The sequence below is a fragment of the Lycium barbarum genome, chromosome 8 (assembly GCF_019175385.1).
Source record: "Lycium barbarum isolate Lr01 chromosome 8, ASM1917538v2, whole genome shotgun sequence".
In the NCBI taxonomy this organism is placed as follows: Eukaryota; Viridiplantae; Streptophyta; class Magnoliopsida; order Solanales; family Solanaceae; genus Lycium; species Lycium barbarum.
Window position 1 is genome coordinate 5,066,823 of NC_083344.1, and position 72,089 is coordinate 5,138,911.

General features: G+C 34.2%; 6 protein-coding genes and 1 non-coding gene across 12 annotated transcripts; 4 read left to right on the forward strand and 3 right to left on the reverse strand.

Moving 5' to 3' along the window:
* The first annotated feature begins 1,464 nt into the window (after positions 1–1,464).
* On the forward strand, positions 1,465–10,915 carry LOC132605782 (probable protein phosphatase 2C 1). Its single transcript, XM_060319017.1, is given in 11 exon segments — positions 1,465–1,599; positions 2,335–2,414; positions 5,343–5,424; positions 5,586–5,653; positions 7,415–7,494; positions 7,572–7,688; positions 8,240–8,407; positions 8,498–8,548; positions 8,551–8,579; positions 8,682–9,008; positions 10,187–10,915. Coding segments are annotated over 10 exon segments (897 nt in total). The 5' UTR covers positions 1,465–1,473; the 3' UTR covers positions 8,778–9,008; positions 10,187–10,915.
* Positions 10,916–16,700: 5,785 nt separating this feature from the next.
* LOC132604960 (LOB domain-containing protein 12-like) lies at positions 16,701–17,867 on the forward strand. Its single transcript, XM_060318307.1, has 2 exons — positions 16,701–17,021; positions 17,457–17,867. Exons 1-2 carry the CDS (start codon positions 16,863–16,865, stop codon positions 17,796–17,798), a joined length of 501 nt encoding a protein of 166 aa, XP_060174290.1. The 5' UTR covers positions 16,701–16,862; the 3' UTR covers positions 17,799–17,867.
* A 13,871-nt stretch (positions 17,868–31,738) lies between these two features.
* LOC132605783 (transcription initiation factor TFIID subunit 15b-like) lies at positions 31,739–37,567 on the forward strand. 6 transcript variants are annotated; one of them, XR_009569460.1, is made up of 8 exons: positions 31,740–32,045; positions 32,735–32,822; positions 33,548–34,208; positions 34,603–34,753; positions 34,832–34,913; positions 36,245–36,442; positions 36,557–36,590; positions 36,658–37,567. XR_009569460.1 is itself a non-coding variant. In XM_060319019.1 (6 exons), the coding sequence occupies exons 1-6, from the start codon at positions 31,823–31,825 to the stop codon at positions 36,345–36,347; spliced, it is 1,287 nt and encodes a 428-aa protein (XP_060175002.1). In that variant the 5' UTR covers positions 31,739–31,822; the 3' UTR covers positions 36,348–37,567. The 6 variants fall into 6 exon arrangements, 2 of the variants coding, with proteins under 2 accessions (XP_060175002.1, XP_060175001.1); XR_009569459.1 differs by having other exon boundaries at positions 36,245–36,590; XR_009569458.1 differs by having other exon boundaries at positions 36,557–37,567.
* A 2,329-nt stretch (positions 37,568–39,896) lies between these two features.
* On the reverse strand, positions 39,897–39,969 carry TRNAR-ACG (transfer RNA arginine (anticodon ACG)). Its single transcript has one exon. It is a non-coding gene; the product is annotated as a tRNA-Arg (tRNA).
* Positions 39,970–43,017: 3,048 nt separating this feature from the next.
* On the reverse strand, positions 43,018–46,432 carry LOC132605784 (small ribosomal subunit protein eS4-like). The gene is made up of 5 exons (XM_060319020.1): positions 46,281–46,432; positions 45,305–45,382; positions 45,029–45,209; positions 43,925–44,022; positions 43,018–43,636 (listed from the first exon to the last, which is right to left on the reverse strand). The coding sequence occupies exons 1-5, from the start codon at positions 46,281–46,283 to the stop codon at positions 43,202–43,204; spliced, it is 795 nt and encodes a 264-aa protein (XP_060175003.1). The 5' UTR covers positions 46,284–46,432; the 3' UTR covers positions 43,018–43,201.
* Positions 46,433–48,247: 1,815 nt separating this feature from the next.
* Positions 48,248–50,050, forward strand: LOC132606121 (uncharacterized). Its single transcript, XM_060319466.1, has 5 exons — positions 48,248–48,536; positions 48,673–48,818; positions 48,897–49,283; positions 49,610–49,741; positions 49,802–50,050. The coding sequence occupies exons 1-5, from the start codon at positions 48,248–48,250 to the stop codon at positions 50,048–50,050; spliced, it is 1,203 nt and encodes a 400-aa protein (XP_060175449.1).
* A 16,696-nt stretch (positions 50,051–66,746) lies between these two features.
* LOC132605785 (small ribosomal subunit protein eS4-like) lies at positions 66,747–71,176 on the reverse strand. The gene is made up of 5 exons (XM_060319021.1): positions 71,088–71,176; positions 69,029–69,106; positions 68,753–68,933; positions 67,647–67,744; positions 66,747–67,380 (listed from the first exon to the last, which is right to left on the reverse strand). The coding sequence occupies exons 1-5, from the start codon at positions 71,088–71,090 to the stop codon at positions 66,946–66,948; spliced, it is 795 nt and encodes a 264-aa protein (XP_060175004.1). The 5' UTR covers positions 71,091–71,176; the 3' UTR covers positions 66,747–66,945.
* Between the last annotated feature and the right edge of the window lie 913 nt (positions 71,177–72,089).

The window sequence follows — 72,089 nt, forward strand, 5'->3', positions numbered from 1 at the left end:
TCATCTCCCCCTTCTTCTTCATTGTTTTACCGCCATTTATCTCCTCTAGATTTGCCATCGTCAACGTCATTAGCCTTCAACCACAACCTTCAATTCGCCAAAAAAAATGGAGTTGTTATCACCACCATACTAAGGAAGAAACAAGAAAAAAAGGAAGAAAAAGCGAATTGGGACGGCGACGGCAATTGTTTGGGTTTTAGGTTTAAAATTGTTTTTTTACTTAGAATTAATTTTTAATAATTACTTTGGACCCCAATTCCACATGTCACCTTTTAATTAGTCATTTTGCCACATCATCGTCAGTGTATCACACACACTTTATAGTTTTTGTTGATTATAAAAAAAGTGTTTAATAGGTATAAATTTTACTGAGCGTAAGTGTTCAATCGGAACAAGTCTAAATTGAGGTGTCTAAGTGGAATCGATCAGTGGACAACTTTAAGGGGCTGCGTATGACTTAAGCTCATTTAGAAATACAGTATTCTGCTATAAGATGTAAATATAGCTACATTTTGTAATTATTGAAAAGTGCCGCTATAAAATGCAACTATGAAGCATAATGTATTACTCCCTTATTTCAATTTGTTTGTCAGGTTTTGACTTGACACGACGTTTAAGAAAGTAAAGAAGACTTTTGAATCTTGTGATCTTAAATTAAAATACTTAGAATGTATCAAAATATCCTTTAATATTGTGGTCTTAAACATATCATGTGTAAAATTGAAATTGAAGAGTTGTCAAAAAAGTAAGAAGACATTTTCTAAACAGATTAAAATGAAAGTAAGAAAAACAAATTGAAACAAAGGTGAGAAGAACTTTAGACTGTCAATTAAAATTTTCTGGTTAGATTTTCAGTTTGTCAATAAAAATCTCTGCAAAATTTATATATTACAAAAAAAAAAAATTGTTATTTACTAAATACTATGTGTCAAAAAAGGGGTAAGTGACTAAAATTTCTGAAAAATAGAGGTGCAAAAATCTAAAGCAGCCATTGCAAATAAGCACCCGGAAACGTGGCCATCAGATTCTGCTTCTATTCGGTAAAAATCACAATACTTCTAATTTTTTCTTACTTAACCAGTAATCATATCAATTATTAAAAAAATTATAAAGTTAATGATCAAAAACATATTTGAACTACTTCATCGTTTCATTTTATTTGGCTTACTTTCTTTTTTAGCCTATTCAAAATGCAATGCCTTTTGTTCCTTTTCTATAATTTCCAGTAATTTTTAAATTCGGACTTTTCATGTGACATGTTTAAAGCTATAATATTAAAAAATATTTTGGTACATTGCACACAATTCAGAAGTCTTCTTAGTTTTTAAACTCTTTCAAATCAAAATGATAAATATTTTAATACAAATATGGTAATAGTTCAGATAAAAAAAAAGAATAATAAATAATTAAGATATGAAACTCGTAAAAAAGTGATAGTTTGAATATTATTTTTTTATGTTATCTCAAAAGTATATGTTTATCTTTGTTTATATCCATTGTCCAGAAGAATTAATGGTTATGGTTTACCTGCATGTATCTATTCGCAGGCAAGAGGTGCCATTAAGTGTTGGAACACACCTAATTCCACATCCTAACAAGGTAAGTGGTAAATCATTTTGTTCATCTAAAATGGCTCTTTTAGTTCTGTAATTTTCTCTCAGTCTTGGCAATATTAGTAACACTGCTCCCTCTTGTTTATTTCATAAGATTAATGTTTGACTAGGCATGGACTTTTTCTTTAAAAAGACTTTTGGAATATACTAAAAGTAACTTCAAACGATTTAGTCTTAAACAAAAGGATTTGAATTGTATGGGTTCTGGAATCCAGGACAACGACCTCATGTGCTTGTAATTGGGTCTGAATTTAATATTTGTACATATTTTAGTTGACTTTTCAAACACACATACTCCCTCCTTCTCAATTTATATGAACTCATTTGACTGGACACAGAGTTTAAGAAAGTAGAAAAGACTTTTAAACTTGTGGTTTCTAAATATAGAAAGAGGTCATTCTTTTTTGCACGGACTAATAAGGAAATGAGTTCACATAAATTGAAACAGAGGGATTATAAGGTTTGGGCCAAAATTACTTGTTCATATATTCAAGCTTGCATCCGCCCCTGGTCTACATGCCATAACATTTAACATTTCCATGGTTATAAGGGCGTATCATTAAGTATAAAATGAGAAGTAGTATTTTCAAATATAGAAATGTGGTACTGTTGTTTTTGGAACTGACTAGAAAGGAAAGAGTGTCTTATGAAATGGAATAAAGGGAGTACTGTGTTAACTCTGCGTCCACCACTGGTGGTGTTGTATGTGTATGTTTTGAAGGTTGAGAAAGGTGGGGAAGATGCATTCTTTGTGAGCAGTAATCATGGGGAAGTGATAGCTGTAGCTGATGGAGTTTCCGGGTGATATGCTTTATTATGTTGTATAGTTTGCAAAAGCATGTCATTTTGTTTGTTGCTAACTCTTTGGCCTAATTTTATTAATCATATGCAAAACTATTCTTAACTATGAAGACTTGTGATTTCATATTAATTTTATGTAATTTCTAAATGTGTAGAACTTCAAGGAATTGGTTTCCAGTATTATACAAAAAAAAGTATATGCTTTAACTTTGTTAGTCCGAACACGTCTTTGTGTTTGGGACAAAGAAAGTTTGAACACTGTAGAGAATGCTAGTCTGGCCTTCTATCTTACTAGAAGAGTTCGATATGAGAAAGTTACATGTATTGTTCTGGTGCTCTTCACTTCTTTCTACCTGTGATTTGAGGTTTAGAACTCACTGAACTCCCATTTGAGATGTCTATAATCGCATGCTTCCACCAAAGTAATCAACATAGTCGCCAAGGAAACTCTCATCTTAGGTGAGGCAAGAAAATTGAACAATATATTTGCTGTCTCTTAACAGTCAAATCCACCTATTAATCAACTATGCCTCAATCCTGAACTAATTTATGAAACAAGCGTATATCTGCTTCAAGTTCACTGACACCCAAAATCTTGCCCACCTTCCTCCATAGTGATCATTAAGGGAAAATTTATATTTAGATGATATGATAAGGCAATTTCTCTTCTCAGATTTGGCCATGAACTTGACAGAAACATGAATTGGTATAAGCTATAGTTTAAAAATGTTTTATTTCTCCTATAACATGTCATGAAGAAGTGCAACCTTCTCTTTCTTTCTCCTCTTGTGCATTATCGGATGGTGCCCATTCTAATAGCTCCATATCGTCTGTGCTTTATATGATATAAGGATGAATCGCTTAAGTTGAATCTTCTAAATGATACCATCAGATTCTTGTTTATTTCGTATCGAGAAACTACTTATCAACTGGAGTAACCAAGCTATTAGTAGAAGCAGGGGAACCTGCTGCGTCAAAATTCTTTATTTTAACTTCTGAGTGGTATATTTATGGGGATTGAAATTTCACCGTTGAATTAAGAATTACACACATATATATACAGAACTAGTGCATAGATGAAGTTCTCCAGAGAGGATTATGCAATAAAAGGATATTAACAAATTCTCAGGACTAACTTTATCAGCTAATAGCCGGTATACATACATTATTCATGGTTATACATAGGGTTGTTCAAACGAGACCGAAAAACCGATCCGAACCGATAAACCAAGTCAAACCGATTTAATAAACCGAAAACCGGCTCGGTTTGATTTGGTTTGGTTTTAGATTTTTAAAAACCGGTAACATTTGGTTTGGTTTGATGTTACCCATAAAGAAAACCGAACTAAACCGAACCGAACCGATAAATATGTATATAATTAAAATATTATATATATTTATATATGTTAATTAAACTTTATCTATTTTTTAACTTCTTCATAATTTAGGACCATTCCAAGAGAAAAGTCTAGCTCATGTTCCCCAAGCCCATTTACGTTTAAAGTAAAATAAAAATCTCTTACTGAATAGTTAACATAAATAAACTCTCCATGATTACATTTGTCTGTTAAGAGATTTCTCTGCTCAATTTTCTTATTCTACTTTTTGGTAATCTTTTTTTTTTTTTTAATACAAACACATGCTAAATATTCTAAAAAGAAGTTATATTTTGTGAGTGCACAATGCACTATCTTTTGTTCCTTTTTTCTCTTTTTCATGATGTCCATTCTTGTCTGTTGTGGCTAGGTTTGTTAAGTGGTACTTTGTGTTGTTGCGTGCCAGCTTCACCACAGCTCCACATCAGAATCATCATCAAGGCAACAGAGCTTCGTCCTTTCAAGATGAACAGCAACCGCTCTTGCCGGTTGGCTTGCCATTCTGTTCTTGATTGAAGCAGCCATAGCCATGAAAGCCTGTTCTACATTAGTGGCAATTTTTGCACTTGTTTCCATGAAAGGTATGCCAATTTCATCAGCAAAAGCCTGAGCTGTCTCTGTGAAAACTACCTTCTGTGCTGTGAGATCACACTTATTTCCAACAAGAAGTTTGTTCACATTATCACTTGCATATCGGTCTATTTCACTCAATCATTGCTTGACATTGTTGAAGCTCTCTTGGTCGGTTACATCATAAACCACAATTATTCCGTGTGCACCGCGATAGTACAAGAAGCTTTAATCCCTGTAAGTCTGTAACTTTTTCTTCCCTTTTATTTTTTGGTTACTTTTTGTATGTTCCCTACTCTTTGTTTGTGTAATTATTTTTGTGTCTTTGAAGTTTTACTTGAATGAATTGCTTCTCTAGTCTTTCATCTTGTATGTGTTTTTTATTTTATTTCTCTGTTATTTTAGATTTTCTCCACTGATTTAATTAGATTTTTTCTGTTGATTTAGTTTTTATCTAATGATTTTGGTTTTCTCTATTTATTTAGATTTTTGGATACTTTTTTTCAGATGGAAACTACAACTACTCAAAAGTGCAAGTTTGTAAATAAGTTTGTCAATTTTTTTGCATTATAAAATATATTATTACAACCCGGAAAAATCGAACCAAACCGATAAAACCGACAAAACCGATAAAACCGAAACCGATAGAATTTATACTATAATGGTTTGGTTTGGTTTGAATATTAAAAAAAACCGCCTTGATTGGTTTGATTTGATTTTAGCCAAAAACCGAGTCAAACCGGACCATGAACACATACACATATCATATTTGAATTATACATATATTAAACATCTGCCCTTTTTTTAAAATTTACTTTAAGCGGTTGAGTGAGTAGTTATTTAGGTTAACTCTTCAACTAAAATAGCCACATATTTCCACTAGCATTATCTCCAAATGACTATATTTTGATCTTAAATTTTCTGCAGCTCGGAGCTGCATAACATCTAACCTATTTTTTGTTCCATCAAATGTTCTTGGCAGTTGGGCTGAAAAGAATGTGGATCCTGCATTTTTCTCCAGGGAATTGGTGTCTAATGTTTCTTCTTTGCTAGGGAATGAGGAGGTACTGGAAACAAACCATCCTAAATTTTAAAATTAGATTCATGCATCGCGTCATATTAACCAACCACTAGTGACCTGTATTTACTTTTAAGCGATCGACCTAGATTCAATAGATTGTTATGAATTCTTAGTTAAGACATTCTGGTTTACCAAACTTCGCAGGTCAATTGTGATCCTCGAATTCTCATTAAGGGGGCCCATGCTGCTACATCATCTATCAGTTCAGCTACGGGGACCAAAATCATCCATAATCTTTAGGTTTGGATCAAAATCATACATATTTTTTCACATGGAGCACTAATAGTACATTATGTTTGTATAAGTGGTGCACTTTTAGTCAAACTCCTAAATAAATTTAACGGAAAAGAACAAAAATGCCCCTGAACTTTTAGAAAAGGTATAAAAATACCCTTTATTCATCTATTTTGCTAAAACTACCCCTCAATTCAACTTTTTCGCTTATTTATTCCCCTTGACTAACGGACAACACTAATTTTTTTTAAAAAAATAAATAAATTGCACATGACATTTTATTACTGAAAAATTGATTTATTCTTTTAAAAAGAAATCTGAAACCTTGGAATTTTTTTAAATTTGATTTTTTTTTTAAATTTGGAAAACTTTTTTTTATCGAGTAAAACCTTGACTAACGGACAACACTAATTTTTTTTCTTTTCAAAATGTGAAAAATTGGATTTTTATAAAAATCTGAAAAAATTAAATTTTTTATGGAAAAACTGTGTTTAAAAAAAAAACCAGAAAACTATATTTTTTTTAAATCTAGAAGAAAATTATGGAGTATTAGTTTTGCACATTTTACTTAAAAAAACTATCAGTTTTTCAGATTTAAAAGTTGAATTTTCTAAAAAAAAAAAAGGGGTTTCCACCCGTTAAAATTTTTTTTCCAAACTTAAAAAAATTCCACATGTTTTAATAAAAATCCATTTTTATATATATATATATATATATATATATATATATATATATATATATATATATATATATATATATATATATATATATAAGGCTTACTACATTTGTTTTTTAAATAAATGGATGTTGAAAAATTATTTTTCCTTATTCTACAAATAACGATTTTTCAGATTTCTTTTTAAAAGAATAAATTAATTTTTCAGTAATAAAATGTCATGTGCAATTTATTTATTTATTTTTAAAAAAATAGTGTTGTCCGTTAGTCAAGGGGAATAAATGAGCCAAAAAATTGAATTGAGGGGTAGTTTTAGCAAAATAGATGAATAAAGGGTATTTTTATACCTTTTCTAAAAGTTCAGGGGCATTTTTGTTCTTTTCCGTTAAATTTATTTGGGAGTTTGACTAAAAGTGCACCACTTATGCAAACATAATGTACTATTAGTGCTCCATGTGAAAGAATATGTATGATTTTGATCCAAACCCAAAGATTATGGATGATTTTGGTCCTTTGCTACGGTGTAGGTTCCTTTATGAGTTAATCACCCAAATGGTTATTCAACTATCAGAAATTATTTAGTAGAGTCATGTTTCTTTTGTGTGTAACAGAAAAGTCACTTAACTATGCACATATCACTCAGAAGGTCACTCAACTGGCCAAATACCTATTTTACCCTCTAAATTAGCAACCTTTGCCTTTTTTTACCTTTTTACTTTATAAATAATATCTATGTATTCTATATTTAAATCCATAATATAGATTAAAAAAAGAAAAAAAATATCATAATATTAAAAAAGTAAAAGAAAAGGTTAGATAATTAGAGGCTAAAATAGGTATTTGGCCGGTTGAGTGACCTTCTGAGTGATATAAGTATAGTTATGTGATTTTTCTGCTACAAACAAAAGAAACATGACTTTACTGGGTAATTTCGGATGGTTGAGTGACCATTTGAGTAATGGACTTGTTCCTTTATTTCAGAGCTATTATTCTTGAGCATTGATAGTCATCCAGATTGAGGAACTTGATTGCTATCATTGAATGTGGCTTTCTATATGGCACATAGAATTGTTTCTATATTGGAGAATGGGATTTTGAGGATAGCCAGTGTTGGGGATTGTGGACTACGGATCATTCGTAAAGGTACAAACTCATATTTTTCTTTTATGTGACTTCTTGTTCAAATTCATCTGCTGTTATTATTACATATTTGAGTGCCCGTCAGATGATTTTCTCCACATTTCCACTGGAACACTATTTTGACTGCCCATACCAGTTGACCTCAGAGGCTGTTACTCAAACGTACCTTGATGCCATAGTTTGGAAAGTTATATACGGTGAATCATATCACACTAGCTATATCTTTTGAGTACAATGAACTTGGTTCTGTTTTGCTTCTATGTCATTATTGGTATTTGGTTAGGAAAAGAGAAAAACTTTATATTCTGTTTTGATTTGTTTGTCTTACTTTCCTTTTTGATGTTTAAAAAAGAAGGCCTCTATCCTAATTTGGGAACTCTTTAATTTCACCATCCCAAGTGGCATGTTTAAGAGCACAAGATTAAAGGACATTTTGGTACATTAAATATATCTTAGTTTAAAGACTACCAGATTCTAAAGTCATCTTTACTTTCTTAAACTCCGTGTCAAGTCAAACTAAGACAAACAAAGTGAAATGGAGGGAATAATATTTTTTCAGCTGTCAAATTTTACACAAAAAGCTTTCGAAGACCTTGGCTTTCTGGTACTAAGAGAATCCAGACTAATTCGTTACTGTTTTCCTGATCACGTCATAGTCCAAAAACATTTTTTTCTAATGCGCGCTTTGCTAACATTAGAAATCTTGTTAGTAGAGTAAATTTTGTGATGGTCTATTTGACTACTAGAGTAAGCACGCTCTTTGTCCCGTCTCTGTGTATGTTCTTTTCACAGGTTAGCACTGTGGATTTGCAAGTAGGAGATACAATCATAACGGGCTCAGATGGCCTCTTTGATAATGTTTTTGATAAAGAGATCGTTTCAGTTGTGACCACAAATGATGATGTCTCTAATGCTGGTACTTCTTTCCTGCCTAACCTAATTTCTGCTTGGAAACAGTGACTCATTTCTGTCGTATATATTCATAGTGGTTTGGTATCAATGTTAGCAAAGGCATTAGCTGATTTGGCGCGGAACCATTCTGTGGATACCAAATTCGACTCCCCTATTCACAGTAGGCTAGAGCAAGGGTAAATTTTCAATCAGATTCACTATATATAGATTTTCCTTCAAAGCATTGTCTGTCCCTGTATAAGATGAGTACTTATTTATAGCGTTACTTTGACTTGCAGGAGTTTGATGTTCCTTGGTGGAAGAAAGTTTTTGGAATGAAATTAACAGGCATGACAAGCAGGAATGTCTTTCCCTCCTTTCCGTTATGTTCGTGATGGCATGCTTGACAAGGTTTCTTTTTTTGTAACATTGAACAGGAGGAAAGCTCGATGATATAATAGTCATTGTTGGAAAGGTGAAAAGCTCGTGAGCAAGCTGGCCTGAAAACCACCGATAAATAGTCTCGCGAACAAGTCATATATCTTTGGTGCCAAGACTTTGGAGGGTCCCCTCTCCTGAATCCTTGGGCAATTGGATGATCTTTTTACTATGAGTCGAAGGATGAGGTAAGATGAGAACAGCTTCAAACAAGTTCCGATCATTGTTTTTGTGTTGTGTTATTGGCTGTTGTTCGACACTATTTGGCACTAAAAATCTGTATGACATTTAGGACGATATAAATTCTTCATCGATCAAAAGTACAACCATAAAAATCCTTGCTAACTTGTTTAACACCTACAGTCTCCATAGAAAAGGCACTTTATCACCATAGGATATACACCTCTTTATTTTTCCTGGATCGAATTTTGTATTTTCTGATGCCTTGTGTTTCAGATGATAAATAGACATAATTGAATTACTTTTCCTTTATAAGAATTGTTTTATGACTTTGCTGCTATGAATTGGAAGTAGGATGCCTATCCATGAAATTAACCGCGGTAAATTGGTGAATAACTTTTATTTTTCATAAGAATGCCATTGTTTATTTTGGCAAAGAATTCTATTCCTATGCAACACATGAAAGCAGAGGCAGAAGTAGAGTAAAAGGTACGGGTTCGGCATAACAAGTAACTTTTGGTCCAAACTCTGTATTTGTGCTTAAAAAATTAGTTAATACGTAAAAAATATAAATTTAAAACTCAGTAGCCCAAAAAAACTAGAATCTAGAACCTAAATTTCAAATTCGGAATCCTCTTCATGACCTTTGGGTTGGGTTGTAAATGGGAAATGTAGGAGGGATGTTCTCCCATGCATGTTGGAGAAAGGAGAAGAATTTATCGGGTATATAAATAGAAAAACGCTTCTACACTAGCTTAAATAGTTGAGAGAAGGCAAGCCCTTCTGCTGCCATCGTCCTCGCTCGGCTTTGGCTTCGGCTTTTCTGATTGATATTTCGAAATTTGTTTCTACTCTCTTCTCTACATAGTTTTCAAAATAAAACAGTGTCGTGTGATCTGTTCAATTCATTCTTCCCATCTAAAGTGTAGCGGAATTTAATTTGAAGTAACGCTATCCCAGTAAGATAGTTTCGTTCTATCCTAGGGGAAGTAATCAAATACTTCGGGTACTGTGAAGGGATTAAATTCATTAAAGGAAACACAATGATGAATTCTGTTGGCTTAGATATTTTCTGTTTAATCTGTAGGGATTAAATTCATTAAAGCAAACAAAATGATGAATTCTGTTGGCTTAGATATTTTCTGTTTAATCATTACTGTTTACGTTTTACTTTTTGTTTCTGCAGTTGATAACATAACATGCTATTGCACATGATGCTTACTACCTCCACTTAACACATGTACCAGGTAACTTTTTCCCAAAAATGGGACAGATGGGAATAAATCACAGCGTTTTCGCCTCCTATTCGAATTTAAAAATGAACCAAAAGACTTCTAGGACATGCCAAATATTTTTTGCAGTTGCTTCTACCAAAAGTGCAAAAAGGCTTATCAGCCTCTATATTTTATAGGTGTAGCAATTTTGGCAAGGCAGTAAAATCGAGTGGCTGCCATTCAGTAGGGGTATTAAAGAGAAAATTGAAAATATTTGTTGTTCAATATATCGGTCGTTCAAGAAGTTTGACTAGTTGCTCCTCCGACCCAAAGGTGAACATAAATGCATCTGCAATTACATCCTGAGAAATGGAATTTAGATTACTGTAGGATAAGACAAGTTCATACTACCCCTTATTTCTCAACCTTTGGTCTTGCACTATGAACCTAGCAATAGAATATATTTGTGAGAGAATCTGTAATTAATTCTAAGCAATAAAAGAAGAGTACATTTGCAGCAACAAACTAGCTTCTGCTCCTGTCCATGCAATCACGTGACTATGAGCCTCTTGCCAGTTTTCATTATTTAACAAATAATTTTGTTTCAGATTTGAATATCATTGTGTATTCGAAATTCATTGACACGATTAATCCGAATTCGTATCGGAGAGATTCATTGAAAATTTGAAAGACATAAAATTTACCTTGTTTCATATAATATACTTCTACATGTTCAATGCAATTTGATTGTTTCTAAGAAGTATCTCTTTTTCCAGGTTATTGACTCATACTTGACATATAACTAGACATGTCGTTTGGTTGATGGTTAAAATTATGTAGGGATTAGTTATGCAAGGTTTAGACGTTGTTTGTATATTTGTTATTCCATCGTTTATCCTATTTTAAATAATACATATATTGACTCATACCTTATACTTCCTTTAGTCCAAAATAATTGAGATTTTATAGCCAGCTTCAAAAGTTGGTCCAAAATATTGATGTTTTATAAAACCAAGATAGTATTTAGTTCTCTTTATCCAAATTTGCCCTTGACACATCTCATACCCCCATAATAATCATGCCAACCTAAAATGGAAATAAAATCATAATTAAGGGTATCTTAGTCAAAAGCTCTCTTTAACTTTTACAAGTTAGTGAATTCCTTAATTCATGTGCCCAAGCTTAAAGCCTCAATTATTTTGAACCGGAGGTAGTACATGTTATAGTTATGCGGTATCATAAACTGATAACAAACACTGTACCTGGTGTGTTAAATTTTGTACATAACAACTAAAATGCTACCAAACATGATATTACTAGTTATGCTAGTTTTACTACAATGGATAATTCACTATCTAACGAACAACCAGACGACCTTGTAACCAGTTATACCCTGCAATAAACTTTAATCACTGAACTGTTTTAAGTTTTATGTTGTCATAACTGATGCAACTTAAGTACTAAAAAGAATTGAGTTTCACACATTTACAATGTACAGTAAAAGATTTTCACACTATCAAATTAGGTAATTCAGGATAACCATCCACCATAATCATTGACATTAGTAATTTGAAAGCAAGTGTAAGTTTTCATACCAAGTTAATTATAGTATTGATTATTTATAAAGCGCATTTACAATGTCAATAAAAATAGGATAAATTCTAAACTAGTTGAATAGAACACGAAGCCTTGGGAACCCAAGAATGCTTTCTAAAAGCAATAAGACTTTTAGGTAAGTTACCTCTTCAAACTCCAAGAATAGAAGCTATATGTTGTCAAGGATTAGATTGTTTTGAATCTTCACTACACATTTTGGTATTTAAATACTCATATAAAATAAAAAATAAAAAGATTAAAGACAAAACATCCATTTTCCCAACAATCGAATCTTCCATATCACAAGGCTCATTTATTGTTTGCATTGGAGCTTGCATGTTTTTTATTTTCTCAATGACGGTGAAGATGTCTGTTTTTTACGCAAACTTTAATACTTTAATTTATTCATTACGTAGTTTAAGCAAAACACATTAATATTGTCATAAACAATATTTACAAGGTTCTGATCCTGTGGACCACCCTCTCTTCTTCCTAGGGACTGTAGGGCTTGAAAAAATTGTAACTAGCGATTACAAATTTACTATGTGCTACTCTTTTGTGACAATAAATATAAAATAGATTTATAACTTTATATACATAGATAGTATAATTAAGTTTCTCTTACGCTAGTGCCCGTTGTAGTAGATCATTGATTTTATTCAATTTTCTTGGCTATCAATTTAAATTCATTATGAAAGGGTTACCTTTTGTTGTAGGTCTCTTTAACATTATAGTATTTAAAAAACAATTGTCAGTATAGAAAAGTTAAATTTTATTTCCTAAGTTATCAAATTTATCATATATCATATATCATATATCATATATGAATGTATAGCGGAGGACTGGAGGCTTATCTTCTTATTTTAATTTTTTTAGTTCAACTATTTAGTATTCGTCCGATATTTCAAATTTGCGCGTATACCGTGCACCGATTAATTCAAAATTATGCGACGTAAAGCCTGTGCACTTTCTATCAATAATTTCTCCACTTTCATGACTCGAATCCAGTACTTCTGAGTTCTGATTTGGGAACCATCTACTTGAAAAATAACACATAAGAGATCTGAAAGATCATTTTCTTATTCAAATTGTAAGGGGCAAGATATCTCATTTCCTCCTAGTTTTGTCCAAAGGGAACTTTGACTTGATTTTTAGACTAGTGATCAAACACATTATTTAAATACCAGCATATAATATAATTAGAGTCTACAAGGGAAAGAGAGCTTCTTTTCTCGGAATAGCAGATTAGAAGTTTGGAATCATGTGGAAAGCATTAAATGCAGGAATCGAACTTAGGGTTCTTGATATCTCTTATTATAGTTTAAGAATATCATTTCAGAAACCTCATGATAATTTTAGGTTGAAGCAATATACTGCAGGAATCTTTTAATTGTCATGCCAGATAAATGTGAATATAATATACGTTGAAGATATATTTAATTAAATAAATGTAAGTGGGCAAACTTTTTATAATTAGTTTAGATGAGGTAGTCGGATTATTCAATCTGAAAACAATGCGGGCAAAGGTCTTGATCCATATTTCTTCAATATCTTTTGACAAAAAAAATATTATTGTGTGTTTGGTCCATTAAAAAGATCAAGTTCATGCAGGAGCGACTTAAGGGTTAACTCAAAGGCTCCAAAAATTATTACTCTTTAGTTTTATGACATAAAATTTGTTTCAAAATACTTTGAAGTTTGTAGAGGAAACATACATTTTTAAAATTATAAAGTAAAGAAGTATGTCACCTTTTTATTAATGGTTACGGAATAGGACAACATAAAAAAAGGATTCATGTGCATAATAAGCCTTTACATGTGAGGAAACGCATATTAAATTTGATTTGCGGGCTATATATCTCTATTTTTAGCCATATCTTTATAATTTCTAATTGTCTCGCCATACACTTTTTCATATTTTGTTAAAACTAATTTTATTGAATAATTTGAAGTGTAATAAAAAAAAGTATGTCAAAGTTAGAAAAATGAATTCTACTATTAATATTAATATAGTCTTTTATTTGTCTCTTTTTTTTCTTTTTTGTTGTTGGCAAATCGTTTATGTGAGTATTTTTAGATTCCAGCTTTGTGTCTGATCTCATTAACTGGTTTCATCAACATTCGGTTGGTTGATATATATTTTTTTATTTGGTTGGTGGATATGTAGTTATACAGTTATACTTCTAATTACACATCATCTTTTGGTCTGTATAATCTTAATTAAATCCGCACTACCTCACCAATTCTCAACAGTAATTAATACCAATATTCTCTCACCCGAAAAACATGTTTTTAAGTAATTGAGTACTATTTCTTTCATGACCCTTGTTCTATGATAAAGTCAGTTTGACTGTTCTTCTTTATTTGTTTTGCATTCTTTTATTGGATGGGATGTAGAGGTGGAAGAGAGAAATAAAGGGATAAAATTCATAAATAATTTTTCAAACTTCTATAATTGAAAAATAGCTATTGTCATGAAGTTTTAAATTTCTCAGGTAAATTTTAAGGACATTATCATGAGAGTTTTACCTGTTGAGTTTAAAACTTCATGATATGCTTATTTTTTAAAGACAAGATCGAAAACTGGCAAGTGAACGCAAACTTAATACACTAAGTATCCATTATGCGTGAGTTGTTTGGGATGGATCGGATCGTAAACTCAACACAGTCTTATCTTTCATTTCTTCTACTATATATATTTTTACGACTTCAACGTATTCTCCGGATTATACGATGATAATTCTTACCATTGTGTCAAATGCTCTCCTTCATGTTATCGGTTGAATGGTAATTTGTTTTTGATTTTTTAATCCTAAGTTTTGTGACCGTCGATCAAATTAATAATGAGAAATTAAAGCCATAGTCATTAACCAAGTTTTTATGTTTAGTTCCATGTGAATGTCCGCCAACAAACATTCACGTCGAGTCCATTTTTTCTCTCACTTGGGACTAGGGTATTGCATCGTTAGGCACCAATATTTTGCTAAAACCTAACCCTAGTTGTTCTACATACATTTATTGCCCTTGTCTTATCTACTAGCTAATCTTTGAAACAGATCTTTTTAAATAAGTTCCCGGGGGGGGGGGGGGGGGGGGGGGGATATATACGATCAGTGTTATATGTAACATATCATCGTATTTTTCTGGTTACTCACTTCATTTATAATTATATGCACACTTATAAATATAATTTTCGACAGTGATTTTTTTGGTACACTCATAAAATATATAAGTTAAACTCATAACTTCAACCTTCAACACTTAAAAATGTTAAAGACTGAGTTTTGGACTTCTAAAATAATTTAAGAGACAGAATGGAAAAAGAAAAGGAGAAGAAATATATTTTGTACGAGATATATATGTCACATCACTCCTTGTAAGATCAAAATTATAATATAGAGGTTAATAGTATTCCTTCGGTTTAAATTTATGTGATGGTGCTTGATTGGTTATAAAATTTAAGAATAAAAGAAAAATTCTCGAAACTTATGCTTTAAAATAAGCCGTAGATATTCGTAAGACTATAATTCATCTTATTAACGGTAAATAAAAAATTTAAAATTAATTAAATTATTATTAAATATAAAAATGTGTTATTCTTTTAGGAATTGATTACAACAAAATTCTTAAGAATGATGTAATATTCCTTAGATAAGCAAGAAACTAAAGCCTCCCTTTTTATTTATGATACACCGACTTGAATTCACTTTCACTTTAGTATCTATTTATGCATAAAACTTTAAGTAAGCACGTTAAGATAGTCAAATTAAGGCGCTATACCGTGGAAATTTATCAAATTTGTCTATCGCCGACCCATCACACGCCATGGCGGTGGTCAACCTCTCACATTTGATTTTCTATGATGATTTATTCTATCATGTGCACAGTAACATCACTTAAAAGTAGTGATGAATTCAGATTTTAAAGTCGTAAGTTTTATTTCTCATATATGCGTCAATATTTTTTAAAAATAAGTCAAGTTACTAACTACACGTTAAAATATATTGTTAGTAGCTACAATAAAAAAAAAACATGCACACTATCAAGGTATATATTATATTACTTCCTCCGTTCTGTTTTACTGGTTCACTATATTAAATTTTTTTTTTTTTTTTTACTTATCTATTTTAACAAATTAAAAGCAATTTATTAATTTCGTATTTTCAATGCAATCCTTATCATTAAGTAAACTACATGGAATATTAGTTGTCAAGTTCAGATTTTCAAAGGATAAGTTAGTAAAATGATATAACAACATACCAAGTGTAGTCTCACAAGTGGAGTCTGGAGAGGGTAGGATGTACACAGATTTTACCCATACTTTTGTGGGATGGAAAGGTTGTCTTCCATAGACCCTTGGCTCAACAAAAATTTAAACAATGCAGGATTGTAAGAAAAAAATTACAATAGCAAAATACAAGACAGGTGCAACAACAAATAGTAATACACCTTGACGATGAAGAAACTACATGTTAATTAAATAAAATTACTAAAAGCAGAAGAGGAGGCTAGCCCCGACCTCTCCGCACAAAGTGCGACAACACTAAGCTATCTTCTACCCTAATGATCGCCTTCCATACCTTTTTATCCAAGGTCATGTCCTCAGTCAGCTTATGTCATGTTATGTCTTATCTAATCATCTCCCCCCCCCCCCCCCCGGTTCTTCTTCGGCTTACCTCTAGCTCTCCTAGCTCCTGCAGCTTCCAACCTCGCACACCTCCTCACTGCAACTTAGTTATAAAACAATATTTTGATAAATATTTTTTAAAAGGAAGTATCAAAGTTAAAAGTGAACTGGTAAGAGAGAACAAATTATGAAGTAATAGTTAAATCCATATTTTATTTGTCAATCAAGTGTACACACGACTAACCCCTTGCAAATCATTATAAATAGGGTGTTCCCAGCTCATTCTCTTGCAAACTACACTTTGTCCTAGCCATAATTGTACTATTATTTCAACATCTCCTCTTTCTCTCTTCCTTCTCATTAAAGAGAAGTTAATTAATTTCTCTTTGTTGAAGATTAATTGTCTTTTTTTGGCATAAAGTATAATGGGAGGAACTTCTTCTCCTTGTGCATCCTGCAAATTATTAAGACGTCGCTGTGCAAAGGACTGCATATTTGCTCCTTATTTTCCACCAGATGACCCCCACAAGTTTGCCATTGTTCACAAGATCTTTGGTGCTAGCAACATTAGCAAGATGCTACAGGTTCATTTTTTTTTTTTAATTTTTTTTGCCTCCTCTAATTATCATAATTAAGTTGTTTTTTTATCCCACTCCCCTACTCAGGGGAGGAGCTAGAGCGGTGGAAGAGGTTCATCTAAATTTTTTTCTAACAGTGCAATGATAACTTTTTCTAATTAGCAGTGATTTTTAATATGTTTGTGACTTTTTATAAGTTACCAATTAATGTTTAACATAAAAAACTGTTTTTCCTATTGTTTTATTACTCTATAAATGACATGATAATTGTATAAATCGTTTTTATACCGTCAGTGCATACAACTTACATTTGTTACCTTTGTAAATAATCTGATTATTTAGAAAATTACCACACCGCTACAACATAATGTATATCTTCATGTTATATATGCAACAACTATAAGTTTATTTTTTTGTTTGTCTTAATGTTATATTTTTCAGGAACTTCCAATACAGCAGAGGGCAGATGCAGTCAACAGTTTAGTGTATGAAGCAAATGCAAGAATGAGAGATCCTGTTTATGGTTGTGTTGGTGCTATCTCTTATTTGCAGAATCAAGTCTCCCAGTTAGAAATGCAACTTGCTGTGGCCCAAGCAGAGATATTATGCATCCAAATGCAACATGAAGAGGAGCCTTCTCCTAACAATAATTATTTGCCTGAATGTCAAATGGAACATATTGATAATAATAATCTGCAGCAGTACCTCAGTTTTCCAAATTCCTCCACCAGTTTAAGTGTAATGCAAGATCCTCTGAAAAGAGATCACTCTCTCTGGACTTAATTATTTGTTCATCTTGTTGTAACACCGTGTTTTGGACTTTTAACAAATGAAGTGTTGTTGCACTTTTAGTACAAATGAGCTGATCATGAATTTTACGCCATTCCTTTAAGTTTCAATATGTTAACGGTGCAAAGATTGTTTATACAAATAGTTTATGTATAAGGTAATTATAAAAAAAATTATGATAAGCATTAACTGATAATAGGAAAGAATGATAACATGTACATTGTTGGCAGTGCCAACAAAATTCAACGTCGATAGTTGAAAAGAAAAGAAAAGTTAAATATAAGGTTTAGGTAGGAATTCTCTCTTCTTTTTTTTTTTAATTCTATTAGGGGTCGTTTGGTTTAAGGTATAAGTTGGGTTATGTCAGCACTAATTTTTATACCATGTTTGGTATAAGGTATAAATTAGTGCTGGAATAAATTTATACCTTATACCAAACATGGTATAAAAATTAGTGCTGGAATAACCCAACTTATACCTTCTTATCCCACTTATACTGGGATTATTTTATACCATCTTTTAGATGGTATAAAATAATCCCATCTATTGGGATAAATTAGTCCCGGGACTAATGAGTCCTTAAACCAAACGACCCCTTAATCTCCAAATTGGAACATTACACAACCGCAGTCTAGCTACAACTTAGCTAGCTGCCCATCAGTATCACAAGAAAAACATAAGACTACTGCATCCTAACATAATAGGAGTCTATAACCAAGAGAAAACATCAAGGCTATCTATCTATATGAGTAATTTTTAGAAAGGACAGAGATGTGGCACAGTAATTTTTAGGTAGGAATTCCCGTAACAGTGTGATGAGGTATTTTGGGGAATATCGTACGGGTTTGGTCTAAACGAGACAACATCACACCAAAAGTATTTTTGGGCTGGCTTACCCCAACAACTATCATAAATTAAACTATATTGATAGTCTAAAAAGATTTATTTATATTGTTAATATATATAAATTAAATCTAGTTATTTCACACTTTTTATGTGTTCTGAATTAGAAGGTGATGGTCATGGCCCCTCCATTCGCTCGCGAATATAAGAACATAGACGAATTCAGAATTTAAATTTCACCTACGCTAATAATCACTATGCTAATTATTTTTATATAATTTACAGGCTCTTGTGGTCCGATTCTTTCTCGGACTTCACGCATAGCGGGAGCTTATATAGTGCACCATGATGCCCTTTTACGCATTTAGAATGCAATATTCTTCTTTTGGGTTTATGCATTTATATTTATAGTCCGAGCCGGGAAAAAGGTGCTACTCTATGGGCCAAGGTTGAGAGCTTAAAGACGCTAATTAAAGGGACTCGCAAATTTCATCTCTTAAATAGATGACTCCCCATTCAGTCACTAACAATTAGAATGTGTAATTTTACTTTCTTTCTTTTTTTCTTTTTCTTTTTTTTTGTACGATTAATATTTCAAATTAAGCAATAGGTTTATGTTTTTTCTGCGAACTGATTCAGCATTTTCCATTGCAAATTGAAATAGAAGTAAAGACTCGAGCCCTCACATGGTGAGACATTGAAAACCAATTAACAAGGGTGGGGAGTGGAAAAACAATTTACTCACACATTGGGTATTTACATCAAACTAATTATCAAGCGTAAGGACTATACGATATGTGCTTGTTAACACGTACAATTTATAATTTAATTAATTTATATTATCATTTCAATTATTATTTAGTAATAAAAAATTAAGATAATTTGATGTGAATATTAGGTATGAATAAATATCTATTTATGAAAATTGGGACTGCAAGGGTGGGAATTTCTTTGTAGTGGGATTTGGATTGAGTTATACTATTGCAAATTCAGTTGTGTCATCTACTACCTAGTCCATGTTGGAAAGGTACATGAAGTATATCCCAAATTGGTCAGTTTCTGGAAGACTTTTGCAACCTTTGAACTTGTTCCTCCAAACTTTAATAAGACTTTTAGGATTGTAACTTTTGGTTCACTTCCATATTATAATAACTACTTTTATTTTAAATAAAATGTCTTTCTTAAGCAAACAAATATATGAAGATCATAAACTATGTACTTTTCTCTTTGCATAACTTCTGGGGATCAGTATTTTTTGCTCCCTCAAAGTGTGATAAAGGAGGTTGATAAGAAATGCAGAGAATTTCTCTGTGGAAGTAGTGAGGAAAAGAAGAAAATCTCTCTGGTGGCCTGGGAGAAGATATGTAAGCCTAAGCAACAAGGAGGCTTGAATATAAAAGGATGTAAACTATAGAACATGTCATCTGTGGGTAAACTGATTTGGTTTGTGATGGAGAGGAAACATCTTTTATGGGTCAAGTGGGTGAATGGAGTATACATGAACAATAATGAAAACCTTTGGGAGCATAGTACTCCACCCTCAAACTGTAGCTGGTACTGGAAAAGGCTACATAAACTGAAGATGAGGATGGTTGGGTGGTACATCAATGATTAGTATTGTTTAACAACAAATGGGAAGTACTCTGTGGCAATGGGCTATAGACAGATGCTAGGGACTGCTCCAAAAGTGGAAATTGCAGAAATAGAGTTGCTATGCCTAAGCACATATTCATATTATGGTTGGTAACTCTTGGTAGATTACTCACAAAAATGAGGCTGACTGAGATTGGAATAGGAAGTGAAGAGAAAAGGACATAAATGGTCCCTTAACTACGAGAGTAGGTTCAAAATAGTCTCTTAACTATGCACTTAACGGTTTTGGTCCTTTAAGTTTGTCATAAGTTAACAAAAATGGTCCCTCAACTATGAGGGTTGGTTAAAACTAGTCCCTTAAGTATGCACTTAACAGTTTTGGTCCTTTAAGTTCGCCAAATGTTAACACTTTTAGTCTCCGACAAAATATTCATCGAACTCTGTTTGTTAGATTTGACGAGAACTATGAAAAAACTAGCGAGAACTCACATTTGGGTGTACGCATTACTAAAGAAAAGGCCAAATACCTCAGGATAAAACCGACGGACATCAGTTGATTATAGGTAAAAACAGAGAAAAAACCTACAAACTTGATAATGTCAGAAAATAGTGTCTCGGAACACAAAGACTGACGGACTCTGTCGATTAAAACCGACGGACTCCATCGGCTAAGTAAAATACACTAGACTCATTTTTACTGAAAACCCGAAAATAAATTCTTCCATCATAGTGATTCTTTAAAAAAAAAAAATAGTTTCCGCGCATTTTCCTTGAAAATAAACGACAGACGTTCGTTGGTTTTCGTAAAAAATAATACAAAACTAAAAAAAAAAAAAAAAATAGTGTCCCTCGATTTTATCCATCGGTTTCCGTCCATCATTTTTTTCGCTTGTTTTTAGTAGTGATAATTTTTGTAGTTTCTGCTATTTCTAATTTATTTCTAAGGTCTGGTGTATTTTACTTAGTTGATAGACTCCCTCGGTTTTAATCTACAGAGTCCATTGGTCTTTGTGTTCCGAGACACTATTTTCTGACATTATCAAGTCTGTAGGTTTTCCCTCTGTTTTTACCTATAACTGACTGATGTCCGTCGGTTTTATCCTAAGGTATTTGGCCTTTTCTTTAGTAATGCATACACCCAAATGTGAGTTCTCGCTAATTTTTTCATAGTTCTCGTCAAATCTAACAAACAGAGTTCGATGAATATTTTGTCGGAGACTAAAAGTGTTAACATTTGGCGAACTTAAAGGACCAAAACTGTTACGTGCATACTTAAGGGACTATTTTTAACCAACCCTCATAGTTGAGGGACCATTTTTGTTAACTTATGGCAAACTTAAAGGACCAAAACCGTTAAGTGCATAGTTAAGGGACTATTTTTAACCTACTCTCATAGTTACCATTTATGTCCTTAAGATACCATAGGTGCTATGTGTACTAGTGGTGCTGAGGAAGATGCAACACACTTATTCACTACTTGTCCACCGACTAGGAAAGTATGCGATGCAATTCAAGACTTGCACATCATCAAGCTAAACTAGAACAGGTTCAAGAAGGAGGTAGTAGGTGCAATTTATGGTGCAGTGATTTATCATACATGGATAACTAGAAACAACAAGGTTTTTCAAGGAAAGAGTGTGATTTGTCAGTATGGTAATATTTCACAGTTTATTGCCAAAAAAACAAATATATGAAGATTTTACATTTGTAATAAACCTTTATGTATGCTTCTTTTCTTCTTCTTGTAAACATTGGTTTAAGAGAGAGAGAGAGATAGATAGATTCATTAAGTTTAAATGTCATGCAACATTAAGGTTTCTTACATATTTGATCTATAGTATTCCATTTTTTGGATTAAGCCTGATATGATTATTAAAAAAAAAGTAAGACTTTTTTTCTTGGTAACTAATCATTTTCATTAATCATCAAGTGAATAATTACAAAGTCACAATAACACTTACACAACTTGCTTTTCAGAGAATTACTTCCTCAAACAAGAACCAAAACTAGGGGAGCTAAATGCTATTGGATACTATGAGTACTCTAATAATAATGTAATTTATGTAACCATAGTTAGGGCCTGTGTGCCAGAAAATGATCCATTTGTTGGCCATTGTAGCCACTGGATCAATCTGGCCCATAAACTTCTAGTATAATTGCACTCAAGGAAAGTGTGCTTAGTCTCCTGCTGGCTGGCACACATCACCCACAGGATCAAAAAAGTAAATTTTGCTATAATCAATGAAATTGAAGCGACACAATAACAAGAATTTATAATATTATCAGTATATATAACTTAAATGATGCTGTAAAAATTCTCTTTACTATCGGCGTATATATAACTTAGTTCAATCACATGTCTAAGTACTATCCTTATTAATTTTGAAATAGCACCAACAATTAGTCCCTTGACTTTCTTTTGTGGAATCTTGGAAATTTAAGAAAACTAGTGAATTTTTCCGTGCTTCACGCGGATTGAGATTGATATAGAGTAATTTATTTTCTAACATGAATCGATTGAATCATTTTCAACGTTAACATCAGTTCTATTATTTATTTAACTTGCTTATATTATAGTTTATCAATAGTTCTTCATATCAAAAGCTTCATTAAATAGTGAATAAAGCCCTCCTAAGTCTCTCCTTGCTTTTCCTTTCCAGATTAAGACCATTCATTCTTCCCTACTTTCCATCAACTCTTTTGTCCCACCCAAAAAAAGGTCATTATCTATACGGAAAAGGGCCTAAAATACCTTTAAACTATTAAATTTGATGTAAAAATGTCCTTCATCCACCTTTGGGGCCTAAAATGTCCCTGATGTTAACCTTTTGGGGCCTAAAATACCCCTGACGTTAACCTTTGAGGCTAAAATACCCTTATTTTTAACGGACCTATTTCATTTATGGAAAAGGGCCTAAAATACCCTTGAACTTTCCCGTTTCATTTATTACGTGGCACCCTTTGATTGGTTAGTCATATAATTAACTAAATCTAATTAATTTCCAACCCATTTAACCCGATCCACCAACTAAACCTTGACCAGCCCCAAATAAATCCCTAACAAACCGAATTGAAAAATCCTATAACTCATTGCATTACAAATCAGCCTAGTCTCCTTCTTCCTCTTCTTATTAGGTTTCTTAGAAAATGCAACTTTCTTCTTAGTTTTCCTCCATAAATTGTTGTTTGTTTCACTCCATAAATTGTTGTTTGTTTCATTCTCTTTTGTCAAAATGTCGGCATCTCTTTTTAGCTACCATGAATTGTTTTATGTATTTTCAGTTTTTCTAATATTAAACCAAGTCAGAAAGGATATAGTTTCCTCTTTGGTAAGAATACCACCACCAAATAAGTCTAGTCCTGAAAAAAAATGCCATGGACTTTAAAACACCAATTATATCAACATATCCAAAACTACTAAAAATTTGACATCAAATCTTATGTGGTGGCTTATATTACTGTTGGTACAATAATTGGTTAAAGTTGCTAAGTTGTGAACAATCAGCTTTGGCAAACTTTATTGATCTTTATTCTTCACTTGTAGAAATAGAAATATAAATTGGTTCCAAACAAACAGAACCAGTTCTCATGCAGTTACTTCGACAGATGTTGAAACGCCATCCAACTGCGTTTCAGTTTTTGCAAGGAAAATTGTATTTTCCACAAAGAAACTTGTACGTAGTTATCTTGTACTGCAGGTTATGGATACACAACATGTAATTGCCAATACTGTAACTCTAAGAGCACTATAAAAGACGATGCCGACATTTTAACAAAAGAGAATGAAACAAACAATAATTTATGGAGGAAAACTAAGAAGAAACTTGCATTTTCTAAGAGCCCTAATATAAGAAAGAAGAAGAAGGAGACTAGGCTAATTTGTAATGAAATGGGTTATAGGATTTTTCAATTTGGTTTGTTAGGAATTTATTTGGAGCGGGTCAAGGTTTAGTTGGTGGATCAGGTTAAATGGGTTGGGAATTAATTAGATTTAGTTAATCATATGACTAACCAATCAAAGGGTGTCACGTAATAAATGAAACGAAAAATTTCAAGGGTATTCTAGGCCCTTTTCCGTAAATGAAATGGGTCCGTTAAAAATAAGGGTATTTTAGGCTCCAAAGGTTAACGTCAAGGGTATTTTAGGCCCCGAAGGTTAACGTCAGGGGTATTTTAGACCCCAAAGGTGGATGAAGGATATTTTTGCACCAAATCTAATAGTTCAAGGGTATTTTAGGCCTTTTTCGTTCTCTATATATGTTCTTTATTGCCTCTGAATATCAATAAGTATTACTAAAAGAAGCAGAATTAATCAGTCGATGAATATTATTATGTTAATATTCATTGATATTGTGTTACATAGGTGTAAAGCAAAATGTTCTAATTTATCACATTACAAATGTCATGACCCTACCGGAGGGCTATGACGGGCACCCGGAGCTAACCTACCGAGCACCACAAAACATAATACATCACATAATCATACCTGAGTGGGCCATAAAGCTGACTCATAAATACCATAATCTGTATGGGACATAAGCCCAAAAGATAATATACATACGTCATCAAGTTAATCCCAATTAAGTACATATGCCGGCAAGGCTATCCATAGTAATGATACAACAGAGTATAGACCGAGATGACCATAGGACTTCTAACTGTGCATATATGTCTACGAGTCTCTACTGGAGTACATGACATAACGTGGCCGGGACAGGGCCCTGCCATATCCATACAAATGCATATGCAACCATGCTGACTCACAGAGCAACTCCGAAGCAAGTGGGGTGCCATGACCCTGCCTGCTGAGCTAGTATCCTACTGAGAGATCCATCAACCTGTATCTAAAGACCTGCGGGCATGAAACGCAGTGCCCCCAGTAAAGGGACGTCAGTATGAATAATGTACCGAGTATGTAAGGCAGAAAATGAAACATAATAAACATATACTGTAAAGAAGAAGGATAAGAATCAACCTGGCACTTCTGAGCTACCGATGTAAATCTAGCATACATATATATACCTCTTCATATTCTTGCAATCTCCACTATGTCTATATACCCTACCATGGCCCTGGCTAGCTCATTATCATAACATTATCTGAACATATGATGCGGAACGTGCAGCCCGATCCAAGTATGAATGCAAATGTTACGGAACGTGCAACCCGATCCAAATATGAATGCATGTTCTGCGGAATGTGCAGCCCGATCCAAATATGAATGCATGTGCTGCGGAACGTACAGCCCGGTCCAAATATGAATGCGTGTGCTGCGGAATATATAGCCCGATCCCAATATGAATGCATGTACTGCGGAACATGCAACCCAATACAAATATGCATGTGCTACGGAACGTGCAGCCTAATCCAAATATTAATGCACGTGTTGCGGAACGTACAACCCAATCCAAATATGAATGCATGTGCTACGAAACGTGCAGCCCGATCCAAATATGAATGCATGTACTGAGGAACATGCAGCCCGATCCAATTATGAATGCATGTGCTGCGGAACGTGCAGCCCGATCCAAATATGAATGCATGTGTTGTGGAACGTGCAGCCCGATTCAAATATCCCCTATAGGTACCCTTTATATACTACTAGTAGTCACTCTTTATCCATTAGCTTCTGTGTAACCCTTAGTCTTATAAACGTACTTCTAGATTGTTAGAACACCTTCTGAATTTACCCAACCTTGACTACCTCGCAAATACATCATAAGCTTTACTTTCTAATATCATATGCCCTATTGGGAGTCTTGTAACTAACATAGTAGCTCTTATACACCCGTGATGGTTACTACTTATCTGTTGATGCCTGCGTGATCACATAAGACTTATAAACACATTTCCGGGCCATTAAGACTTCTTCCTGATTAACTAAACCTTATTCAATTCATGGTTGCATCATAAGCCTATCTTCTAGCATTAAGTACCTCGTTATGGGTCTCATAACTAGCATACTATTTATGTCTTACAAAAAATTCCTTGAGAACACATTTCTAAATTCATCGGAGTGACATAAGGTCATTATACCTCCGATTCCCATTATGGAGCTAACATCAGTGGCATATCTCACCTTGAAGGAACAATAATTATAAGGTGAGACCAACATCAATAATATCGTAAGAACATCAAGAACGTAAGTTTCTAACATTTCTATGAGAGGAATCATTATGAACATCATTTGTGAAAGTTCATAAGGAGAAAATCATGCCATAAGAAAGAAAGGGATAGCCTTAACATACCTTGTCGTCTCCTCAACTACTTAACCCTTATCCTCCCGAACTTGCAAATCTACATTCAGGATAATTCATACCAAGGTCAAGCCATTGAAACTTTCATAAGATCAAGTTAGACTAACAAATGAGCTATCGAAAATCGGATAGCATTTCCTTTATATCTTCTACTCCGAACCAATTCCAAAACAGCTCCCAAACATCAATAACAACATCAACAACCAGATAATCAAGATACTGCGTGTCAAGCATATACAAATCCGTCCGAGACTTCCTTCGAAAATCATTCCATAAGCCAACAACATCAACATACCAAACTACGACCTTTATACTATGTTTTCCTTCATTTTAAACCATTAAAATCCTCCAAAACAACTCAATACCAAGTTGACTATGTTGCTCGATGCAGATACTGGGTAAGAGGCAATCACCGGACTCAACTCCTCAAAAGTGTAACCTTTCCAAATAAGAAAAACACTAGCCGACTTCTGCAGTTTTGCCGGTAAAGAAATTGATCCACTTGAATATGTTGAGAAGATGATACATATAAATAAGTTCAATCGAGATAGAGTATTCACTAACACGTGAATATAATAAAAATAAATGGTTCCTATACAAAGTAAAATACTAAAAATATAGTGGACCTTATTGGAGAACTTGGACTGGACTTTGAGATCCTATAGCACACCTTTATGTGCCAAGAACATATACATGTTGCAAATTTCAGCTAAAAAGCATAGACTACATCCTGGATATATAGCTCGGCCGGATGAATACCCCCTTAGTGCAACATGAGATTTAGGTTTCTTATCTTCTTATCTTCTACCTTTGAGACATTAATACACCTTAATAAAAATTAATTACATGGGAGTGGAGAAGAGCCATAACGTTCAGAGTACTTAATAAAAAAATTAGGCTTTTTAATATAAGTTAAACAAATAGAATGGAGGAAGAAAACTCAAAAAAAATGAGGAAAAAGATAAATAGGATCCTTGATCAAAGAGAGGTGCCACATCAGTACGTACACAGGAAAAACAAAGGGAGCATGGCTGAAGAAACCTCAAATGAGGAGCCCCTCTCTTTCTTATTGAGGAGGTAGGGGTTGTTTCCACGTTCCCTTTGAGGAGGTAGGGCTATCTCCACGTTCTCTCATGCATGGAGACTTTTGCACACCTACCTCAACGAAGTAGAGAAGGCCAAGGAAGCCCTCTCAACAATTATCAAAGGCCAAATACCCGTCTGTTTTGGCAGAGTGAGGATTGGAAGTCGACAATGCCAAAAGGTTGCGAACAACAACTATCGAACCTTCAAAAGATTGAGCAAATGTTGATGGTGAAGGCTGCTCTTTTGTACGTTGTTGAGGCTCTGCTTTTTTTTAATTCGAGACTATGTTCTTTCTTTTTCATATTTGTTTTTTAAAGTGTAGTATCCTTAAAAACATAAAGTCTTTAACTTCACGTACTAATATTATTGCTATTATTTATATTAGTAAAGATTAATTCAAGAAGATGATAACCGTGTATTTGAACTTAGTAATATTGTTCTTATTATTCATATAAGTAAGGATTAATTCAAGTCTATAAGATCTTAACCATGTGTTGGCAATACATTCCGCTAGTTGTTGTATAAAATTTTATTTACGAATATGAAGATGTGAGTAGTTTAATTCAAAATTATAATATATTTCTACTATAAAACGTATGTTGTTTTTCTCTCTTTCTTTCTTCTTAATAAATGTTTCTTATTTTTTTTTTCCTACAAATTACATTATTGTCGAAGCGAAAATAAAATCATAAAATCACTATTAATTAAAAAAATTGGGGGCCTCAAATTTTTGGTTGCCTAAAACAAAAGCTTCACTAGCTTTCCGCTTAAGCCACCCCTGATCATTGATAAGTCGGGAGTCAAGTCTATTTTGAGTTGCTATGATGTAATAACCCAACCCCCCTACGGACCTGTTGGAACGCTCAAAACACCAATCAGGGATCGTTTAAGCACATATTTGACCGTGGTCAACTCTTAATCTTCATTTTAACTACTATGCAACTTAAGTGTCTGAATCACACCTGAGCCCCTCATGCTCGTCAAAACTATCCATCTAAGTCATAAATCACCATCCGGGCCTATAGGAACTTTCAAACCTCGATTCCGAGTATGTTTACCTTGAATGTTGATTTTGATCAACTCTTTTTTATTTTCTCTCAAAGACTAGTTTTTGGTTTTTTTTCTCCGATACGTATCTGGGTGTCTCGGGATCTGTGTCACCCATCCCCGCAATTTATAATTCACATTTATTAATGGTAACCTCAAGTATCACCTTTTTTTATCACCTTTTTTTGAGTCCCCGAAACTATCAGGTGTGAGAGTTTCGTACCTAAACTATCGGCAACTAATTTGCAAAACACACCTCAACTATTAATTGTTTACTTTTCCTACTTGAGCTATCACCAACTAGTACGCATTAATAAAAATTGATTATATAGGAGTGGAGAAGAGCCATAACATTCAGAGTACTTAATAGAAATTTTTAGGCTTTTTAATATAAGTTAAACAAATAAAATGGAGGAAGAAAAACTCAAAGAAATGAGAAAATGGATAAATAGGATCCTTAGCTAAAGAGAGGTGTCACATCACTCTTTTTTTGTCTAGCTTTATATTATATATAGATACGGTTAGGGGTGGGCATTTGGTTCTTCGGTTCGGTTTTATCAAACTTTGGTTCGGCTATTTCGGTTTCGGTTTTTTTTAAGGTGGACACCAAACTAGTTCGGTTCGGTTCTTTCGGTTTAGGTTTTTTGAAGTTCGGTTTCGGTTTTTTCAATTCGATTTTTTTATATGATATTAGAAGCGATTCCATTTACACTAATTCATATTCTCAAAAGCAATAAAACATAAAACTGATAAATTGAAATCAAAATCAAACAAACAGGGTACACAAGAACAGAAAACTATAACCATGATATAGATTACTAGGTGTTATGTACATACCGTAAGAATAATTAAGAAAACACATAAAGCACATACATTTACATTAATCCTAAAGGCACATCCTAGTCACCTTCCTTTGTTAAGAATATTTGATTTTCTCAACTGAACTGAAGTGGAAAATTAGGGATACAAAAGCAAAAGAGGGCTTGTTACAATTGGATTTTTTTTGGGCTTAAACTTAATAGGCATGGATTATTTTAATTTTTTTGGGTAATGTATTAAATTTCGGTGGGCGTTCGGTTCGGTTTTATCAAACTTCGGTTCGGCTATTTCGGTTTCGGTTTTTTTAAGGTGGACACCAAACACCGAACCAAACTAGTTCGGTTCGGTTCAGTCCGATTTTTTAATTTTCGGTATTTATGCCCAGTCCTAGATACGGTAGCTCATGTTAGCTCTAAAACTAAAACAATTGGCACCCTATGGTGATTCTCGATCACCCATCATATTCAACATCTATCACCACAGATCCTTCCTCTATCGATGCCACCGAACATCACCATTCCTCTAAGCCCAAAATCCCGAGTTGTCACTCTCAACCATTTTCTTCTCATATCAGAAGCAAAAATCTAAGAGAAGAGCAGGGAAAACATATTTCAACTTCACTTTCTTATCTATTATTTTTCTTTTTGTTGGATTCAAATGGTGTTCTATATTGTTACGATGGAATGATGGGTGATTATGGTAATTTTAGGATGGTGGTGTGGTGGAGGAGGTATGAAAATGGAAGAATATAAATTTATGAAGAGTTGTATATCTGTATATATTATCCATGTATATCGTGTATAATTGAGTAAAAGTTAGGGAAAGGGCTCTTTAAGTCTATATATATATATATATATATATATATATATATATATATATATATATATATATATATGTTCCATGAAAATTTTGTATGATATACAACAAGATAGACACGCGCGGCGTTTTCCACATGATTTTAGATATGAATTTACCTCCAAACTGATTCAAATCACCATCAATCTTCCTCAATTTTTGTATATAACTTCGTCTAGATGGTTTCAACAAATCACATCTACATCCACAAAAAATATTTTCAGATCCAAATTTGATTGCGACTTAAATTTGGGTTTTGACTAAATACTAGGGAAATTCAAACATTTGGCCGCTCGCAAGAAATAATTACAATCACTAGTCATATATATATACACTAATTATGTACTCCCTCGGTAAATAATTGTTACATTTCACTTTTCGAAAGTCAATTTGATCATTCTTTATATTCCTTCTCTCCCATAATACTTGTCATGTTTCAGTTTTCGAGAGTCAGAATAGTTGCATTTTGACCAACATATATATTTACTAGCTATTATATTGGTGGATGGTTACTTCGTGAAAGATCCTAAATATTACTGACCAGTAGCCAAAAAACTCACCTTCCACGCTAATTTTAACATTTCACTTTGTCTATTAATGTTTAAAAAATAAAGAGAAAAGGCATATCCCCTCAAACTTATCCGCAAAATTCACTTTAGCACTATAACTTTACGAGCGTTTCAATACATCCTTAAACAAGTTTTAAGTAAATTTAATACCTCCTCAAAAGTACTGATCACACTTATGGTGGGAGGTGTTCTACACACCCCACCATCGTCAATTATCAACTGTAGCAGATATGGTCATCTATGGTGGCATATGGTGGTTGTAGATGGAAGAGAAAGATACAAGGATGGGGGAAAAGGTGGAGAGAAAAAAAAATCAATTCTTATCACTTTTTGTCCCTTCCACGCGAGTTTGGGAACGTGAAAACACTTTTCTTGTCATATCATCTGTTGAGGAGGTACTAAATTCATATGAAAGATTTTTAAGGAGTATTTACACGCCCGTAAGGTTACAATGCTACGGTGAGTTTTGTGGACAAGTTTGAGAAAAATTTATGTCTTTTCTCAAAAGAAGAAAAAAGATTAAGAGGTTATTTAGTATGATGGATAAGGTAAGATAGTTCTGGAATAAAAAATTTAGTATCTCCTTGTCTTTCGTTTGGTTACTAATTATGACATAAGTTATCTCTAGCAAAGAGTGTAATAACAATTTCAAAATTAATTATCCCACAATAAAATAATAAAATTGTCCCTGAGGTCCCAAATCTTTTTTTTTTCTACTAAATAAGTGAATAAACAAAATAGTTTTTCTTAAATTTTTTGCAATACATATCACTTTTAATACAATAAATCAAACGACCCTGAGAGAATAAACACTAGCCGCCTCCACGAGTCCACGTGTATCTCCTCTTTCTCTCACCCAAAGCATATATAAAGTGGACCCGCCCTTTCGCGTGAACATTCTTCAGTCTTCTCTATCAGTAAGGAAAAAAAAAAAAGGCGGTAGATCATCATGTCTGGTACATACGGTTACGATGCTCCGCCTCCTCCTTCTGATGGTGGATACGGTGGCTCGGGCTCGCACGGTGGTGGATACGGTGGCTCGGCTGGCGGTGGATACGGTGGTGAAGGCGGTAGGGGTGGATACGGTGGCTCGGGCTCGGGCGGCGGCGGAGGATACGGTGGTTCTAGAGGAGCTTATTATGGAGGATATGAGGGTGGTTCGTATAATCGAGGTACTATACTATCCTTGTTCCTAAATTTTGTTCAATAAATTAGAGATAATGGTCAAAACACACGCCTGAACAACTATATAACTTTTTCGCGAGTTTCATTCTGGATTATTATTATTGTATGATTGATTTTTGAACTTTCCATATATATATATAAAAAAGAAATAGAAACAGATAAACAAGAAACAACATTTGTTAGGTTAATGATACCAAAGGAAACGACCTTTTGATTTTTCTCTTGTTTTCATATTGAAAAAGTAAGAAGAATGAGAGGTGTTAAGCTTTTTATCATCCTGGCGTAACCCTGATTATCGCAATGGCTCAGGATAGCCTTTTTTAGCTTCTAGGGTCTATTTCTTAGTTCAAAATCCATCTTAATATCCAACTAACTATTAGTTGTTCCCTTTTTCGACCTGAAATATCACCCCATAACCATTTATGTATTAAAACACACCTCAACTATCAGTATCCAGGTAGGAAAGTGAACAACTAATAATTGAGGTGTGTTTTAATACATAGATGGTGATAGTTCATGTAGGAAAAGGAAACAGCTGGTAATAGTTGGGATGAGAGAGTTGCGAAAAAAGCCATAGTTCAAGTGTGTTTTTTTACCATTCTCAATAAATTAGCATAAGATATAAACTATTCTATGGTGAGAATAATTTTTTATCCATATTTATCTGAACTGATAGTTGGTGGTGGTGGATATCAAGGAGGAAGAGGTGGTGGTCGCGGTGGAGGAAGTGGGAGGGATGGCGATTGGCGTTGCCCTAATCCGAGGTAAGATTTTCAGTATCCTTCTTGATAGTTTTTGGAGTTTCTGCTTAGTATTACTTGTTCAAACATTTATATTTTAGGTTTTTTTGGGTAATATTTAGGAAATTGTGTTTTTATTCCTGATCAACTAATTGTTTTGATTTATTAGTTGGAGTAAATGGAGGTGGAAGTTACGTATCCCAAAAAAAAATGGAGGTGGAAGTTCCAAAAGTTAATACCTTCAACTAAGTTATTCTAAGCTGCTATAGTTAAACTACTAACTTTGATATTCAACAGTTTTTTCAAGAGAGCTGTAGTATTCAATTGTAAAATTCATTTTTCAAAAAATATGATTGACAAACGGAATTTTGAACCTAGGGTTTGATTGGTTCAAAAAATATGATTGACATTATGTCTGCTTAAAGACAATAAGTGGCTTCACTTTCAAAGTTCAGTGAGCAAATTTAGTTTGATTCTCCTCCTCAAAAATTTAACTTGATTCTCTCTGTCGAAATTACAAGTTGTAATTATGTTCATGCCGTTCATGAAAAAGAGCACCTTGTGAATTGATGATCACAATTGAAACCATGCTGACATGTTCTCAATTTTTATGAAGTGCTGTGAAGTATTAGTATGAACGTTATATTATTTTGGGTTTAATTACCTAATACCATCTCATTTAAACTATGGAATTATACCTGTTTAATTTTCCTGTCTCGTATTGTTAATATTGGTATATCTGGATCTAGTTGTGGAAACTTGAACTTTGCTCGAAGAGTTGAGTGTAATAAATGTGGTGCACCTTCGCCTGCGGGTAATGGTGATCGTGGTAGCAGAGGTGGTAGCGGTTACAGTAGAGGTGGAAATGAAGGTGGATATGCAAATAATCGAGGGGGAAGAGGTGATAATTATGATAGAGGGGGTGGAGGAAGCAATAGATATGGCTCTTCTGGTAATCAGGGAAGATATGGTGGCTATGGTCATGGTCCTCAAGCTGCTCGTCCATCTTACGGAGGCCCTGATAGCAACTATCCACCACCATCCAACACTTATGGTGGGAACCCAGACTATGCCCCTGATGCAGTTCCTCCGCCTGCAAATTACAGTGAGGGAGCTGCGTCATATCCTCCTTCACACGCTAGCACTGTTGGCTATGGTGGGAATATACAATATGATGCCCCTGGTGGTGGTCGGGGTGGCCCACAAGGGGGGTATGATGGGGGATATGGCGGTGGTCCTCGAAAAGAAGTAGGTAGTTATGACAGTGCTCCTGCTGAGGCTCCAGAGAAGGTGAAACAGTGTGATGAGCAATGTGGAGATTCCTGTGACAACTCCAGAATATATATCTCAAATTTGCCTCCTGATGTCACCATTGAAGAACTCCAAGAGCTTTTTGGAAGCATCGGGCAGGTAATATGAAAAGTTCTTTTGATTATAATTTCCGTTTCAGATTTATTTTTTCCCTTAGTAGTACATTATATTTGAACTCTTAAGCACTTTTTGGAAGCATTGGACAGGTAATATGAAAGTTCTTTTGATTATAATTTCCCGTTTCAGGTTTATTTTTTCTGTTAGCAGTATATTATTTTTCGTTACCTCACAACTCCATGCTATTCACTGTGGTATTAGTACTTTGAGCCCGAAGATAAAATGTTGTAATACTTAGTATTTTGATGTTTTTTCTTTTACTGATCATAGAAATATTGCCTTGACTTTATCATCACAATAAAGTGATTGATTTTGGTGACTAGCTGTTAGTCAATGCCTTTGAATGATGCTTAATTCCTTTCTCGTTAATCTGTAGGTAGCGAGAATCAAGCAAAAACGAGGCTACAAGGACCAGTGGCCTTGGAGAATAAAGTTATACACAGATGAAAAAGGAAATAACAAAGGGGATGCAGTTTTGTCATATGAAGATCCTTCGGCAGCTCACTCTGCTGGAGGCTTTTTCAATAGTAAAAACTATAATAATATGATTTCTTTTGACCTTATGCACTAAATCCTTACCTGCTAACCATGAATGTGTTCACCAGATTACGACTTCAGAGGTTATAAGATCAGTGTTGCAATGGCTGAGAAGTCTGCCCCAAATGCTCCTCCAGCATATGGTTCTGGGTATGTCATACAGTGTTATCCTTTGTTCAATCTTCTTTTTAAATTTATATTCTTTCATTTCACATGACTTCCAGTTATTTCTACAGTTCGTCAAGGTAGGGGTAAGGTCTGCGTACAATCTACCCTCCCCAGACCCCACATTGTGGGACTCACTGGGCATGTTGTTGTTGTTGTCACTTCAGAGTACAAAAATAGCTTTGTACTTGTGCCTCGGCATGCATGCGGAGTTAAGATGTCTTTGATTAGATTATGGGAGTGTCTACTCCCCCCCCCCCCCCCCCCTCTTCTCTCTCTCTCTCTCCTTTTTTCCCCTTTTTCTTTTTAAAATTTTGGACTCTAGTCTGTGTCCTTTTTCTTTTTAAAATTTTGGGCTCTAGTCTGTGTACCCTGCCAGCGGTTGGTATTTTGGACCATTATTATAGTGTATGGACGCTTGTGAGTTGTGAGGGCCTTAATATTTTCCAAGTTGAACATTATGATTTAGCCTTGACAAAGACACAGCTGCATATAATTTCTTAAAACAATAATCTCTTTTGTGATTTCACTAAATTTGCAAGATTGAGCAATCATGGGTGTCTTTATTGCCACCTTTGGGTTGCTTGCAGTGAAATTTACATCTAATATATTCTGCCTAATTTATATTGCAAGTATTATTTGCAAATTTTGACTATGTGGTAACTAGTGATCTTGATGCAACGGGTGGATATCTTGGATGGATCCGCCAACCTACATTGGAACTTTTTTGTGAAGATATAATGAAGTTCATTTTTATTTTTAGAACCATGAAGCTCAGTGCCTATAAAAATGATGTTTTAACACTCTGCGAACCGCAAGTTACACCAGTCTGATATTAACCTCCGTAATCCAGCAGAATATGATTAAATTAAAAGTGTCAAGTTGTCAGCGTGTTATATTATCTATTATACTTGCTTAAGTGAGTGATTTCAAGCGTAATTATCTTCAGTCTATCTGCACCTAGAACCTATCCTTCAGGTGATGCCTCAATTTTTTCCACTCGCCTGGTTCCTTCCCTAGCCTCTTGTAACCACACTCCAAAAATAATAATGCTTTGTATTCTTTTTGTTATTAACTTTTTTAATGTTAGCTTAAAGTGGGCAAAAATGTCTAATCCACTAGTCTGATGGTTGCGTTCTGTTTATGGGTTGGATAAGGCTGGGTAGTTAACTTTTTTTTTTTTTTTTTGATAAGGTGATAGTTAACTGTTTATTTTGAACTCTGAGAGTGAATATTTTGTCCACCTAGAGAGTAAAATATCTCCAAGTAAAATGGTAATGCGGATCCTTTATGCTGACCTTTTATATTGATTGTAGGGGCGGTGGTCGAGGCGGTTATGGTGGTGACAGGCGCAGAGGTAACTATGGTTCTGGTCCAGACAGAAACTATCATGGTGGAAACCGTTCACGTCCCTACTGAATTTCAGCCGGACAATCTATGTACTAAAAATGTGTTGGGAGGGTTTTTTTAATTAGTTCCATTCCATGATATACTCCCTTAGCTGGAGACTAAAGGTAGGTTGTTCATTTACTCTGAGCAATACCCTTTTTCTCCTTGCTATCTGCTACTTAGGGTGGTTTCTCAGTTTGAAGCTTTGATTAATATGAACTGTGTGAATGTTTTTATAGAGGCGAATGGATGATTCTGCAAAATGCTGCTAAGGTAGGTTGAAATGTACAGGTGAGTGTTGCTTCTTTGAAAATCTAATATGCTCCATTAATTCAAGCAGGTCGATACTGCTATTGAGTGTGCGCGCGCGCTTGCGTACGTCGGCATCTTCACATGATGGCAAATTTGATGTTTTAGGCGCATCTAGATGGGTGGCACATATTTTTTCAAGATATGTTCTCATTTCTATGGTTACTAGCTAGTGTCCAGGTCAGGAATGACCATCTATTTTGGAATCAGTCTATTTTAGCCAGTATAAAGGATCTTATATCTTTTGAGAGTGCTTGAGCTGGGTCCTCAGTCCTCTGGTGTGTAGAGAAAAGAATCAGTATGTGGTTAGTTTTGCTACGTTTGGAAGTTCAGAGCGGAGTCGAGAATTTCAAGATTGGTAATGTTTCAATTGTAGGGATTACTCCTCCCTTCTATCCACTTCTTTTTTTGGTTTTACATAATATAGAAGTTTGTTGACCGCGCTTTCCATAGTCATATTGGTATTGACTTGGAAACTTATGGTGTGAACGGAGAAAATAGGATGTTATCGCTCGTCTGTTTGATAAGGACAATTTAGCTGGAGGAGCTATTTGATTTTCCTGAGAAGCACGTACCAAGCTGTGCTAATGAATGCCCCGGCTGTAGGAGCCTATCCCGAGACGGTTGTATGATTAGCGGCTTAGTAGTCAATTCGATCTTAAAGTAATTTCCGTTCTTTCTTTGTTTCAAGAATAAACTGGGTCCTATTATCATGAAAGTGGAGATTGGTCGATGAAATAGGAGCCAGACCATTCTTTTCCTTCCTAGCAAAGCAAGCCCAGAATTACAATGATGGGGTATTTTTTTTAAGGAGTCCCGAAAAGTCAGTTGCTCAAGACCACTTTCTGCTATCAGGGTCTTTGTTGTAGTATGTTTGTGTAATATTCGGATTTTGACAAGCTGCTTTTATTAAATAATAAATGTCACTCTTGATTGTCTAATTGGGAACTGTCCTCATTTTTTCTGTGTCTGAAAATGGTGTGCGTTCTTTTAAAGGACTATGCAGACAGTAAATTTAAGGGAGGCTCCTTTATGGCTTCTGAGAGTCATCTCTACTTTTTTTTTACGTTCAGCATAGCGTCATTGCCAGGTGCTCGTGTCTCGGTATTTTGTCGATTTCTTGATTCTGCATAGCATTTATCTATAGATGCATGATCGACGCTGCACTATTCAAATTTGACGTTTGTGTTAGCTTGACAGAGCAAAATGCATCGTGGCTCTATCATGTTAGAAATGTAACTTTTCATATTTCTTTTCTTGAATATATTATCCCATTTTTTTTTTTCATACTAGAATGCATCTAGACAAGGACAAGCTTGGTGTTTTGATGATCACAAATCAAAACAATCAAATTGCCGCCGTTTTCTTGAATAATGGACTAAAAGCATATACTCCCTCTTTCCGATATTACTTGTCTACTTTATAATTAAGGTCAAAATAGGAAAATGGTCATTAATCCTATTTTGATTTTGTGAATGGACAAATATTTTGGGACAGATATTTTTAATATCGTGGACAACTAATATGGGACAGAGGGAGTATTCAAGTTTTCCCTTCTTCGTCGTTGAATGGTGGACGGCCACTTTCTGCCTCGAAACCTCAAATATTTGCAGAGAAAAAGTCCTCAATTTCTTGCAAAAATTGAAATATTCTATTCGGCCAAAAATATTCTAATGACATTCGAGGATCAAGAAAAAGTTCAAAATAGTTCGAGATCTTTGGATTTTGGGTGCAAAATGATCTTATTTCTTTTACCTAGACCATCAGCAGTCGAACATTCATTTTTAAAGTGGTTTCTTTCAGTTCTAAACTACTAGTATATGTTGTTTTTAACGGAGATTTTTCTTCAAAGCAAACAAAATTCTCTCTTTATAACAGTATCGATTGAGACGCCTTCTTTTGTGAGTCAGAGGGTTGAAGGATAAAACTGCAAATCTCTAATGACGGTTGGGGATAGATTGAAAATGCACAATTTGGTCAAAGAATGTGGATTATTTGTATAGGATCAGTTTAAGCCAAAATGAAGAGGTGACAAACTATACTGGATTTCTTTTTCTCTTCGAGGATCTATTTTGTTGGGTTCTCACATGAATTTTACTGTCGTTCTTTTTTTTGTGGTATTTCTTTCCATCTACCTAAACATTGACAAGTAAAGCTACCCAATCCTGTGCTTGCTTGAATGTAGCAGCTACATGGTGAACTAGTTGAACCGCTCTGTGCAAAATGATCTATACGAGAGCAAATTGGTATGGGTGCCATCGAGTTAGCTCTTACAACCTGGTCAGCAGAGTGCATGCTAGACGGAAATAAGGCACAGAAGCCAAGTTAACCAGAATCTTAAATGATAGAATGCATCAAATACAATTTGAAGGGAGCCAAGAATGCATCAAATGCAATTTGAAGGGAGCCTTGGAGTAACTGTAAAGTTGTCTCTGTGTGATTTATAGGTAACGGGTTCAATCGTGGAAGCAAGCATTAGGGTAAATTGTGTACATCATACCTCTTGAACTGAGGCCCTTCTCCGGATCCTATTAATACGGAAAGCTTTGTGCATCAGGCTGCGCTTTTTAGAATGCATCAAATACAACTCTCAACGATAACCAAGTATCTATTTTGGGGCTTAAACCAAAATGGGAAACAAGTAACTCGGTAAGCACTTACCCACAGAGAAAGTTAACGTCAAATCAATTAATTTGATATTAGCATTTAAAAATTAAATTGAGAATACACGTGGCTTAAATGTTCTTAAGTCAAAATGAGTGCATGAAGCCATGAAGGACATGTGTCGTGCATCCGTAGGGTTAATGTAAACACCTAGTGCGGACAAGGTTTTACCGAAAAGCTCTAATTCTATTCCGGACCAAAAGAACAAAGATTTGTTCCATAAAGGAGTCTAATCACTCTCTCATCATACTGTTAAGCATACTAATACCAAGAGCACAAATACTCAAAAAGCTGCACTCAGAACAAAATAGGTATCACTAAACAAAGTGGAACATTTAGGCTCCAAACTACAAGACAGACTCCAACAGCGTGAACAAACCGAGACAGTTTAATATTCACACCCATGGTTGCTAGGGATCCCTGTTATGCTGTTTCCTGTGTTATTTAGCTGTTTGATTGTTAGTGAGCTTAAGCAAATGTTTGAACCAAAATATGTTATTGCTAATAATTCTTAAATGTATTGTATTTTAAAAAGAAAAAATTTCATTATTATAGGTGTTTAGCATCTGCTAATGCTGTGGCTAAATTTAAGCAAAAAATGGAAAGCGACTTCACTGGGGATCGAACCCAGAATCTCTGGTTTCGTAGACCAGCGCCTTATCCATTGGGCCATGAAGTCTTTGATGCAGCATCAATTTCCTTTAGAATAAATTCATTTATCCCGGATAGGTTTATCAGTTAAATCAAACCGAGCACCTAGAAGACATTTTCTTCTCGTTAAATTGATAACCGATAAGCAAACTGTTAAGCACCGCCAACCGATTAACCGATGACCGATTATGAATACCTTACTTGTTCGGTTATCGTTTTAGCATGTTTACAAATCGGTAAACTGAACTGATAACAAACAAAATTGAACAGAAGCAAGCCGATCGGTAAGCAGCCCTAGTTGAGAACCCACAATCTTCAAATCCTGAATCCACCTCTGAAAATTGACATAATGACATCAGTCTGAAAATTAATATGGAGGCTATCTATCTACAAGGCAAACTTGCAGAAACTGTGCATTTGATAAAACTTAGATATAACCTTCTGCAACTATTGATTGGCCGTTGTGAAAATTCTTAAGGTGCTTCTCAAAAATGCAACAATAAAAAGGCTTAATTACGATTAACATCTTTATAATGATATCCCTGTATTTTTTAATCAAATACTTACGACCCCAATATTATGAATATCCTACACATGAAAATCTTACACTAACACCCTAAAAGATATATCCGAAACTAAATACATTAGAATATAATTATCGAAAGACAAATTAGAACTAGAAATAAAAAGATGATGATTCATATTTAATAAAATATTATAATAAATAAAAATGCATATCTGAAGTGTAGGAAAGTTATTATTAATAGTTGTTATATCTTATTAAGTATTTGTGTTTATTTCTTATTTATAATTTTGAAAGATACATGTTTCAAAAAGTGTGTATTCCCTCATTTAATCAAATGCGTGAATAAAGATATGTAAAGAGACGACAACGACAACAACAACAACATACCCAATGAATCTCACAATGTGGGGTTTGGAGAGGGTAGAGTGTACGCAGACCTTACCCTTACTTTTGGTGGGGATGCTGTTTCCGGAAGACCCTCGGCTCAAGAAAAGGCATAGGAAAGGTTAGATACGGGCAAACAATTCAAAGCAAATATGAAAATGAAAACAACGAAAGTGAATAAACCATGATAAATCATTCTGTGCAAACAGATACTCATAGAAATCAAGTGACAAGAAACTAAATATCCTTGCAGCTACTCGCAAGAAAGGATAAATGCGACTACCTACTAGCCTTCTAACCTGATCTGAGTCCTCCATACCCTCCTATCTAAGGTCATGTCCTCGGCAAGCTGGAGATACACCATGTCCTGTATAATCACTTCTCCCCAATACTTCTTCGGCCTACCTCTACATCTTCTGAAACTGTTCATAGCCAGCCTCTCGCACCTTCGCACTGGAGCATTTGCGTCTCTCCGCATCACATGCCAAAACTATCTCAGCTTCGCTTCCCGCATCTTGTCCTCGATAGAGGCTATTCCTACTTTATCTCGGATAACTTCATTCCTAATCTTATCGCTCCTAGTGATTCCGCACATCCATTGCAGCATTCTCATTTCCGCCACTTTCATCTTCTGAACGTGAGACTTCTTGACTGGCCAACACTCCACCCCATACAACATAGTCGGTCTAACTACCACTTTGTAGAACTTGCCTTTAAGTTTTGGTGACACCTTCTTGTCACACAACACTCCGGAGGCAAGCCTCCACTTCATCCACCCTGCACCAATACGATGTGTGACGTCATCATCAATCTCCCCATATCCTTGTATAATAGACCCAAGATACTTGAAACTATCTATCTTCTGTATGACCTGGGTGTCAAGCTTCACTTCCACGTCAGCCTCATGCACTACATCACTGAACTTGCACTCCAAGTACTCCGTCTTGGTCCTACTCAGCTTGAACCCTTTAGACTCTAGGATTTGTCTCCAAACCTCTAGCTTAGCGTTAACTTCGCTGCGAGTCTCGTCAATCAGGACTATGTCATCCACGAATAACATACACCATGGTACCTCACCTTAAATTTGTCGCGTCAACCCATCCAGCACCAAGGAAAATAAAAATGGGCTAAGAGATGATCTCTGGTGCAACCCCATCATAACTGGGAAGTGCTCCGAGTCTCCTCCCATAGTCTTTACCCTGGTCTTGGCCCCATCATACATGTCCTTAATTGCCCTAAAGAGAGTTTATCTTATTTATTAAATTTCATAAAATAAATATAATTACTTCTTATCTATAATTTTAATTTATTTTTTAATATATTTACTGATGGATATATCTCATAGGGGATGTTAGTAAGATTTCTATAAGATACGGTCAATAAGTCTTAATTTTAAAACACAATGGATGCACCAGTTATATTATAAGAGTGTTTAGTGTAATTAACCCAAACAAAATTAAGAAATGCTTTAAAGTATCTCATGTTAGCTTTGATCGACATCGTAACAAATGACATGATGTATAACTCTATCAAGTCCCAGAATAAATTTGAGCGAAATCCTTCACGCCAATACTTTGAGTCATGTTGATATTTCACCCAAACAATGTAAAAAGAAACAACTAACCACAACATAAAAAATGTCAATCAAGAGCCTGTTTGGATGGGCTTATGTCTATAAGCTGCAAACAGCTTATAAGCTAAATAAAATAAATTGGGTAGTCTCGCGTATTTTTTTTAACTTATAAGTTGTTTTCAACTTATAAACTGTTTTAGATAAGCTAAATCAAATGAGCCCAATTATTTTTTTGAGCTTATTTTAAGCACAAAATGACTTTAAGCTAGCTAATCAAACACTCAAAAAAACTGAAAATAGCTTATAAACAACTGATAAGTCAATCCAAACGGGTTCCAAGTTTATCCAACCTAATTTAAGGTAGTTAGAAGCAGAAACCGACTGACAAAAGTGCAAAACATATTTTACTACAACTCAAAAACACTTACTTTTCAACAAAAGCTTCGCCAAACACATTAATATAAAAAATAGTAATACTTTTTGAAAGAAAAAAACATTTTTAGCTTCACGGAGAGCTTGGCCAAATAGGTTGTATCTTAACTACTATTAGATGGTTAAAGCAAACTGAGAAACGAGTAACCAAAAGAACAACATTTGATCCACAAAAGACAATCATTCTCTCATCAAAATGCTGCCTACTAGTACCAAGAACATAAATATTCAAAAAGCTGTTTGCAGAACAAAATAGGGATTACTAAGCAAAAGCGAAACATATAGACTCCAAACTACAAAACTTAAAACTTTAACCACACTCCAACAGCACGGAATCCGAGACAGCTAAGCAGTGGTGGCGGATTGAGCAGCCAACCTCTTACGTGCCTCCTCGATGATGGACAACTTAATACCTTTACCCTTAGGTAGTGATACCCACGGCTTAGTACCCTTGCCAAGTGTGAACACATTACCCAAACGGGTAGCAAATTCATGACCAAGCGCATCCTGAATATGGACAGTCTCAAAGCTACCCTTATGCTTCTCCCTGTTCTTAAGAACACCAACACGACCCCTGTTTCTACCTCCGGTGACCATCACAACATTCCCAACATCAAACTTGATGAAATCAACAATCTTGTTAGATTCCAAGTCCAGCTTTATGGTATAGTTGGCCTTGATGAGAGGATCAGGATAGCGGATTGTTCTTCCATCATAAGTGTTAAGGTACGGAATCCCCTTCTGACCAAAAGCCACAGAGCGGACCTTGCAAAGCTTAAACTGCCAAAAGGAGAAAAAAGGTTAATTACATTTTTGGACCGATAGCCAGCAAATGTATAGGCTATGTATATTAAGTATAAATAAGCATATAATATATATATTATATACTCAAGATATACATATTATACACATAATCAGTGCATAAGTTTTGCATGTTTTAGCTAATGCCGTAGTTAAATTTGGCGGACTGGTCAAGAATGAAAAATAAACCTAAACTTTACATGGGCAGAAAATGAATCTAACACAGAAATTCCTGACAAATGCAAAAAACTATAACATTAATCTTACCTTGGATTCCTCATCCCTGATTGAGTGAAGACGGAATCGGCCCTTGGTGTCATAAAGGAGACGGAAGTTCTCATTCGTCTTCGGAATTGAAACGACATCTGTATATAGAAAATTAGAATTATCATTGTCAAGGAGCAAAACAACCCTTACAGCCAAAAGAAAGGGAAAATACAATTTGGTTATTGAACAAAAAACTTTTGTTGACGAACGGACAACCTATCCATAGTATTCAAAAGTTCCAATTTATCTGACAAACTTTTTATTTTAGGATGGAAAATGTTTGACACCATTATCTTTCAGCTCAACTTTAAGAATTCAAATTCATTAAATTATTCTAAGAATTTACACTAATATATGATGTTTTATCTATCAAACTAACTTTTCAACCATCACTTTAATATTCTTTTCAAGTATACTTAGAGTATATCTACTCCCTCCACTTCATATTAAGTGGTGCCTTTAGCTTGCGCACACCCCTTGAGAAATCTAATGACTACAAGAAAGTAAGAAGTGTTATTATTAACTTACCCTTAATAAAATAGTATCTATTTAATACAGTTTCTTGGTTACATAAAAACCATTTATTTGAATACGGGTGAATTTGGAAGGAAATAATTAATACTCCCTCCGGATCAAAAAAAGAATCCACTTAACCATTTGCACCCTCCAGATCAAAAAAAGAGTCCACATAGCCATTTGCACACCCCTTAAGAAAATACTAACTCCTAGATAAAAATAGGTAATTGGACTAAACTACCCCTGATTAAATAGGCATTGGGATTTGATCATAAAACACTTAATAGGGACAAATATGGAAAAACAAGGTTTCTTGATTTGCTAAGTGGACTCTTTTTTTATCCAAGAAAAAAAGGCTAAGCTGACTCTTTTTTTGATCCGGAGGGAGTACCTTCTTGATTATGTGAAATACTACTTATTTTGGACCAAAAAGAAAAGGTAAAAACACTACTTAATATGGACAAAAGGGAGTAATATATAAGGCGGATGTTTTAAGTACATAAACACCAAATACCATCATACAAGATGGGATGAAGGAGCATTAGACAATATACCAGAAAACAGTCAATTTAGATAAAGTGCATTTACCCATGAAACCAGCTGGATATGTCTTGTCTGTCCGAACTTTCCCATCAACCGAAATTTGTCGTTGCATTAGAATTGCGATCACCTCACGGTATGTGAGAGCATACTTCAGCCTGTTTCGCAAGATAAGGGCCAACGGTAAGCACTCCCTTGATTTGTGTGGGCCAGAGGAAGGCTTGGGAGCCTATACAGGAAACAATTGAATTTTTTTAGCCAAAAGCATATCCAAATCTTCTAGAACTACATAGAAAAGACTATGAAAAAAGACATCTCACTTACAAATGCTCCGCCAAGCTTATCAAGCATCCAATGCTTTGGGGCATTGAGCCTCTTCAGATGCTTCTTCAAACCTCTAGCCTGTACAAATTGTAAACCAGGTATCAATATAATTAAACCCCAATTGATCCGCCAAGTATGCAATATGATGTATAACACAGAACCGTAAAGATCAATAAACATGAGGGATAGCAAAATTCTCTCAACATAGAATATACTCTTCCATAAACAAGATTAGTAGACTTCAATACTAATACTATGACTGCGGCAATTTGGTTTAATGTACAAGTTCTACGGGGATTGCAATACATGAATTGTTTGACCAGAGAATAAATATGGAGAACGTTATGCGGAGAATAAATAATACAAGGATTGTACATTGATTATAACATAGGAATTATTTTTTTTTAGGGATAAACTATAATAAGGCCATTTTCATCTTTAGATTCTCTTTTCCACGTATTGCTAATACACATAGTACTAATTTTACCTTCTATCCCGTACAAAATAATACATAAATTTACGTATAACTTATTCTCGTATTAGATATACGATGTTTCATTTCCGGTCGTAAAATCAGCATACTTACGCGGATTTTAATAACAGAATAAAGCAATAACGATTTATATACCAACATTAACTTGGCTTACAACTCAAACCAAACAACCCCTAAGGGGCAGTAATAGTATCAGACCCATCGAATGGGTTATCCAAATACCATTTATCTCTACAGAAAAACTACAGGCAGGAATTTTTACAACACAAGAACTAAAGTTTCACTAGCAAAATATTAGATAAGTACATTTTCACTATATATAACACATGAAAAAGAAAATGTACTAAAAAGAATGACAAATTATTCTTGATAACAAAGTTTTGATTTTTCAGTAGACCCAGTAATTAAAATATGTTTCTACATACTTATTTAGGTCTATAAAAAAAATTAGTAAGTGAAGAAATGGGGTATAGAAGAACGAACCATTTTGTTAGTGTTTGTGTATTTTTTGCTGCTTACGTTTTGAAGAAGAAGAAGACTGAGAGAACAACTTAAACCCTAGTTTTTTCTTTAAGTAGTTAACCTTTGTAAGATTTGGGCTCTGGCTAAAGTTGGGCTGACCTTTTAGTGGGTTTTACTAATATGGGCCTCCAACCAATTGACCATTTTGATAACAAATTTGGCCTCCAATTGGCCAATTGACCATTTTGATAATAAATAGCTACCTTTTAGTAGCTTGTAACAAGAAATAGCTATAAAATTATTATTTACTAAGCGTAGCTGGTTTTTTAGTTAAAACGCGTGTATTTCATTTTTTTGAAATATAGTGAAATACATGGAACGTCCGACATTGGTGAGTAAAATTAGGCCGTAGTTATGGAAAAGAGTTTTTTTTTTTAAATTCAGGGATTCAGTTTAAATCTTCCCATTATTCACGCGTAATGAATGTTCTTCCATAACAGATTACGTATCTCTCTCCACTTTTATCACAATCAAAACTTTTTGAATTCAAAAAAATACTGAAGATCTAAAAAATCCCAACTACAAAAGAATCTCTTTGAGCTCTGTTTTCTACATTCGAATTCTTCAAAATCAAGTTGAAATACACTCAATAAGATACGAACGAGTGTATATATGGAATTTTAGTGAAGATCAGATTTGTACTTCAAATTCTACAAAAGGTATGTTTCAAATTTTCAATGATTTGTGTGATTGTTTTTTTATTCAATTTTCTGTGATTGGAACGATGATTTTTTTTTCCAATGCAGTCACTGTTCTTCTTGTTTTGATGAATTATCAAAACGAAACATGTCAAGCATGACAACAGTGATCAAACACTCCGGTTTTTGGAATGAACAGAATTGCTTTGTTAATTACAAACTAGACGCAGTTGTCTTCAAAGATTATTGTTCATACGGTGATTTGGTTGAAACTATAGCAATTTAGTTAGGTGTTGATATTAGCAGGAAAACGATATCAATAAAATATGCTGTTGAAGGAGACAATATGCCAATGGAAATACGCAACAATATGGGAGTAAGGGTGTATGTTGAGCTTAAGAGAGAAAACAGGGGATTTGAAGCATATCCGTTGTGCGTTAGCATAACTGATAATGATCTTGAGAATTTTGTGTCCGGCGAATCTGCAGTTGGAGACGATATGTTTCAACTTGAATTTAATGATTATATGTATGCTATGGACGTAGTTGATTCAAATGATTTGGATGCGTCGGATTGTGCTAAGGCTGTTGTTTTATTTGAAAACAACGATGACTTGATAATTTCGAACAAGGAACATAAGGATGTTTTTGTTGATCAAATCTACAAAGATAAGGACACTCTAAAGAATGTTATGGCGAATTATGCAATTCGCAAAAGATTCAATTTCAGGACAGAGAGGTCGAATGTCATAAGGTATGTTAGTCACAAAAAAATATGAAATACATTGAAATATACTATGAAATATATTGAAATATACTAAGAAATGCATTGAAATACAGTGACGTAAACTGTTGTATTGCCATTATATTTCAGTTGGATTTAATTAAATACATTGAAATACGCACTGTTTGAATTATTTAATTACATTATGTAACCATTTCAGTATATATAGACAATGTATTTAAGATCTTGTATGTGTTTGAAACTTCAATCTGACTGTTCTTTTTTTGTATTGGTTTATGTAGTTACACTCTGGTATGCTGTTCAACTGATTGTCATTGGAAATTCAGAGCTTCAAGTATTGCGAACTCTAAAATGTTCAGAGTGAGATCTTTTCATGACGAACATACGTGTCCATTGAAGGACAAAATGTATTCCCAAAGGCAAGCAACAAGTTGGTTGATTGGTGCGTCAGTTGTTAAGCCAAAAATAGCAACTCACAAGAGGAAATATACACCTGGTGATATAGTAGACGACGTAAAAAATGAGTATGGCATTGATGTTTCTTAAATGACGGCCTGGAGGGCTAGAGAAAAGGCAATGAATGAAATAAGAGGGGAACCAATAGAATCATACAAGAAGTTACCGGGATATGTGTACATATTGGATAAAACATACCCTGGATCACATGTGAGAATGCACAAATCACAACAAAACGAGTTCTTGTATTTGTTTATAGCACTTAAAGCATTCATAAAAGGCTTCGAGTGTTGTAGACCAATAGTTGTAGTAGATGGTTCCCACCTTAAAACTACATATAACGGTACTTTTGTATCAGCCAGCACGTTGGATGGTGCAGGTAGATGCCAAAATGTTTAAATACATTTTTTTCTGCTTTTGGTATATTTCGTTGTATTTCATTCTATTTCCAATGTATTTCCAATATGCTTTATGCTATATTTCACTGTAATAATACACAAAACATATATGTGCAGGTAATATTCTACCATTGGCATATGGTGTGATAGATTCAGAGAACGATAAGTCTTGGACCTGGCTCTTTGAACAGTTCAAACAAGCTTATTGGAATAGGGATAACATGTGTGTTGTATCAGACAGACATGAGAGCATCATTAAGGCGGTGAGTAGAGTGTATCCAACTGTGCCACATTTGGCGTGCATATGGCATTTATGAAAAAATGTGACCACGAAATACAAGTCGAATGGTGAAGTATTGAGTCCTGTATTCTATGCACTTGCAAAAGCACACACACAAGCTGAGTTTGATAAGCTGATGGAGAAGATTGAGAAGGTTGATTTTCGGGTAAAAGAGTACTTGGAGGATGCTGGAAGGGAAAAGTGGGCTCGACTGTATTCACCCGTTAACAAAGGATGGACAATGACCTCAAATATAGCCGAATGTATTAATGGAAAATTGGTAGCAGCAAGAGAGTTGCCTGTTTTCGATTTTCTTGAAGAAGTGAGGAAGATGTTTGGGAGATGGAATTGCACTAATAGGAGGAACGGTACATACACATTCACAACACTTGGGAAAGCATTCCAACAATTATTATCAATAAACGAATGTAAATCTCTACGTATGACGGTATGTTACTTTTTATTTTGTTGAAGTCTGCCTACATATATTTCAATATATTTCAGCATATTTTAGAAGGTACTTAAGTAATTCTGTTTGGATTGTATATTTCCATGTATTCATATTAAGTAATTCTATTTGGATTGTATATTTCCATGACGGTATGTTACTGTTTATCTTGTTGAAGTCTGCCTACATATATTTCAATATATTTCTGTATATTTTAGAAGGTACTTAAGTAATTCTGTTTGGATTGTATATTTCCATGTATTTCATATTACTTATCGTTGTTAATATTCAATGTATTCTGGTCTGACACATTTCTTCTTGATTAGGTTGAACCATCAACTGAATATGTGTATACCGTAAATGATGAGGCAAGGCGATTCATAATTGATCTTAAAAAGAAAACATGCAGTTGTCGGATGTTCCAAATAGACGAGATAACATGTCCACATGCATGGGCTGTATTGAAGAGTAAAAGTCTTATGCCTGATGAATATTGCTGAGACCTATTCAAACCAAAGACAGTGATTAAAACGTATGATGTGCCTGTGGATCCTCTGCCTGACAAGAGTGAGTGGAATATTCCCAAACACATATGCGATGAAGTTGTTTTGCCACCAAGATACAAGAGACCCCCGGGAAGGCCAAAGAAAAAGCGAGATAAACCATTAATGGAGACGATGATTGGTAAACGTAGGAATGCTTGTAGTACTTGTGGACGTCTTGGTCACAATAGACGTTCTTGTTCTAATGAGCCACGTAAGAAGTAGATGTTTAGATTGTAATTGTTTTGTTTTTTAAAAAAAAAACACTTATCCCCAAAAATATTAAATAAAGAAATTTTTGGTTCATCGTTGTATTCTGTAATTTTTGTCCTTCATTTTCATAATAATATTGCATACAATTCGGTGTTAACGGACGTTAAAATGAAAATAAGAGAAATGTTTAAGAAATATTAAGTTGCATTAGGCCTATATAGACAGGAATACAATGAAATATATCAGAAACTGTTTCATAAAAAATGCAGAGTGGGTATATACATTGAAAAACACCGCAAAAGCTGTTTTCATTAAAACAATAAATATAAATATGAGAAGCTGAATCAAAAAATAGTCGTGATAGAAATTAGATAAGTCATTGATGAAAAAACACTGCAATTTGTCAACTGGAATACATTGAAATACACCAGAAGTATTCCAGTTCACCTAGAATAATTTGTCGAATTGAAGAGTGGGTATATAACATTGGAATATATTGAAATACACCAGAGGCTGTTTTCATTAAATGATAAATATAAATATGGGAGACTTAAGCAAAAAATAGTCGTGAAAGAAATTAGTTAAGTCATTGATGAAAAAACACTGCCATTTGTCAATTCTTAACAAAACAACACAACAAAATGTACAAAAATGGTCAGCAAAACAGTACTGTGAAAAACGATTCAACATTAAAACCTAGCGGACTAATAAACAACTATTGTGTCGACCGCGTTGTAATCTATGGCAGGCCTACCTGGTCTTGGCGGCAGTTCATTGTCACTGAAGGCATTCAAATCAGCCTTTTGTCATCTGTATTCCTATAGTAATGCCCCGTATCTATTACGTAGTGTTTCTGCATCAATTTCAGATGGAACGCCTCATCCAGAACAAAAGTATTTAGCAAATGCGGCAACATACACACCACAATCCCTGAAAATAAAAAATAAAAATGATTATTGGTTGAGAATTTTGAAAAAAAAAATGGAACTCTGATGTTGAAAGACATACATGCTGCCAGAGGCTTGTTGTGGCAAGTCGTTCACATACATGACATGAAAGTCATCAGTCTGTTGTTTGCCCTTGTATGATGGGTGGTTAATCCAATCGATGCCTTTTTTTTCTCGTAAAATCCAGACAAATGTAGATGATGTGGCAATAGGGTAGCTATCTTGTGTATTTCTCTTCTAACAACAGCATCATGACCAGCAGCTCGGTATGAGTTGTAGATGTACAGACGCATGCACGTAAAAGAATATTACATCAGCTCGGTTAACAGGTTGGTAAATTAAATTTCATACGGACCTTGTGTGATAGAAATACGAGGAACATATAGGGAGATATCCAGATTTAATGAATTTAAAAAAAAAAAAAAAAAAAAAAGGAATACCTGTCAGTGAATGGCACTACAATCAAGATCCAGTGATTTTCCTCTTTGATGTTGACAGGGATGAGAACACAATCAACTGTATGCCATGGCACATTAGCTAGCATCCTATGCCCGTTAATGTACTCGCATATTTCGTTCTTCGAACTGGCAACACTACTGGTCCCCTCCGGATTAGCATATGCACGATGAATTTCATCAATTTTGGAGAAGAACATACAGTCAACAGTTGCGAATTTGAATCTATTATCCTTGTCGTACTTGCCTTTCTTCCGCAAGTAGTAAAAAATGACATCAATATGCTGTTAAAAAAATGAAATAAGTTTAATGGATACTGGTAAAAAAAATGAAATAAGCTTCTGCAGAGAAATATGCAGTTTGAATGAAGGAAATATAGAGAAATACACAGAAGGAATATAGAGAAATATGGGAAATATAGAGAAATATGGGGAAAAAGGAAATGGGAAATATAGCACCTCATCATTCCAAGACTGGCCATTCATTGATAAGAGATAGAACCAGTTTTTGTCATCAACACGTAACACACCAAAATTGAAGCCAAAATTGATGTCATCTGGATCCAAAGCTTGCTTATTCTTTTTGTAACGGCTTTCCTTACCCTTTCTAAATAACAACAATCAGTTATTTTCAACGTAAACAGTTTACTTTGCTGAAAGAATGAATATATAAATTAAAAAGGTAAATACGTTCAAACTTACTTTGTATCATGCCTTAGAAGTAGATCCTGTTCAAGCCAATTCCGGTATTGTTGAATAAGCGAAGTATTTCGCGGGCCATTAATTGGATCTTCAACAAATGGATGCTTCTTTTTAAAAATAGAAGGTGTGGGGTCTTGAACAGAAGCTTCTGCAGAGCCGTAATTGGTCATGTAAGGTGAACTGAAGTATTTACTAGGTTTGACTATCCTAGTTGGAATAACATGTGGTTGAGCAATTACAACTTCCGCATTAATCACTGGCTCTTGTATTCCTTTATCATCAGACATTACTGGCATAACAAATTCTTTGTGACCCGTTTGATGTAACACAGAGAATCCTGACGAACCTATTTGGCTTGGTAACATTTCGTCAGGGATCAACCATTGTGACTTAGTAATGTTGTCATCGAACCTGGGTGGAGTCTCTAAAATTGAATGATCAGTGATGTCCCCGGGTTGTATTCCCGCACCTGCTTCTGGTACACGAGTTTCTAGAGGCAACTCAATGAGCATCTCTGCGACCATTCCCTAAAAAAAAAGAGATTTAATAAATGTTAAGTATAGCAGTATCTTGAAAAGATCTATAAGATTGAATGTAAAATTTACCTCTGTTGAGTTGAAAGATCCTTCGTCCGCCTGATTAATCTCTTCAGATGAAGCTTTACGTGTATCTGCTCTTAAATTTCCGACGGTCACTACAATTTCCGGAACTTCCTCATGTAACATTGGTGCAACACCCTTTTGAATAAGAAAAAATCAAAATTTAAAACAAAATCATAACATAAAAATATAAGGTTGGAGAATTACTGAATACACAGAAATAGGGCCAGGATTAGATTGATTCTGTGGGGGTAGAAATACAGAGACATACAAAAAAAAAGTATATCAGTGAAATACAAACGAAACGCCATAAAAATACAAAAGTTTGTAAAATAGAAAATACCGAGGAAAACATAACTTTAAAATTATAGACTGGAACATGGCAACCATATACTTTTTTGTGCATACAATGCACAACAACATAAATTTAAAAGATGGATTTCACGTCACAAACTCATTTTACCTTAATTGACTCATCATCATGTTTCGGCGGAGATGTTTGAATGGTAGACTCATGACGTAAGTTTTCGTCAGGCGTTAACTGTAGCCCAGCATCAGTTTGATGCACCGGCGCCTCACTATCGGCAACCTTCACATAAAAAAATGAATTAATATAAATTGTATTTCGCAATAAGAGTCTAAAATGTTAGTTCAATTCCTATTTCACACATTTACCTTGTCCACAGAATTGTTCCCCTTGATTGCTTCAAATAGCTTCTTGAAGTTGTCATCCATGAAAGTTCGAAGCTTGGACAACTCACTTGTGAACTCACCAACGACCTAATATTTAAACAAAAATAGTATTTCAATTTGTTTAGAAACAGTAAATTAAATACACCAATTTTTTTTTTTGTTTCGTAACTAAAATCACTTACTGATTCCTTGAAAACTTGAAAATCTTTCCTTAGCAATTACATTTCCTCTTTCATAGATACAGTAGGGACATCACGTAGGACTGTGGTGTTTTGGGGTCGATTCATTTGTTCATTCAACTTTGGTGAAGCATACTTCTGTAAAATAGGCTTTTGAGCAACCTTTTGATCCTTGTGACTCTTCTTCACAGTTGTCTATGGTTCGGTGTGGATTTCTTGTTTCTTTGATGTGGAAGCTGTTGCAGGAAGTTGTCTACGTCTCTTTGAAGGTGGAGAATCTGTCTGATTCGTCCGTTGTTGTTGTTTGCCCTTAGAAAGGTGGGGGGGAGTAGTACTGAAATCATCAAAGTCATCCACTGGCATATCTGTGACTTGGGTACCTTCATGGGCATCAACTAAGACATTTTTGTCTACTGTATATCGACAGACAACAACATAGGGCAATTGGAGGCTCTCCAACTCACTGCTAGTGGGGATTGTATTTGCAAATGTACAGCTCTGAAGAAGAAAGAAATAAATATTTAATTAGTGTGTTATAAAACTATTTACACTTACATTTTGAACAGAGAAATACACACAAATATAGTGAAATGTAAAAAAATATAGTGAAAATGCAAAAGGAAATACACTGAAATATAGTGAAATACAAAAAATCAGGAAAACAACCACCAGAAAAGCAATAACACGACAGTAGAACAGTGGAGTACAAATAAAATCAGTAAGGCATAATTGCAAAATAAAATGCTATGAAAAAACATAAAAATAAGTTAGAGTGTTCGAATATTACCGACTGTTTGACGTCTCTAAAAATGCCTTCCATCAAAATATTGTATTTTGACTGACTGTCGATGGACCTCCAATTCAACATTCTTGGAATGGAATTTCCGGATTTAATAGCGAGATACGATGGAACTCTTGAACAACACTCACAAAGCCAAACTTGCATAGCCAGTGGCATCCCATGGATCCTATAATACTGTGTTGTGGCAGAATACTTCTTGCTGATGCTTCTAATCAGCTCGTTAAAAGCTTCTTTGCCCCATGGATAATCTACATACCTTCCATCCTCAACCACTTCAAAATGAACCCTTGGTATATTCGTTTTCCTAGGCTCACCGCAAAAGATGTATGTATTTATAAAAAACAGAATTGCAAACTTAACAGCGTCCTCATCATTATCTCCCCAACATTTATTCTTAAAGCAATCAATGAACTCCAATCTTTTTACTTTACTCCTAGTTCCACCAAAATATACATCCATAATCCTATTCGGTTTTTCCTCATCGTATGTAAATTGACCTTCATCGGCTACACAATTTAGCCCGCTCATAAGAGCAAATTCTCTCATGGTAAATCGCAATACGGTACCATTTATATCAATTATAAAGCAATCAGAAGTGCTCTCCTTGAGCTCTCTTACCATGAAGCACCTAAAAATTTGTGCTTGAACCTCCAAGTGCTGCATTCCGAGGAATTTTCCAAATATTGTCTTGGAAAAGATCTCTAACTGTGGAAATGCATAGAAATATAATGAAATACAGAATAGTAAACATATGTACTTGTGAAAATGCATAGAAATATAATGAAATACAGTTAACTACGAACACAACTACCACAGTTATGTTGTATATGATATAAACTACAGTTGATGCACATATACATTTTATTAAATACACAGAAATATACTGAATTGCATATCCAATTATGTTGAAATATACAGAAATATAGTGAAATACAAAACAACAAAATCGAAAAATTTCATCAATACCTGTTCATCCTATTCCAGATCTACATCTTTAACAACATTTTTACCCTTAACGTTTGAAAAAGACTTGGTTACTTTTCTCTTATTTTGTTGAGCAACTTTAGAACCTTTTTTGACTGGTACATCATCTTTTGGCTTGCTCGGTTTTGGAACTTCAGTTGGTTGAAGTTGACGCATCCTTGATGGGTCATGAATCTTCTTGCTTCTTCTCTCAGCAGCAATTTTAGCAGATTCTCCCGCAATTGGAAGTTGTTGTTGTGAAAATCCCAAAAAGAAACTAGGACCATCATAAACATGAGGACTACCTCGAGTATTCCTGCTTGGAGTATCTCTTTCCGCCATTAAAATGGAGAATTAGATCTTGTTTTAAACACTCTAACAATGGCTGAAAACAGAAAAAAAAAAAAAAAGGAATGAAAAGAAACAAAGAAAACGATGAAATATAAGAATAAATATAGATAAATACAACAAAGAAAGTAAAAAAATTCTAATAAATTATCAAAATTCGTTACCTACACTGTGTGGGTAACGACTAATGAAAATGGAATCGTGCTAATAATGATGATAGATAATAGGCGTATAATACGGTTGAAAATATAGAAGATAGGAGAGAAATTAATTTGAAAAGAGAAGAGATTGGGAGTTATTGGGGAACATGGGCTGTAAGTTTAGGGAAATACAGAGACATTTGTAGATCAGTTACAACTGGTAATTTTGAAATTAATTTAAGCTATTAAAAATAAATAAAATAAAAGGTAGCTATTATTAATAAATAAGTCTTAGAGGTAGTTATGTCCAATAAATTATCCCTTTAATTTTCGTCCCTCCTATCTGTGGTCTTTAATTTTATTTTTTCCCCCGTTGTTCATTTAATGTAAATTTGTGGACAAAGGTACCCTTACCTATAGAGACCTACTTCGCTCAGTATAAGTGTTATAATATATATAGAGTCTTTTATCTCCTGAAATTGAACTTTTGCTCTACTTGGCATGAGTTCTGTAGCAATTAAGTTATGCCGCATAAGCTGTCTGCAGTATTTTCAGAATTTGTTATAGTGTCCAAAAACTAGAGAGACGCTTTTTGGGGCATATGTTATTTATCCTTTTTAGAGAGAGAAAATCGGTAGCTAATGCGGGATGGTAGAGTTCATGTATGGGTATGTGTGGTGTTGTTTTTTTTGGAAATACATCATGTCGTCGCGGCATAAGTTGTGCAACACTTATAGAGTTTTTTTTTTATATTTTGGGACTGAACTTTTGCTTTGTTGGGCATAAATTCTCTAAGATTTAATTTATGCAGCATAAGTGGTGTAATATTTCCAGAATTTGTTGTCGTGTTCAAAAACTAAAATTCAATGCTTTTGAGGCATATGTTCTTTATCCTTGTTGAGTTGAATAATGTATTTGTTTTTGTGGAGTTAGATATGCTTTTAGCCATTTTTGTGTTGAGTTTTGTCGTTTCCGACATAACTTGTAGAAATGATGATGAAAAAATATAAACTTATGCCTCACGAACAAAAAAAATTATGTAGGGTTACTTTTTTACTCTTATTTTTTACTTAAAGTTTTGAAGGACAAAAACTAAAGACCACAGATTCAAGAGGTAAAAATTAGAGACCACCCCAAAATAGGACATTTGTGCAAATGACCCTTTTGATAAAAAGAAGTTTTTTTTTGTGAAACTTACATAAATAGCTATCTTTTATTCGCTTCTAACTAGATATAACTATAAAATGCAAAATTACCAAGCGTAGCTACTTTTCTTTAAAAACGCGTGTATTTCTGTTTTTTTTTTTAAATATAGAGAAATACAGTGAATAGTAAACACGCTCCAGTGAAATCGGGAGCTATTTATGGAATAGATTTTTTGAAATACAGTGAAATACACGAAAATACAAAATCGCGTTGAGTAAAAATAGGCTAGATTTTTCGAACAGATTCTTCTTTTTCTTCTTAAATGGTAAGTTAACTTAAATCAACCATATTTCACGCATTCCATAACAGCTCATGAATCTCTCTCAACTCCTATCACAATCAAAACTTTTTGAATTCAAAAACCACTAAAGATCTGAAAACCTCCAAATATAGAAAAATATACGCTGGAATACAATGAAATATGGTTGATTGTTTAAGAAATATAAAGTTGTAGTATGCGTATATACAATGGAATACAATGAAATATATCAGAAACTATTTCATAAATTAGAAATAAAAAATGCTGAAATACGTTGAAATACAAAAATCGTGAAAACAAAGTGGAGTAAAAATAGGCTGTAAACCAAAAAAAATACATTTAAATATAGCGAAATAATACACTTAAATATACTGAAAAATTAGATATTCTGTTTGTTGATGTTGACACCCAATTTTGTCCCGCCTCTCCTCCGAAATACCTGTTTACGCTTCTAATATTTTTGGCAAATTTAAAAAAAAAATAATTATATTTTACTATAATTATTAGCTCATTATTAATACCGGCATTGCATTATCCCGTCATTATCTTTTATTACCGTTTCTACTACCCTTATTATTATTATTATTATTATTATTATTATTATTATTATTATTATTATTATTATTACCAGCTTTATTATAATTCATAGTTATTTTTTTTATTTTATCATTTCAGCATTTTTTACCAGCTTACGCACACACATCACATTTATCTTCACATAATTAAATAATAGTGTTTATTTACTGTGGACTTTCGATATATTATTGCACGGCTATTATAACCTCATATAATTTTAATTTTTATCTGAACACCAATAATTGCATACTTTTATATTAAATAATATTTTGGCACCCGTTAATATATAATTAGTTAAAGTAGGTCTTATATTTAAATTTCATTAACCCAAATCAGAGCCCAATCAACAACATTATTTTCGGACTAGCCCATTATCTCTTAAAATAATTACCAGCCCATTCGTTTTAATACCCAGCCCAAAAATTGATTAACCCAACCCAATACCCGTGACCCGACCCGACCGCCCCTTTCACTTAACAAAGGAAACCCGTTTCCTTCATTTTCTCCTCAGCCACGCCGCCACCCACCATCGTCTCTCTCTCTCTCTCTCTCTCTCTCTCTCTCTCTCTCTTCGCTCCTTCCTCTCTCATCGTCATCCCCACCACCGCCGCCTACACCCCGCTCCCACTTCCCTCTGTTCCCCACTTTCTTCTGTTCCCCACTTTCCTCTGTCCCCCGCTCCTCTCTCTCTCTCTCCCGCTCCTCCTTCTCTCTTCCTTCAAACAAAGCGAAAAACCTATAAAGAGGGGGGGTTTTCGATTCAGGAAATTCGCTACGAATCAAGGCTTAGGAATCGCAAAAATTCCCTACAAAACAGGTTTTCGATTCAAAAAATTCCCCAAGAAACTGAGGTTTTAGAACCCCTAAAATTTCCTTGCAAAAACGAGCTCTGGAACCTGAGGATCCCTGGAAAAGAAGATCGAAAAAAAAAACCTCGAATCCCTTGAATCTTTGAAAATATCGAGTCTTTGAATCGCAAAAATCCCCCTAGAAAGCATTAAGTTAGCAGCAGTCGTAACATTCTTGATATCGATTTAACATACTAAATCGATTTTCTATTTTATTTCGCCCTTTTTGTATTGCATTGAATCCGAGGTACACGAGCCCAGATTCGATAAGTTCGAGTGTAGATCGAAGGCCTCGTACCCACTTCGCTGCACCCGAAGAAGGTAAATTTCCTTCTCTTAAAATTATTTTTTGTATTTGTTGAAATGTTTGAAACTGTTTATGTGGTCTGTTTTGCTTAGTTGTATTTCAGATTTTGTTCGTAGTTATTTTAGTTGTATTAGACACGTTTAGTTATGTTTAGTTCAGTTTTGGGACCGTTGCAGCTTTACATGCAAGTTTGGATTAACCAGGTGCTTTAAGTTCATCTTTGTTTACCTGTATGTCCCGGGATTAATCATGTGTTAGCGTTGATCTAGATAAGCCTGTTTATATGTTTCTGTATTAGTCTGCTTGTGTGTTTAAGCATGTCTATTTATGATAATTCAATTTGGTTCGTTTAAGTATGTGAACAACTCTCCTTTTCATTATCGTCTCTAATATTGATTAGGGTATGATATGTGCGATTATTTAGTGATTAGCATTAGTCGACAAGTGATTAGTATGTTTATAGCTTATTCACATAATATGGATGAAGATTAGTTATAATCATCTGATTCTGTCCCTGTTTAAAAGGGTTAATGCACTGTTTGGTGTAGCTGCTGGCTTAGCTTAGTATAGCTCCCTTTAATTAATTTTAGCTAATAGAGATCAGTCATGAACCAATCGTTTTAAGTTCAAGTGTAGATGTGGGTCATATGGCTTTAACTGCATGAATGCTTTGTTTCCAGTTCATTTGCAATGTTCCTTAGCTAAATTTAAATCAATAAATCTCATCTTAGGTTTAGTTTATCTGCCTGTCCAATTTTGTTTAAGGTCAAGAGGGTTTAGATAAGTAATGATTCAGGGTTTATTATTTACCTAAGTCTTATTATTGCTTTCTGATTGACCTAAGTTGAATTTATTGTGATTAGTTTGCCAGTTGAAGTTTCATATGGTTCATGTCCTAACATTAGAAGTGTTCTTCAATCCTACTGAAAGATGAATGCCCTAAGCTCATTTACTGGACTCTGTGTTTCGAAGTCTTTAATGGCCTTATTTCTGTTTCTATAGTGTTTGTGAATGATATCATGTAGTTCGTAACTCTCCATGTCATTTCTGTTTGGGTTTCCTTTTCTTTTCTTTACCCTTTTCCTGTTTGACATGACAATGAGTAACAGAATTCAGCTTGACATGAGTTGTTGTTGGTCCCCTGTTTCTTAACTGGTTTTCAAATTCTTGGTTGAAATTGATAAGTGTTTGTGTACTCAAAGAATGACATATATTCTTGGAAACAGATTAGTAGGAACCACTGTAGCAACTTAATACACCACTAGATGCTTATTCCACTTTCTGATAAGGTTAATTTCTAGAATGATTTGTTACTCTTTTCCTAGTATGATTGAAGTTATGTTAGTTGAAGCATTTTCCTATAGAAAGTAGGGTCATGGTTTGCTTTGATACAAAAAATAAGGTTGTTTTCATTTTTTTTCTATTTGTTATTTTCCCTTTTGTTTGTTTACCAGTACTCCTTTAGACCATATATCTGGTCTCCTAGGTTCCTTGATGAATGTTCTGGATGATCAGAGGCAACCATTAAAGTTTGTTTAAGTTTATAAGTTCAACTAGTGATCTTCCAGTTTTCCTTACTGTTTTGCCCAAGAAAACAGTGATAGTTCAGCTTGGTCCTTCAAGGTTATTATCTATATCCAAAGTGTTGGTTTTACTTAAGTTTAGGAAAAATTCGTTTCTTTTCCTTATGTTCGAATTTGAAAGGGTTGATGTACAAAACAATTAACTGGTTACTCTGATTATTATAGCATGCCTTTGATAGTTTTGTATGATAAAATACCTAGTTTAAAGGGGTTGTTTGAAGATGTGTTGAAATCTCTTAAGTGTACCTTTCTTGTGTGTTGAAGTTCTAATAAAGAGGGTTGGACCAGTTTTAACCTATGTGTTTATTTGAAATGTGATAAGGTGTTGGTTTTGTTATGATCAAGTAGCATGAGTTTCTCTGGCCATGCCTGCCATTAGTAAACATGTCCAAGTTTGTTGTTCAAATCTTTAACTTAGTTGTGACTTCTTCCAAAACTAAAATTATTAATAGTCCCAGAGGTTAAGCACTCCCTTCTTTAGAAACTATCAAAATTCTTTTCTTTTCCCTTGGTTTAGAAATCATGCTTTGAGTTTGTGTTAGAATAAGTTTTTTTGGTACTCCCTCAAACTCAACATACCTTCTCAATATGTTTCCAGGAAAGATTTCAAAAGGTTTAAGTGTTCAAGCATGTTTTGACTGATAAGTTCTGGTGTGTGCTCGCCTGATCTGTTTTCATTGAGGACATTAGTTGCAATAATTCAAACTTTAATTCTGTTCTGGATGATAAAAGGCTGGGCACATATTTTGTTTGAAATTTCTCCTAAAAGAAACTGTCACTTATGTACTTATAACTTATAAGAGTATCCCAAGTCTTGAATCAAATTGTTTTCCGAAGCTGTTTTCTTGCCTGAATCTTTTCTTATGTTGTATTGATGTTTGAAAGCCAAAGCAACTTAGGGACAGGTTTATCCCCTTCAATAGCTTGCCATGCCAAAGTTCTAGAACCTTTGGATCTTGTGCGGCATTGAAAACATGGATGGTGGTAGCCCCCATTGCTGCCTTAGTTTTTATTTAGCCTAATGTTTTGTCCTAATATGATCAGTCTTGGAAAGCTAATCTCTCTTTAAGAATCTTGTTGAGTTGATGCCATTCCTCTCCAGTTGTGGATTTACTAACTGCCAAAGTCTTATTCATTACGTCTGTTCTGAGTGCTTGTTGTCCCTGTTATGTGTCAAGACCAAGTTTTCTTGTGCACAACTCATGTGACAATTTCTATTTAGTCAAGTATGAAGATTAAGTCCTTAGTCTCAATCTCTGTTTCTATTTAGTTACATATATAATGCTTGGGTCACTCTCTCTATTGTTGATAGTTGTTGTTGTTGGTTTGTAGCTGAATATTTCCCTACTCTTGTGCTAGATTGCTTCAATTTTGTGAGTTATAGATTATGTTTGATGATTTCAATCATTTATTCAAGTGCAAGCACCAGTTTCACCTAATTTAAATCTAAACCAGTTGGCATTTTTTTTATATAGCAAGTCTGTTTTCCCCCTCCTTTTCTTTGCATGACTTGGGGGGATTTTCAAATCCCAAATGTCTCGGAGTTGCCGTCGAACTTATGAACATTTGTTGCACCAGTGACAACATTTTTGGCCACTCTGTTGCTACTTATTGCTGCCATAGATTGTTTCTCTGTGGCTGCTGCTTTGCTGTTAGGTTTGTGTGCCATATTTGATAAAAGTAGCTGCTGTTACACTTGATAAGATGAACTGCTGATGCATCCTTAGTTAAACTTGCTGAAATTGTGGTCCTTTAACCTGATGTACTTGGGTGAATAGCTACCCACTGCACAGCTGGGCAAATTGCGTGCATTATTACGATATAAACGCTCTAATGTTGTTGAAGCAGTGAAGTCATATATACCTGTGTATACATGAAGTATACTTAAAATATACATATTATGTATCATCTCCTGATCTATTTTGAGTTTATATTTTACATGTTTTACCTTATTCGTTGAGTGTATACTAATCCTTTTCCTTTCATTTTCATGCATGACTACCGCATACGCATCCGAGGGACTCGTTCTTCTTCCATATTCGATGTTGGGCTAAAGCCCAACTAAATCTCTCTCTGTCTAGCCCTCTGTCCACAGCAAAAAATGGAAAACATAAATTCTGGGCCAAAGCCCAAATTGGCGTGACAACAGCAGCAATATATCTAAAAATTGTTACTGGGCCGAAGCCCAATAATGACCAGACCCGCGGCAATCCAGAAAATGGGCAGAGCCCATTTAACTTCATCTTAGCCTCTATTTTGTTCTGTGCATTTAACTTATATTATTTGACTAACCCGTTACTTTGTTTTGTTTTCCTAACTTAGATGAATTCTAGCAAATTTAGTGGGTTAGCTTTAGTATAATGGGTAGTGAATTTAAGAGAGAAACACAAAATTAATTCCATAAGTTTTATTCTCTGCTTTTCATGTTAAAATGTCTAATATTTATTTTATTTGGAATAATTGATTTGCAAAATGGCATTGATTATATATTTTAAGTAAAGGGAATCATATTATATACACGTTTCAAAACGTCACTAATACTCAAATATAAATTCAAGTATATTTTATAAATGACTCTTCAAGTTTGAATCAATCCCGTATAATTTTAGCTAAGTGTAATTAATAAGAAATAATGAAAAAGAAGAAACTCATGCTCTTTTTCATCACATTTAAAGGAAATAAGTCTAGGCATTTCTATTTTTATCATATTGATACAATATAAATTTTATTTAAAATTCACATTAGCTATTTTGTATTTTTCGTTTATATTCCTAAACCGCAAAAAGAATCAATTAATATATCACCATTCGAGTTGTTCAAATATTTACTAAAACACTGTAACAACCTGCACTTTCTCCTACTTATATGCAAATTATCATGTTTTTCGCAAAAAATCTCATTTTGAATGGCATTATTCTACTTCCATTTAAAGTATTAGCGACATTTATAAATCTTATTTTCAAATAGCATTTGAAGTTCTCTTTTATGCAAATCACTATACAAATCTTATTTTGAATAACATTTAAAATCTTCTTTTATGCAAATCATTATATTCTCCTAAATCTTATTTTACGCAACATTGTTATATTTTTCTTAAAACCTTAACAACCTTTATAAGCCTTGTTTTAAAATAGCCTTTAACGTTCTTCTTTTATACAAATTATTATATTTTCTGTAAATCTTATTTTAACTGCATTACTTTCTTTTTTAAAAACTTTAGCAATATTTTAAGTCATTTTCTAAAATTTAAGCATTGTATTTAATCTAATTAATTAACCTAAGTTTGGCCGGATAACCGTAGTTAGCGGATTCTGAAGGATGCCTAACCCCTTCCCTTTAGGATAATATAGAGCCCTTACCTAGAATCACATTGGTTAAGCAGACTATTAACGGAGGTGTAGATTTAACTTTACCTTAGTTAACATCTAGGTGTCCTAATTCACCGTTAAATTAATTAGGTGGCGACTCCTTAAGCAAAATAAATAGGAATCTCCAATATGTTGTACTCTACTTTAACCCGTTTAAAATGGGGTACGACAGTTGATACACAAAAATACACTGAAATATACTGAAACATTTTATCAAACACTTGGTGGGCATGAAGCTCCAAAACTCTCATCAATGGTGTTTCTACAATAACAACCTATTCTCTTGCTCCTAGATGATGCTACAATATCATATTGCTATAATCAATACTATTCTTCATCACTCATAAGATAAATAACACCACATGATTAGCAAACATAAGAAGAATTTTCCTCTTATTTCGGCCTATTCATGGAGATTTAGCAAACGAATTGTCATGACTGAGCTTTGGCCATTGGCTGGAGATCCTCCACTGCTTTTCTTGTTGCCACTGGTGTATTTTTGCTTGGAGTATCAATATCCGCCATTAAAATGGAGAGTTAGAGCCTGTTGAAGATACTCTAACAATGGCTGAAAATATTTTTTTAAAAAAAAAAAATTGAATGACAAGTGAAGGTAAAGACGATGAAAATTTATGAACGATTGAGGAGAAATATAACAAATAACATAACGAAAATTAGTTACCTGTAGAGATTGGGTAACTGATAAGGAAGAAGAAGAAGAAGAAGAAATCGTGCTAATTATGGTGAAGAATAATGGGAGTAAAATACGGTTGTGAATTGAAGATATGAGAGAAAAATATTTGGAAAAAAAAAAAGAGATTGTGGGTAAGTGGGAGAGAGGTACCTTATTTTTAGGGAAATACACTGCAGTTACAAAAACAAATTATAGATGGTAATTTGATTAATAATTAAGCTACCAAAAATAATTTTAAAAAAAAGGGTAGATATTACTAATAAATAAGTCTTAGAGGTAGTTATGGGCAGTATTTTTTTTTTTTTAGCCTGATCCAATCATGTAGACGAGATTAGGGGCCATACTCCCCTTTCTTCCCGTAGTTGCTATTAGATCTCAAGGATCTATCATACGGTGCCTAATCCAGGATAAATTGTCGGTTTTACAGTTGGTGAATCCTTATAATGCAAGTTCTAATGTCCCTCCATTACAATTTGGGTAAAAAATATCTCTCCACTTTATTTTAATGATTAAAAATATCCTTTATTACAATTTTGGGTCATTTATGCCCTTGCTGTTTTGAAAGTTAACAAATATACTCCTCATTTAACGGAAATCAACAAATTGATTCAAATAACCCGATTTCACAAAAAATAACCCACTCCCTATTTTACCGCTCTAACCCGCCTCCTAAAATAACTCAAGTCTTTTTTCTCTCATATTTTCTCTTCCAGCAACTTGACTCTCAAGCACACCGCTCTGGCGAGTCTCGTCAATCAGGACTATTTCATCCGCGAATAACATACACCATGGTACCTCATCTTGAGTTTGCCGCGTCAACCCATCCAACACCAAGGAAATAAAAATGGGCTAAGAGATGATCTCTGGTGCAACCCCATCATAACTGGAAAGTGCTCCGAGTCTCCTCCCATAGTCCTTACCCTGGTCTTGGCCCCATCATACATGTTCTTGATTGCCCTAAAGAGAGTTTATCTTATTTATTAAATTTCATAAAATAAATGAATTACTTCTTATCTATAATTTTAATTTATTTTTTAATATATTTACTGATGGATATATCTCATAGGGGATGCTAGTGTAAGATTTCTATAAGATACGGTCAATAAGTCTTAATTTTAAAACACAAGGGATGCACCAGTTATATTATAAGAGTGTTTAGTGTAATTAATCCAAACAAAATTAAGAAATGCTTTAAAGTATCTGTAAAAGTCATGTTAGCTTTGATCGACGTCATAACAAATGACATGATATATAACTCTATCAAGTCCCAGAATAAATTTGAGCAAAATCCTTCACGCCAATACTTTGAGTCATGTTCATATTTCACCCAAACGATGTAAAAAGAAACAACTAACCACAACATAAAAAATGTCAACCAAGTTTATCCAACCAAATTTAAGGTAGTTAGAAGCAGAAACCGACTGACAAAAGTGTAGCCTCCCCATGTCAAGCTTCTAGCCACCGAGCCAGACCAAAATATCAAGTGATTTCTTTCCATCTATCTAAATACTGTGAGTAAAGCTACCCGACCTTGTGCTGGTGAAAAATAACAGATGAATTAGTCGAATTGCTAAACCAACCTAGACAACATAGTTAATTGGTATGGGCGCTACCATAATAGCTCTGAGCAGACTAATCTAGAAAAGTGAACCAATTGGTATGGGCTCTTAAAAACTGGTCAGCCAAATGCATATTAATTAAAAGGAAAAAAAAAAGCATAGAACACTAGTTTAACCAGAATCTTGAAATAAATGCAACAGACACAACCCCTTGTGCTTGATTAAAGAGTAGCAGACTAGCAGTTCGTTACTGAATAAGTAACTCGAAAAACACGTGTGCTTGACAAATGTTACAAAAGTGCGAAACATATTTTACTACAACTCAAAAACACTTACTTTTCAACAAAAGCTTCGCCAAACACATAAATTTAAAAAATAATACTTTTTGAAAGAAAAAAACATTTTTAGCTTCAAGGAAAGCTTGACCAAATAGGTTGTATCTTAACTACTATTAGGTGGTTAAAGCAAACTGAGAAACGAGTAACCAAAAGAACAACATTTGATCCATAAAAGACAATCATTCTCTCATCAAAAAGCTGCTTACTAGTACCAACATAAATATTCAAAAAGCTGTTTGCAGAAGAAAATAGGCATTACTAAGCAAAAGCGAAACATATAGACTCCAAACTACAAAACTTAAAACTTTAACCACACTCCAACAGCACGGAATCCGAGACAGCTTAAGCAGTGGTGGCGGATTGAGCAGCCAACCTCTTACGTGCCTCCTCGATGATGGACAACTTAATACCTTTACCCTTAGGTAGTGATACCCACGGCTTAGTACCCTTGCCAAGTGTGAACACATTACCCAAACGGGTAGCAAATTCATGACCAAGCGCATCCTGAATATGGACAGTCTCGAAGCTACCCTTATGCTTCTCCCTGTTCTTAAGAACACCAACACGACCCCTGTTTCTACCTCCGGTGACCATCACAACATTCCCAACATCAAACTTGATGAAATCAACAATCTTGTTAGATTCCAAGTCCAGCTTTATGGTATAGTTGGCCTTGATGAGAGGATCAGGATAGCGGATTGTTCTTCCATCGTAAGTGTTAAGGTACGGAATCCCCTTCTGACCAAAAGCCACAGAGCGGACCTTGCAAAGCTTAAACTGCCAAAAGGAGAAAACAGGTTAATTACATTTTTGGACCGATAGCCAGCAAATGTATAGGCTATGTATATTAAGTATAAATAAGCATATAATATACATATTACACACATAATCAGTGCATAAGTTTTGCATGTTTTAGCTAATGCCGTAGTTAATTTTGGCCGACTGGTCAAGAATGAAAAATAAACCTAAACTTTACATGGGCAGAAAATGAATCTAACACAGAAATTCCAGACAAATGCAAAAAACTACAACATTAATCTTACCTTGGATTCCTCATCCCTGATTGAGTGAAGACGGAATCGGCCCTTAGTGTCATAAAGGAGACGGAAGTTCTCATTCGTCTTCGGAATTGAAACGACATCTGTATATAGAAAATTAGAATTATCATTGTCAAGGAGCAAAACAACCCTTACAGCCAAAAGAAAGGGAAAATGCAATTTGGTTATTGAACAAAAAACTTTTGTTGACGAACGGACAACCTATCCATAGTATTCAAAAGTTCCAATTTATCTGACACACTTTTTATTTTAGGATGCAAAATGTTTGCCACCATTATCTTTCAGCTCAACTTTAAGAATTCAAATTCATTAAATTATTCTAAGAATTTACACTAATATATGATGTTTCATCTATCAAACTAACTTTTCAACCATCACTTTAATATTCTTTTCAAGTATACTTAGAGTATATCTACTCCCTCCACTTCATATTAAGTGGTGCCTTTAGCTTGGGCACACCCCTTGAGAAATCTAATGACTACAAGAAAGTAAGAAGTGTTATTATTAACTTACCCTTAATAAAATAGTATCTATTTAATACAGTTTCTTGGTTACATAAAAACCATTTATTTGAATACGGGTGAATTTGGAAGGAAATAATTAATACTCCCTCTAGATCAAAAAAAGAGTCCACTTAACCATTTGCACCCTCCAGATCAAAAAAAGAGTCCACTTAGTCATTTGCACACCCCTTAAGAAAATACTAACTCCTAGACAAAAATAGGTAATTGGACTAAACTACCCCTAATTAAATAGGCATTGGGATTTGATCATAAAACACTTAATACGGGCAAATATGGAAAAACAAGGTTTCTTGATTTGCTAAGTGGACTCTTTTTTTTATCCAAGAAAAAAAAGGCTAAGCTGACTCTTTTTTTGATCCGGAGGGAGTACCTTCTTCATTATGTGAAATACTACTTATTTTGGACCAAAAACAAAAGGTAAAAACACTACTTAATATGGACAAAAGGGAGTAATATATAAGGCGGATGTTTTAAGTACATAAACACCAAATACCATCATACAAGATGGGATGAAGGAGCATTAGACAATATACCAGAAAACAGTCAATTTAGATAAAGTGCATTTACCCATGAAACCAGCTGGATATGTCTTGTCTGTCCGAACTTTCCCATCAACCGAAATTTGTCGTTGCATCAGAATTGCGATCACCTCACGGTATGTGAGAGCATACTTCAGCCTGTTTCGCAAGATAAGGGCCAACGGTAAGCACTCCCTTGATTTGTGTGGGCCAGAGGAAGGCTTGGGAGCCTATACAGGAAACAATTGATTTTTTTTAGCCAAAAGCATATCCAAATCTTCTAGAACTACATAGAAAAGACTATGAAAAAAGACGTCTCACTTACAAATGCTCCGCCAAGCTTATCAAGCATCCAATGCTTTGGGGCATTGAGCCTCTTCAGATGCTTCTTCAAACCTCTAGCCTGTACAAATTGTAAACCAGGTTTCAATATAATTAAACCGCAATTGACCCGCCAAGTATGCAATATGATGTATAACACAGAACCGTAAAGATCAATAAACATGAGCGATAGCAAAATTCTCTCAAGATAGAATATACTCTTCCATAAACAAGATTAGTAGACTTCAATACTAATACTATGAGCGGTATTTTGGTTTAATGTGCAAGTTCTACGGGGATTGCAATACATGGATTGTTTGAGCAGAGAATAAATATGGAGAACGTTATGCGGAGAATAAATAATACAAGGATTGTACATTGATTATAACATAGGAATTATTTTTTTTTAGGGATAAACTATACTAAGGGCATTTTCATCTTTAGATTCTCTTTTCCACGTATTGCTAATACACATAGTACTTATTTTACCTTCTATCCCGTATAAAATAATACATAAATTTACGTATAACTTATTCTCGTATTAGATATACGATGTTTCATTTCCGGTAGTAAAATCGGCATACTTACGCGGATTTTAATAACAGAATAAAGCAATAACGATTTATATACCAACATTAACTTGGCTTACAACTCAAACCAAACAACCCCTAAGGGGCAGTAATAGTATCAGACCCATCGAATGGGTTATCCAAATACCATTTAGAGCCTCCATCTATTCAATTGATTTAAGAGTAAACAGCCAAAACCATCATAGAACTATAAATAAGCCACATAAATCATGTAAAGGACAGGGCTCATTTACATGGTTTATGTGGGAAGACGGATTTATTTGAACCGATCAGCTCGTCCTACTAGCTTCAGGTCATATCTCTACAGAAAAACTACAGGCAGGAATTTTTACAACACAAGAACTAAAGTTTCACTAGCAAAATATTAGATAAGTACATTTTCACTATATATAACACATGAAAAAGAAAATGTACTAAAAAGAATGACAAATTATTCTTGATAACAAAGTTTTGATTTTTCAGTAGACCCAGTAATTAAAATATGTTTCTACATACTTATTTAGGTCTATAAAAAAAATTCCAATTTGAATCTATACTATATATAACACATAAACAAATTGTCCTAATAAAACTCAGCAAGCCTAGATATATTCTTGATAACATAAGTAAGCCCAGCAAAAAAGATTTCAATTTGATTATACACTATATACTATAACACATAAAAAGATTGTACTAACAAAAATCAGCAAGCCTAAAAGATATTCTTGATAACATGAATAAGCACAGCCAAAAAAAAAACAATTTGATTAAATACTATATATTATAACACATAAAAAGATTGTACTAACAAAAATCAGCAAGCCTAAAAGATATTCTTGATAACATGAATAAGCACAAGAAAAAAATATTTCAATTTGATTATATACGATATATTATAACACATAAAAATATTGTACTAACAAAAATCAGCAAGCCTAAAAGATATTCTTCATAACATGAATAAGCACAGCCAAAAAAAACAATTTGATTAAATACTATATATCATAACACATAAAAAGATTGTACTAACAAAAATCAGCAAGCCTAAAAAATATTCTTCATAACATGAATAAGCACAGCAAAAAAAAAACAATTTGATTAAATACTATATATAAAAAAAAGGGCGTGGGGTCCGGAGAAGGGCCGGACCACAAGGATCTATTGTACGCAGCCTTACCTTGCATTTTTGCAAGAGGCTGTTTCCACGGCTCGAACCCGTCACATCGCAGCAACTTTATCAGTTACGCCAAGACTCCCTTCAAATAATATATATCATAACACATAAAAAGATTGTGCTAACAAAAATCAGCAAGCCTAAAAGATATTCTTGATAACATGAATAAGCACAGCAAAAAAGATTTCAATTTGAACACATGAAAAAATTGTACTAACAAAAAACTAAGCAACCAAAAAAGATTGATAAATAGATGCATCACAGTATATACATGTAAACAAAAATTAGTAAGTGAAGAAATGGGGTATAGGAGAACGAACCATTTTGTTAGTGTTTGTGTATTTTTTGCTGCTTACGTTTTGAAGAAGAAGAAGACTGAGAGAACAACTTAAACCCTAGTTTTTTCTTTAAGTAGTTAACCTTTGTAAGATTTGGGCTCTGGCTAAAGTTGGGCTGACCTTTTAGTGGGTTTTACTAATATGGGCCTCCAACCAATTGACTATTTTGATAACAAATTTGGCCTTCAAACGCATTGGTCTTTAATTTTCGTCCCTCGTATCTGTGGTCTTTAATTTTATTTTATTTTCCCCGTTGTTCATTTAATGTAAATTGTGGACAAATGTACCCTTACCTATTCAGACCTACTTCGCTCGGTATAAGTGTTATAATATTTATAGAGTCTTTTATCTCCTGAAATTGAACTTTTGCTCTACTTGGCATGAGTTCTGTAGCAATTAAGTTATGCCGCATAAGCTGTCTGCCGTATTTTCAGAATTTGTTATAGTGTCCAAAAACTAGAGAGACGTTTTTTGGGGCATATGTTATTTATCCTTTTTAGAGAGAAAAAATCGGTAGCTAATGCGGGATGGTAGAGTCCATGTATGGGTATGTGTGTTGTTGTTTTTTTGGGAAATACATCATGTCGTCGCGGCATAAGTTGTGTAACACTTATAGAGGTTTTTTTATATTTTGGAACTGAACTTTTGCTTCGTTGGGCATAAATTCTCTAAGATTTAATTTATGCAGCATAAGTGGTGTAGTATTTCCAGAATTTGTTGTCGTGTTCAAAAACTAAAATTCAATGCTTTTGAGGCATATGTTCTTTATCCTTGTTGAGTTGAATAATGTATTTGTTTTTGTGGAGTTAGATATGCTTTTAGCCATTTTTGTGTTGAGTTTTGTCGTTTCCGACATAACTTGTAGAAATGATGATGAAAAATTATAAACTTATGCCCCACGAAAAAAAAAATTATGCAGGGTTAATTTTGTACTCTTATTTTTTACTTAAAGTTTTGAAGGACAAAAATTAAAGACCACAGATT

Coding starts and splice junctions, on each gene's coding strand:
- LOC132604960 (XM_060318307.1), top strand. CDS start 16,863: ATGGGAGGAACTTCTTCTCCTTGTGCATCCTGCAAATTATTAAGACGT. Junction 17,022..17,456: donor ACATTAGCAAGATGCTACAG/GTTCATTTTTTT, acceptor TATATTTTTCAG/GAACTTCCAATACAGCAGAG.
- LOC132605783 (XM_060319018.1), top strand. CDS start 31,823: ATGTCTGGTACATACGGTTACGATGCTCCGCCTCCTCCTTCTGATGGT. Junction 32,823..33,547: donor TGGCGTTGCCCTAATCCGAG/GTAAGATTTTCA, acceptor ATCTGGATCTAG/TTGTGGAAACTTGAACTTTG. Junction 34,754..34,831: donor TGCTGGAGGCTTTTTCAATA/GTAAAAACTATA, acceptor TGTGTTCACCAG/ATTACGACTTCAGAGGTTAT.
- LOC132605784 (XM_060319020.1), bottom strand. Junction 45,210..45,304: donor ATAAGCTTGGCGGAGCATTT/GTAAGTGAGATG, acceptor TTTCCTGTATAG/GCTCCCAAGCCTTCCTCTGG. Junction 44,023..45,028: donor ATATCCAGCTGGTTTCATGG/GTAAATGCACTT, acceptor TTCTATATACAG/ATGTCGTTTCAATTCCGAAG.
- LOC132606121 (XM_060319466.1), top strand. CDS start 48,248: ATGACGGCCTGGAGGGCTAGAGAAAAGGCAATGAATGAAATAAGAGGG. Junction 48,537..48,672: donor CAGCACGTTGGATGGTGCAG/GTAGATGCCAAA, acceptor ATATATGTGCAG/GTAATATTCTACCATTGGCA. Junction 48,819..48,896: donor ATGAGAGCATCATTAAGGCG/GTGAGTAGAGTG, acceptor ACGAAATACAAG/TCGAATGGTGAAGTATTGAG.
- LOC132605785 (XM_060319021.1), bottom strand. Junction 67,745..68,752: donor ATATCCAGCTGGTTTCATGG/GTAAATGCACTT, acceptor TTCTATATACAG/ATGTCGTTTCAATTCCGAAG. Junction 67,381..67,646: donor TCAGGGATGAGGAATCCAAG/GTAAGATTAATG, acceptor TCCTTTTGGCAG/TTTAAGCTTTGCAAGGTCCG.